This window comes from Armigeres subalbatus, chromosome 1, assembly GCF_024139115.2.
Source record: "Armigeres subalbatus isolate Guangzhou_Male chromosome 1, GZ_Asu_2, whole genome shotgun sequence".
Taxonomy (NCBI): domain Eukaryota; kingdom Metazoa; phylum Arthropoda; class Insecta; order Diptera; family Culicidae; genus Armigeres; species Armigeres subalbatus.
This window is the reverse complement of record NC_085139.1, coordinates 135,568,938-135,641,026: the sequence shown is the minus strand read 5'-3', so window position 1 is coordinate 135,641,026 and position 72,089 is coordinate 135,568,938. Positions and strand designations below refer to the sequence as shown.

The 72,089-nt window shown below is 40.1% G+C and overlaps 2 protein-coding genes and 2 non-coding genes across 4 annotated transcripts; 2 read left to right on the top strand and 2 right to left on the bottom strand.

Moving 5' to 3' along the window:
- Positions 1-21,844: 21,844 nt before the first annotated feature.
- LOC134206578 (uncharacterized) lies at positions 21,845-23,198 on the bottom strand. Its single transcript, XM_062682305.1, has 2 exons — positions 22,981-23,198; positions 21,845-22,487 (listed from the first exon to the last, which is right to left on the bottom strand). Exons 1-2 carry the CDS (start codon positions 23,196-23,198, stop codon positions 21,845-21,847), a joined length of 861 nt encoding a protein of 286 aa, XP_062538289.1.
- A 6,762-nt stretch (positions 23,199-29,960) lies between these two features.
- On the top strand, positions 29,961-57,271 carry LOC134206639 (heart- and neural crest derivatives-expressed protein 1). The gene is made up of 5 exons (XM_062682369.1): positions 29,961-30,565; positions 49,867-50,076; positions 50,432-50,673; positions 50,731-50,883; positions 56,994-57,271. Exons 1-5 carry the CDS (start codon positions 30,433-30,435, stop codon positions 57,081-57,083), a joined length of 828 nt encoding a protein of 275 aa, XP_062538353.1. The 5' UTR covers positions 29,961-30,432; the 3' UTR covers positions 57,084-57,271.
- Positions 52,703-52,775, top strand: Trnam-cau (transfer RNA methionine (anticodon CAU)). The gene has a single exon. It is a non-coding gene; the product is annotated as a tRNA-Met (tRNA).
- Trnaw-cca (transfer RNA tryptophan (anticodon CCA)) lies at positions 54,771-54,842 on the bottom strand. The gene has a single exon. It is a non-coding gene; the product is annotated as a tRNA-Trp (tRNA).
- Positions 57,272-72,089: the final 14,818 nt, after the last annotated feature.

The following is a 72,089-nucleotide window of genomic DNA, read 5'->3' as shown; positions in this document are numbered from 1 at the left end:
GTCCATTAATCTGGATAGAGAAGCAGGGCTGTTGACAAGCCCGAAAGGAAGACGAGTAAACTGAAACATACCCTTGCCCTGTATGCTAAAAGCCGTATACCGACGCGAGCTTTTCTCCAAAGGTATTTGGAGAAATGCTTCGGAAAGATCAATGGTACTTAAATACCGCGCCTTCGGCAACTGACTCAGGATTCGTCCTGGATGGGGCAAGGGGTATGCGTCTCGAATTGTTCGTTCATTTATTTTCCTTGCATCTAAGCAAAGGCGCACCTTTCCCGATGGTTTTATAACGGGTACCACATTAGATGACCAGTCAGAATGGGCTCGTTCGATTATACCGATATGAAGCATTCGATCGAGTTCCCTCGCGACCTTCTGTTGGACCTTGGGGGACAATGTATATGGGTACTGCCGTACTGGAGGTTTACCTTTCCACTCGTCCGATATTTCGATCCGATGTTCTGTCAGCGGAGTCACTGAAAGTTCGTCAGCGACCGCTACTTTGAATAGTTTTTGGTCTCCTCCAGCTGAATGCTTTCATTTTTCGGTGAGAAGGGACTGTGAAATGGTTTCGAGACGCACTTCGTCTAAGGTGCACACGTTACAGCTTTGTACGGTGGGCCATATACGAAACTTGCGCCAAAAAATCCATTCCTAGAATACAATCAACGACAAGGTCTTGTACTACAATAGTAGGGATAATTTTAAACTGCCTTGGAAGTTGAATGGAATGAACATTTGACCTAAAATTCTTAATTCAGACCCATTAGCTGAGTGAATCTTAGTAGGCCGCTTCAAAGGTTGAAGTTTGCCTCCACGGAGTTTATTATAAATTTCTACGCTGATAATGGTCAGCTGACTGCCAGAGTCGAGCAGACCTTTAGATGGAATACCATATATTTTAATGGCCGCGTATGGCCTATTGTCATTCAGTTGAGATAGCGAAATATTTAGGGATTCGGTGGATTGTAAATCATAGCACTCTTCCGATACAGGTTCCCACCACTCGGAAGGGGTGATTCCCATCGGGTAAGAGTTTACGCGTGTAACGACGGGCTCGACGATCGGCGATTTTCGATCGCCTGAAGCCCGTTTTTTTTGCAGTATGGGCAATTTTGGGTTTCGAAGCCCTTAAAGCCACATACCAGACATAACAAACCGCCCTTGTAGCCTCGGCATTGTTCTAAGTTATGATTAGCTTGGCGACAATTTAGGCACTCATATCTTCGTGGTGGCGTGTAGCCACTTACTAAGTATTCTAGGGTTCTCGATGGCTTTGACCCTCCCTCTCGGGCGGGCTCATGGCCTATGGGTTTACTAGATGGAGTTGGGTTTTGGGTTCGTTTTCCCATTATTCTCCTTATTAGGTGGGTGGGGTTTTATTTCTTTATTTTTGGTGAAATATTTTTCCTGGGGTTTTGAATTCGACGAACGATTTGTATATTTATTTTCTTCAAGTGATGGTTTTCCCGCTGAAATAAGATTGGTGGTTTTCTCAGATCCAAATACTTTTGCGAACAGTGAGAAATTGGAGGCATCTATCATATGACCAGCCTCCAATAGTTCCGAAAGGTTTGCAAGGGGTTTCCAGAGCAAAGCCTTCTTATAGTCCGCTCGCATATTTCTTCTGAGAATGTCAAGCCTTTCTCCTTCAGTCATGGGGTTTATCATTGAACGAAACATTCCTTCCATCTCATAATAGAACTCTTGGAATGTTTCGTTCCTTTGCTGTCGTCTTTGATAAATTTTACTCCGGACTAGCGAATCTAGCTCCGGATGAGCGAAAGTTTTTCTGAGTTCTGTTACTAAATGGGCCCAATTGCCCAATCTTCCCGCTGATCGCATGGACATGTACCAGCTAAGTGCTGGACCTGTGAACAGGTGGAAGGCAGAATCGAAAAGTTCCGGTTCCGAAATATTTTCGGAGAGAGCCAACTGGAAAACCAAATGCAGAAACTCGTTTAATTTGAGTCCCTGGTCAGTGCCAGCGTACTTTTCGACCTTCCACTTTGACACTGGTAGGGATTTACGGCTATACGATCTATTAGTTGGGTCCCAAACGGGAAGAGGAGTGTTTGTCATGTTACCTATTACCATCGATGCTGGGACTTGGCTGTGCCCCTGACTGACCATGCTAGAAGACCTCTGATTATTGACTGGTCCTGTCCTACTACTCGGTAGGGGGTTTTGAATCCAGTCCGGTCCCCATGACAACGGGGTGTATTCGGATGAAGACCGCGATGGGGTGAAGGCATGTTCCCTGGGAACATACGGTGCTAGCTTCCACTTATCTCCCGAAAAATCGGAAACAGTAAACGAAGATGTTTGGCGTGGGGTTTCCTGAACACTGGTTAAGGGAAACCAAGAATTGATAGGCGGGGGCGAACGATAGGCCAGTGTACCTGTCTGTAAATTATAACAAGAACTAGGGTTGATCGATGACGCCATTCTCGGTACCGTGTTCACTAAAGTAGGATTCGTTACCGTATTAATTGCTGGGTAACCAACGGTACTTCTAGCGAAAGTATCTTGGTGCCCCATATTTATACCACAATTTTTCCAATGACCAAAATCGGTCACTTGTATTGAACCCCTACTTGCCTGTGTCTCTTGTGACCAGGACGGTTCTGAGAAGTCCACTTGCCTAGTGGTGGTCACTCGCCCGGCCCCTAATTCTTTCGGCACTGTTCCTGTACAGATAGTTTGATTGCTACCCGCGGTATTTGCTGCACTACTGCAGTTTGTATGACGGTTAGAATGAACATCTTTAAACTTCCTTAAAAGATATAGTTCGTGTTCGAGCTTCAATAAACCTTCCCTGACATCATCATTAGTTTGCGTATCTTCCGACCCCATCAATCCCAATCTCTGAAGTGACCCGAAAATATCATCGTCAACCGATGACTGACGTGGCGTTGCTATCTGATCGGTCGAGGTTGTAACCCGATCATTGAAAAGCCAGTCCAAACCCAGCTGTTCCCTTGGAGTTTTCTTATAGAAAAACTCCCACAGCAGCGACAGAACTGTCATTAGAATTTCATTAAGCTGTGGTTGTTCTTCTGGTGCAATGCAGCTTTTGACTAGCCTTACCCTATTTCCTAAGTGCAGCAGAGCTGACTGGCACCTAGGTGGTGCATCCTTAGTTGAGCCTTCAACTGAGGCCTTTATCAACCGAATTTTCTCCTCACAAGCCACTACCTCCTCAATCGGATTCCGTTTCAACGAACACTTCTCAAGTCCTTCTTCTGCTTTCTCCTGCTTCAATCTTTCCCTTAAAACTCTTCTTTTCCGGCACATCGTTTCATCATGTCCAAATACAATATCCCTAATCTCTAACTCAAAATCGAGTTCATCTTCGTTAAGATGATCGACGCGAATGTCGTAGAATAGTCTATTTAAGTCTTCCTCCCTAATTCCTAAGCTTGAGCCACCTTCGGCCATCTCGAATTCTAGTTTTTTTGTAAATTCAGTGAATAAATTTAAAAAAAGAGAAAAAAACCTAGCCTATATTTACATTCAATAATAAGTTCAATTCAGAGTAATAGAAAGAAAATAATGTAGTGAAACTAAGAAATATGATACAAATTCAATTAATATACTAGTTTATCAAATCCGAAGCCTTTCAAAAAATTGCCTTTATCGCTGTGAGTGACTCGGACTAGTAAGAGCGCAGTAAGAGATCAAACAAACTTTCCCCAGCCACAAATCACTTCACTGACGTCACTAAGAAAATCCACTAGATAAACCACGACAAACCATTCGTGGGTCTCCCCAAGCAGGTGCAAAATATTCGTAAACTAGTTGAAGAATATTTTTATAACTTTACGTGGATCGCCAATTGAAACAAACTCCTTCGACGTCCTCACGTCTGTGGAGCGGACGTCCTAACGTCCCTAACTAGCTCACCTCGTTTCGGGGTTCTCAGGGTCGGCTTGAACCTGCTTAGGGGACGCACAGAGACAAAAGTGGAGCAGCGGACAACAACAATGATCCAAGACCATACCATGCAATTCAGGGCTAGTAGCTTAAAGAAAGGAACCGATTTGTTACATTTTACATACTTTTATTTATTTATGTTTTCATTCTTAAGGGTTAGTTAGGGTTAGAATTATCGTTGCGGCCGTTTTACAATTCTGAGCTCATACCTTTTGTGTATAGCGGGAACCCGCCGGCGAAATAGATGATATCGTTCCTCATGGTCACTCCTGTTTGTTCTTCTCTGGCCCGGAAAGGGGGGGGGGGTCGGTTTCGATTTTGGGAAAGCGGGAACTCCTGGTTGCTTGACGCAAGAAAGGGGCAGGGCCGATTTGATACAGGGTTTCCGGGTCGCCTGGCACCCGGTCGATGATGATGCTGAAATTGTCGTGCGGTCCACACCGGGACTGGTTGCCACCGTAGTGACGAGTGTGACCGTCCTATGCCGAACTCCTCTAAACGCACGAGGAAGGGTTTTCTTGGTGGCTTGGCGCCCGGTCGACGATGTTCTTGACGAGGGTTCTGGAATTGTCGTGCGGTCCACGCCGGGACGGCTTGTCACCGTAGTGACGGAATATGAGCGTCCTGTGCCAAACTTCTCCAACAGCACGAGGAAGAGTTCTCTTGCCTTCGGCGATTTCACGAGGGCCAGCCTGCCGCGAGCGTGGAAAAATGGACTTTCCGGTGTTTGTCCTCTATTTGATGCGGGACCGAGATAGGTGTAGCTTGCCAAAATAAAACTGGTACGGACACGTGTGGCCACGAATATCGGAACTGCCCACTTCCGGATTGTCCTTTGCGGGCGTTGAGGGGGCGAAGATCGTTGTGCTCTCCCTACAAAGGTCTGTCCGCCTAGGTACCGCGCTGGGCTCGGAACCGTCACTAGTGGTCCACTACACTATGGTCATGCACTTAAACCGCCGTAGGCACGGCCGCTACAAGGATCGCTTTCGCTCGGCCGAGGAACCCTTCCCGGTATCCCTTTAGCCAGCTTCGATTGGGGGGGAAACGGGTGGTAATATTTCCCGTCCGGAGTATTTTGTGGTCTTCAGGCGTCTACTTCCACCACGTTTTTTAATTTTGCTTGGACACTCGCGAAAACAACTGTCTTCCTCGGCGTTCACTGACCAAAAATCTCGTCTTCAGTCTTGCTTTTTTTCTCCTCCTCTCTTCCTTTCTTTTCGCCCCGGATGTACTTCCAATCTTCCACTCGCCTCGAAGGTAGGGGTGGCAGCAGCGTTAGTGCGTACACGATTGAGACGGAATACACCGATAGTTGACAATTTACCCATGTATTCCGCCTTTTGGGTACTCCATGCATAGTCTCACAAATATTGAGTTTTATTAATAAGTTAAGGGTTATATGCATGGGTGTCTCATTGTTGACGCATTCGGTAACAACGTGTAGCCAACTACGCTACGGGACCATTGGGGGCCATTGTTATGTAAATAGTAACAATATCATTTATTTCATGTAAATAATAAAAACGAAACAGCAGATCGTTTTGAATTAGGCGGGTTCTTGTTTCTCACTCTTCACTATTCGTAATATGAGGTCAATTTTTTTTAACTATTCGACCAAACGGCATTCGGCCAAACGGTATTCAGCCAAATAGCCTGACACCCTCCAGTTCTGGGCCATCGTATTTCCTGCATTACTGCCACACTCACGCCTACCTTTTTCAGCTAACGGGCCAGGAGCCCAACACGTGTGGGTTCATTAAAAGTTCTCACGTTCGTTGTCCTTTATTCGTTGCCGGCTCTGTTGCCGTTGAATCAATCCGTTTGCTCTACTTTTGCCTTAATTTGGAATACAGAAACGAATGTACATTGTACAAGCAGTGTCATCAGAGATGAATGGCACTATAGCAAAATAGCGATATAGTTCCCATTATTTCTATTGGTATTATTGATATTGCGTACATACATCAGTTATTCTGAAAAAAAATCTCTTTTGTTTAACTTTTATTTCTTTGAGAAGCCAATGTTTTGTCAACAATTCAAGAATGTATTAAATAATAGGACAAAATTTCCAATGACTCAAAAAACAAACTATCATTTGCAACTTTTGGGGAAACTTAAGGAACATCTCCCAAGACACCGACGATTATGGAGCTCTACAATTCGTGTATCGACGCTGTAGCCACTAGACAATCCGGTATCCAGGTAGGTATTACTTAAAAATCGGATAATGCTGAGTTCCAAAAAGTGATAACACAAATGCCATAGTCTCTGAGCCTTCTACCTGCCTTCGGGTTTAAAGTGAACTGAACATTTAACCTTTACGTATGCATTGTCTACGGGAAAGGCAAAAAAGAAAAACAATTTTCCCAGTTACCCCACTATTGGCACATTCGACCGGTTTAAGAAACCCTATATCTGAACAGCTGTTATCGCAAAATGGGGCAGGTAAAAAGCACACTGGCGGGGAAAGGCAGTGTGCGAAATTCATATTTCAATTAGAGTCTATGGTGTGACAACCATACGACTACATCAGAAAGAACATCGCTTAAAATCTAAAAATGAATCACGAAAGGAACGAATTTTCTCCATTATTTTTATATTAAAATACTGGTACATTTCAACAACAAATGCTCCGCTGAGAAGGAGGAAGACATCGAAAACATATGTTCTTGACTGAGTCATACGCAAATGCGGTAGAGAACGGGAAAATACCCACAACACAGCATGAATTCAGCATGTGTTGTGATAGCGAATTCGCCGTTACTACTACAGTACCCTGCTAACACATGGTTAAGATTATTTGAACGCATGCGCTCACATTGCCATCAGCTGGTTCTTCTATAATAGGGAACTAGGGGTACAATGTTAACGCTTCCAAAGTATAATTAACAAATTCAGCTTAATAATAATAAAAACTTTTATTTAAAATGGAATTGTGTTTTATTTAAAATGGAATTGATTACATACGCACAGACATTTCTTGTTTTATTCCACTCTTTTAGTAGATTTCAAGCGCAAATTATAAAAAATTGAATACACATACATAACTGCACAAACCAACTCTGACAGTCTCTATGGCTCTATAACATTACTTTATAAACCAAAACCAGTGGACCACTCTTGATAACCAATATAAAGCTATAAAAAGAGAAGTTATATTACCTTTTATGTGTACTGTAAGTGAGCTGGTACACAACGCTGGCTATTTCATCTGCAATTCCCCCTGGTAATCACCCTACTACTGCGTACTATCGTACTAGTAATGCAGACAAGCGAACGTGCGTACGGACGGCACCCAAGCCATACAATCGAAATGGCATTCCGTTAAGTCATTGTCACGGTTTACTGAGCTGAGCACAGAGGACGCGAAATGAACCCAAAACATCAACAATCAGAAAAAGAATTACGCGTAGGTGACTGTTGGTCAGCGGCGGCAATATTTGGTTCAAGGCTGATTTTTATCTTCAAAACTGATCCAGAAATATGTGTACGTAAATGATAACGTTGCGCACTATAGAGGAATAAAGGAAATGACGCAAGGAGTACTTATTTTGATTATTCTAATGATTCAGGATATTTATATTTTGAGTCACTAATGCATTTTATATGTCAGCCCACCTTTTGTAAATCTATCTGGTGCTTCAATTGCCAATCCGCGGTGGGGTTTGGCAATGGGCTCCATTAAATCCCTCTAAAAACCCACAAGTCCGCAAACAGACCCTTAGAAAGCACAAGTCCAGCGGTAGTGCCAATCGCCACATCAGGGTTGATCCTGATTATGGTATACTGGCCGCATGTTATTGGACTATATTTTGAATATCGTAAGGTACTGTGAAACCAGGGCTGGTAGTCTTGACATTCTATTCTCTTAGTTAGCCCGAGTGGCACCGATCTGAAACGGCGAATGGGTTAATGGGTAGGCTTCTTCCGTCCGATAGAACCGTGGCGGGCCTTGTAGCACGCGGTAAAATCTTGCGATTCAGTTTGCCAAATTGTGGGAGTAGGCTCAGATGCTTTTCCTGACTAGCGTTGACACGAATGTGTCAACCCTCGTATGGCCTCCCTGCATGCCGCAAGGTATGCATAGATAACCATGAGATTGCTAAGGCGACTACACCAGCAGGATTCGACAGCAACCGCAAGGGAGACCCAATTGCAATGATTTTTTCAAACAGAACAAAACAACTTGACGGTGGAGCGACGTCTGGTGGTAAGGAGAACGCTTTCGCTGGGAGGTCACCCCAAAGTTCCTCGGGGGAAGGCGAAAGTGAAGGACGTGGTGGAACGGAGGAGCTGCCGGTCGACGTAAAAATGGACGCCCCAATTTTGACCAGGGTAATAAAGTCAGTGATAACCAACCAAGAAAAAAGCGGATGGCAAACAATGTAATTGATCACCGATGTCTTGAACGTAATCATATCCTTTCTGGATAACCGCTTAAACTACAGCAAGGACATGAAACTTGCTATGTAGGCCCTTTGCGCTCTTGAAGTGGAGGCGAAGTGGGATTGGAAGATTCTGCTAGAGACCATATTAAGAAGGAGCGCGAAATCCGCCTTCTACTGTACTGCCCATGATTCCATAGTTGACGTAACAACCATTGCACTTTAGCAGCTATGTCGAATAATTTAGGAATAAACATCGCAAATTTAAAACCTTTCAACCCGTAAGTACTTAAATGAGGTTTGGATCAAGCATTTATCGATGTTGAAGCGGTTGAAATGTTTTAGACAACGAGTAATAAATGAATTTCGCTGAAATTTCGAATGGTTGATACGTCAACTATGAGATCATGGGCAGTGCAATTTCAACGCCTAGCCTTCTTAATGAGGGGAAACGTCTGGCGAAGAGCCAGACTGCGGAACTTAAGAAACGAACTCCATTTGCAGTGCAACTTCGAAGCTTAGTACGGTCACACAGGCCGCGGAATGTAGTTAATAATATTTCAGTAGCTTCTAAGAGGGTGAACATTAAAAATCGCCGGGAGGGTGTCGCGCGGAATGCTGGCCCTAATGAGAAGCGGAAACCATCAAGAGGGTAACTGAAGATCGCCGGAATGAATACCTGCCTTGGAAGAAGGTCGTGAATCCCAAAAAGGCGAGGCAGAGTTGTCAGCAAGCCGCAAAGAGTGTGGCAAGCGGAGCGGTGCTTGCAACGGCTAAGAAGAGTAGAGCCCATGAGGGAAAGGATGTGTCTTCCAATGGCAGTGGAGAGCGCAACTACAGAGGTGAGGCGATTATTGTCAAGTCTAACGATAAAAGCTGGGGCCCTCCTTAGCCGTGCGGTATGACCTTCCCTGGTCATAAAAGTATCATCGTGTTAGCCTCATGATATACGAATGCAAAAATGGTAACTTGGCTTAGAAACCTTGCAGTTAATAACTGTGGAAGTGCTTAATGAACACTAAGCTGAGAGGCGGCTCTGTCCCAATGTGGGGATGTAATGCCAATAAGAAGAAGAAGAAGAAGGACGATAAAAGCTACGCCAACGTCTTGAATGCTATGAGATGCAACGAGGGCCTCTTTAGCCCTCTTTAGCCTAGCAGGGGTTGTCAACTGCCTCAGACGAACGCAGAAATGTGAGATGATTCTTGTTTTGAAGCAGCATGGGGGCCGTCCAGAAACCACGTGGTCATATATGGGGGGAAAGGGGGGTTTGGAAAATGACCACGATAAGCCACATGGGGGGAGGGGGGTGTTGCTCTCGAACCACGTGGTTTTTTTTACACGAAAAACTTTTGGTGAATAAAAATAGCGGTGTAAAAAATACAAATCATTAAAATTTAATTTTATCATTAAACGCAAAGCGCATCTAGGGCCGATGCCCACGTAGCGTTTTTCAACTCAGCGTTAAAAAGACGTAGGTGTGCATCGAGAAAAACCGGTAACGCAGCGTCGGTCGCAACGCCGATGCATATCTGCGTTATTTGACCAACTTAGCCTTAGATCCTATTTCCATAAAAAAATAAACGAAAAAACAGGTTGCGATTCAGTCTCAATTTCCACAACAAAAAAATTTGGGAAAGAAAAATGAAAAATATATTTTTTAAATTCCGCCGGAGATGGTTTTTGGCATCACGCCGCCGACACTTTTGCATCAGCGGACTGCAGCTACAATTTTGAAAACTGTTCATGTTTTTACAATAATCCAAGAAAAATCTTCAAAAGAATGTCTTGTGGATATTCAGGAAAAATCCAGTAAAGAAATTTCCTGTAAAAACTTTGACCTTACTTCATACAATCCTGATAAAGTGCTAGCATTAAGAATGTTTTTTGAACAATTTTCTCTGGAAAATTTTGCCTGGAAATTTTGCTACAAATTGGTCATGAAAAAAAAAAATAAAACATCTCCAGTGTAAATTCCGAAAAAAAATTCCATGTGAATTCTGTCTAAAAATTCAAAACAGTCTCGTGGGAAATACATATAATTTTCGGTGGAAAAAAATGTTCATATTTTAATATTTTTTTTACATTCCAATGAATTTCTTCGACAAGTTCTTCAAAATCTTCACCAGAAATTCTTTTTCATTTCCAAAATAAGTTTTTCGAACATTTTAGGGAGTGCACTTCAAAATGTTCAGTCTCCAGTTAGCCTTACGAGCAAAGGCGTAGGATTGCCAATCCGGAGATGACGAGTTAGATTCTCGTTCCTGTCTAGGATGTTTTCGGGTGGGAAACATTGTCGACACCCTAGGTATAATGTATCCATCGTACCTGCTACACAAGATATATAATCGTGCAATGGCTGGCATTTAAAACTTTCAATTTATAACTGAGGAAATGCTAAAAGAATAAACTAAGTTGAAAAGCAGACCAACTTCTAGTTGGAATATGAAGCCATAGAAGAAGAAGAAGACTTTTCATGAGAAATTAAATAGCCAATGCCACATGAAACACTTTGATATTACCGTTGATTTTTTGCTTTTGGATTTTTTTTTCAAATTTGGAATTTTGAAATGAAAATTTTTACGCTCTTTGTGAATTCTATCAATTTTTTTGTAAATTTTCCAAGTATTTTTTTATTCGAGGCATTATTTAGAATTTCCACGGAAGAGTCTATCTTAGAGTTATCTTCGAAAAATACTTTGGATTTTCAAAGAATAAATCTTGAGAATTCTCAAGGTTCATGTTTTTTTGAATTTGCACCATAAATTCTTTCAAAATTTCATGGAAAATTCATTCTTCTTCGGAAAGTCATTTTTAATTCTATGTAGGTTCAGCTAAACATTGCTTTAAATCTTTACCATGCAAAGAAGCACAAGAAATGATTTCGAAATTTTAAGGAATTTTCACATCAGAAAATCTTTAAAATTTTGATTTTATTTTCTAAAGAATTCCGATTGGAATTGCTTCTAAAGTACAACCTTCTCAAGTACTACAAAAGTACAATTTTTCCGTTTTTTTCACTTGTAAAAACATCGGAATATCCTCGGGAAATTCATTATTGGTGTTTCAGATGAACTTCTTTCGATTTTCTACTGGGAAATTTTAGGAATTTCCATCGGAAATATTTTGGCATATTCCGAATAATTTCTTTTGGTAATTAAAAAAACTGCTGAAAATTTCTAAAAATTTCTTTTAGAAAACGAAAAAAATTTCAAATGGAAATTTTGAAGAATTTCCTTTGAAGATTCATTAAAGTTGCCCAGGAAAAAAATCTTTAGAGATTCTGTAAAAAAAGTAAGCTGTATTTTTTTCTAATATATACTGGAAATTCTTCGGAATTTGATGTTTATTGGAATTTTCATCGTAAATATGCATTTCGGATCCTTCTACGGATTCTTCTAGTTTTTCAAAATTTCTACCGAACATTTTTCGGAACTCTTCCACAGAATTTCGAAAAAAAAGTCGTTGAAATACTGAAGATTTTTCCGTGGAGACTCCGAAGAATTTCTTCTCAATATTGTGAAGGGTTTCCCTTGCAACTCCAGAATAATTATTCTTGAAAATTAGGAAGATCTTGGAATTTGAAATTAATCCAAGCAATAAATGTAGGCAATAATTTAGGATTAAGAAGCCTAATTTTTATGATATTGAATAATTAGGATAATTGATCGAAAAATTTAATAATGCACCTAATTATAAATGTTCTAATTAGGTGCATTATTAATTTTTTCGATCAATAATGCACAAAATTCTAGTAGTGCGTATGAAAAAGGTTATGACATAGAGAAGCTTGCATTTGCAAAAATCAACATGAAATTCCGAATAAAATGTTTTTTAAATTCATAGAAGGGTCTTAGAACTAAGAAGATTCTTGCGATATGAAAAAAGGGGCAGTGTTCCAGAAAAAAACACTCCAATTCCTAAAACAATCTAGGTTAAAAAATAGTGTTATAATAACGATTGCAATTGAATTCCAAAACAAATCTCAACCCTTTCAGGACGGATGGATCATATATGCCTAGCATTTCAGATGGTCTATTAAATCACAAAAGAGAGCTAGGCCACCATTTTATTCAGTAAAATTGTTCATCTAGATATTGGCTTTACAGAAAAAAATATGAGAGCTCAAATTTGACTGACTCTAAAAACTCAGATATCCGAAACCTTGGGAAGATTTCGATTCTAAGAGCATGCAAATGAAGTTGAAATGTTTGAATCATTCTGAACACTCAGATAAGATGGGTCATCCTGCACGTTAAGCCAGTGATTAATATTCAGGAATACGAGATGCTCAAGGTACTCCAAAATGCTCTCAAGTTCAGCCCACGACTTCTCGGGTGATCAATCAAGACATTTGCAATGTCCTCATCATCGGTATGTACCCAATCCGGTGAAATAAGCATATGATCCTAATTTTCATTAACATGAGATCCAAGAGACGAGGTACCCAAAATTATCTCATAAGTCAACATCAAGTTGCACAATGACTAGGAGGTTTTTTCGCAAACGTTTTTTGTAGGGCCTTAGAAGCACTGGGTTTACGGACTTGAATGTTTAAGTAGTTCAAACATTACGACTTCCAGGACGTTTTTCAAAACCTAAAAGTTTTGTATAACCTAAGTCGAGTCAAGTACGAAACACTGAAGACGACCTTACTTTTGAGGTCGAAATACGTATCTGTCAAGGTACAATCAAGTGGTGGAATTAAATGGGAAAGTACAAGCTCGTCTTATGACAAGTAAAGACATTCCATTAAAAAGCTCAAATAATTTTCTTAACTAAAAAGTCTGTAGTAGCCTTAACTAAACTAAAGTTCTTAACTAAAAAGTCTGTCATATGAACCCAATGAACCTAATGGGATATTATACATCATACATCATTCATAATTTGGTTAATTGGATAAATCGAATGATCCGAACTCCAAAATGATAATTGATCTATAATACATTCATTCCTCTATGAGTCGCTTATGAAAGGACCATGGGTTGAAGCATATTCGAGATGTGGAATAGAAGTTCCTTGGGAAATTATTCGAAAGACATCAGAGTGCCCGAGAAAATATTTTTAGTATGGCATCATTGGATTCCACGAGTCAATATCAAAATAATATTTCAATGGAGAATTAGAAATTTTGAGAGATGAGCCAGCTCTAGCTTAAAAATCTATTTATTAGAGAAAAAATAGAAATTTTCCATAATAGAACAGGAAATTGCCAATGAAGAAATCAGGGTATGAGTATTAAATAAACATAGAATTACTACAAATAATGCAAAATTTCCATAAACAGTTGAAAATTTTCCACAAAACAATAATAAATTAGCACTTGTAAAAGCAAAAATTGCAATTATGTATTTAAAAAAAAATCACTAATAAAGAAATTAAAAAAATATAGGGTTATTTTGGAAAATTTCTAAACCATTAAAAAATTTTCTCGAAATTTTTATAACATATTCGCGAGTCCGCATTTTTTTGTATCCTCCTGATGCATCGAAGGTATGCGAGTTCTAGATATCCTAATACCTGATACACATTACAACATGATAACATCATCAACATTTTCGAATTAATGAAAATTTATAATTTCCATGCTGGGTTTAGTTTGATTTTGAATCAGTTGAAATTGTCCATCTTCAAAATTGATCGGATTAACCATATGTTTTAGTTACATAGGGTTTTTCTTAAATTTTTGTACTTGAAAAAAAACCACGTGGTCAAAGGGGGGGGGAGGGGGGGGGGTCTGGCTCATGACCACGATAGACCACATGGGGGGAGGGGGGGTTGAAAATCTTCAAAAATATGACCACGTGGTTTCTGGATGGCCCCATGCTGCTGAGAAGAATTCTGAGTATAAAAAGTTGACCGAGGAAGTTTCGGGTTATGAGGTTCAAGTAAGAGCCCTAAGTCTCGAACATCCAGTGCAAGGGACTGGTCGATGCACAGAGAGATCAGTCCAATGACGAGATTCAAGAATCCGCGATTACCTGTCCGGCCTGTAGAAGGGTTCCGTTGTGCAGGTAACACAGTTAAATTTAAACCACTGACGGGCGGCTCAAGTACTGCTACAGCAGTCGGTTATTGAGGGTAAAGCTGATATAGCCTCGTTATGCGACCCATACCACATCTTTGCTGGGAACGGCAGCTGGATTGCGGACAGGTGTGGAATAGTGGCAATCGGGACTTGCGGGCGGTATCCCATCCAAGAGATGTTATCATATCCTGACGATAGGGGTATTGTCATAGCGAAGGTAAACGGAATTTACTTTTGTAGCTGCTACTGTCCTCCAAGTTGGAGTATAGAACGGTATACTAGGGTAGTTGATATTCTTGCTTCAAAACTAACTTGCTTTAAAACTAAGGATCCCGGTCCACAAACGCTAGAGTATCTAGCGGTACTGAACGTAGTCCTGCTGAACGAAGGCCAACGATCAGGGAACCTGGGCGGTGACTCATGTATCGATGTGATCTTCTGCAGCGTGGGATAGACGTTAAGGTCGGAATGGAAGGTTCATGAGGGGCATACCTCCAGTGACCATAAGGAAATACGTTTTATAATCCGTTTTAACCCCAACAGAACCCTAGTAGCACACATGCTTCACATAGGTTGCTGCAACTCATATGTGACCAGATTTAGTCACAATCAAGTTGCTGCAACCATTTTTGTCTGACTTGTGCTGCTCGGGAAACATAATGCGGTCTAGGATGGCGCACCTCATAGTTCAATGCAGAACTATTAGAGGAACCAATGCGATGGGAAAGTCGGACTATTGGAATAAGTGTTGACGAGTTGATCGATGACGATGACCGGAAATCGACAACCAGTGTACTGGTGGTCAGACACGATTGCAGATCATCGTAGAACCTGTCTTTGAGCTAAAAGAAGGCTACGACGTGTTACAACCGACCCTGAAAGGGTCGATAAATGTCGTGTGTTCCAGACAGCGAGCAAGGCTCTTAACTACGAGAATTAAATGTAGTAAGAGAGTCTGTTTCGAACAGCTGTGCAGGATAATGAATGACACTCCATGAGGGGACGCATACAGGATGGTGGTGGCAAGGACCAACAGCACGCCTCCTGAGAAATCCCCGGAGATGTTAGCCCAGATTTGTCGAAGGGTTGTTTCCGAAACATGAATCATCGAACTGGCCAGCAATCGATTAGAGTGCCAGCGGGTGTTCCACATGGATCGATCGTGTGTCATAATAATGCCTTGTTCGTAAGCATAAGCGTGAGTGTTTTTGATAGACCACTCCTGACGTATTGCTTAATTGCGGGCTGGATGAAGACTAGTGAAAGGGTTTTGGTTTAGTGGGTCGGGTAAGAGTTACATGACATACCCATCGCCGAACTACCTGAGTTAATGTTCTCAGGTGTTTGGTTGCAGATTTCCGTTTACCCTTGCTCAAGAAAAAAAAAACACGAGATACATACTCGTATAATTCTTCAATCATTTCGATTTCGTCACCACCAATACAAACTCGTAGTGGGTCTATCATGTACTTCATCTTCGACGTGTTGATGACTATTCCAATCCGTTTAGCTTCGCTTTTCAGTCTGATGTAGGCTTCCTCCATCCTCTCAAAGTTACGTGCCATATCAATGTCGTCGGAGAAACCAAATAACTGGACGGACTTCGTGAAAATCGTACCACTCGTGTAAATCCCTGCCCTCCGTATTACTCCCTCCAGAGCGATGTTGAATAGCAGACACGAAAGACCATTACCTTACCGTAACCCTTTGCGCGTTTTGACGGGACTGGAGAATACCCCTGAAACTCGAACTACGCACATAACCCGATCCATCGTCGCCTTGATAAACCTTATCAGTTTATCCGGAAATCTGTTTTCGTGCATTCTGCCTCATACACATGAGGTCGTGGGTTCAATCCCAGGCCCGTTCCATTCCTCCTACTTTGTATATTTTCATATATTTCTCATGTTCTAGCAATCTCTAGAACTTGAAATGGGCTTTCATACCGTTTCTATCTTCTATCCCTATACCTTCAACTTGATTAACCAAGACGAGCCTTTGTAATATAACCCCCAACCCCCAGATTCTTATGAAATTCCACAGGAACTCGTGGCGAGTGCAGAGGTGTTTCTCGGCTTGCAGTGGGGCGAGTGACTGCATCATCAATTCTTCCCATCCACAACTACTGTGAGGACGTGGCCAGCGCCGTTATCGACCATCCAAAAATTCTAGAAGCTCTCGGACTGTGCACATTGAGTTTGGAGAGTAAATCCCATGCTTCCATCCATCTCTTGGTTCCCTGTGCAATTGCGATTGCTCTGGTCGATCACGGAGTAACAACTACAAAATGCACGGTCATCATGCTCATGATAAATAGATGATGTGTGGGCACGTTGTATTCGCGGCGAACATTTCTGCAATACCTGACCTACGGCGAACATCTGGTCTGTGGTAGAGCGTTCACCCATAAATCCCATAAATCCCGCCCACGAACTTTCTTACAATTTGTGTTAGTCGGCGGCATAAAATTTGGGAGAGTACCTTCAGCAATGCGATTGCGTGCTAGTTGCTACAATCCAGCTTTATCCCTCTTTTTGTAGATGGGATACACGACACATTCCATCCACTCCTGCGGCAGAACCTCATCCTCCCAAACCCTGCTAATTACCCAGTGCAGCGCTCTAGCCAGTGCCTCGCCACCATGTTTAAACAGCTCTCCTGGCAGTTGGTCAACTCCAGGGGCTTTATTGTTTTTCAGCCGGCCGATCTCTTCCTAGATTTCCTGGAGATTCGGAACTGGATGTCATATTTTTTTCTGGTTTAAAGAGGTTTTCAGCCTGAGGCTGGCTCACCTCTTGGAAATATATTAACAAAATATTATATTTTAGAATACATATTATTGATTTTAAGGAAACTAAGAACTTTTGCTTCTTCGGTAGGATCATTTTGCAAAATATTTCGTATACTTGACTGAAGATCTAAGTTGATTCTCGTTGCTTCAAACTGAGGACAGTTTGCCAGAAGATGTTCGACGGTTAAAGGTTCATTGCAGATTGGACAAACTGGTCTGGAAGCTGATGATACGTAGTGTGGATGGGTTATCCTGGTGTGTCCAACTCTCAAACGTGACAAAACTTGTTGTTCCTTATAGTCTTTACGATCGTTCCATCTTCCAGTGTCACCTTTGATTTTCCTTAGAAAAGCGTCTCGGTTGGAGTACCATTGTAGTTGCCATGTCCGGTGAACTGCATGTATAATTTGTCTGCGTGCATCAGCTCCGGGTGTTGGTAGATTCCACATTCTGGAGCTTCTGCCAAGGCACGCCAAACGGTCTGCGGCTTCGTTTCCAGTTATACCACAGTGTGCTGGTATCCAACATAAGGTAGTATTTGCAGGGATTTCCGCTTCGATCTCTTGTATCAGTGGATGAGTTTGCCGCGAGTTTTCTAAAGCAGATAAAACACTCGCCGAGTCCGAAAATATTATCGTTGGTAAGTTAGCGACATCGATGTTTTTTATAGCCATTTGAATCGCTGCAGCTTCACTAGAGAAAACGGAGAATACATTGGGGACTTTGCGTGCGATCTGAAGTGTGGAGCTGTGTATGCCAATCCCGACAGTTCCATTCGCTTTGGATCCATCCGTGAATATTTTCAAGTGCGTCCTGTATTTGGTATTCAACAAATTATTGAGAACTGCTGAGACTTTGGAGGGAGGATCTCCGGCTCGCACTAGATGCTTAATTGACCAGTCGACTTTTGGTCCCATATGATCCCATCGGCGATCTCCGATCCGATAAACTTCTGCTATCCGAGGGAAATCTATTTGAGCGTATTCTCTGTTCTAGGCTTGTTCTAGGACGAAGACGTTCTCGCAATCACCATGAGTTTTCTCCAAGTAGCTTATGGCCCTAGAAGCAGCAGCAGAGGTCAATACATAAGGGAAAGGAAGTAATCCGGCTTCAGTACACGTAGCAAGGCTGGGAGTGCTTGGAAGTAGTCCAGATGTAATCCGTATCATTTTATTGTAGATAGGGCTGAAAGCATTGATCATGTCTTTTGATGCTCTGACGGTAATTTCTATTCCGTACAGTAGTTTGCTCAATACGATACTGCAACCCACGTTGTATAACAACTTGCGATTGTTCGTTTTTTTGTCTACAATTAATAACTCTCAGCAACCGTGTTCTGCATTCTGCTTCTTTCTTCGTATAGGAAAAATGGGATTTGAAGCTGCATTTACGGTCGATTGTAATCCCAAGAATGCGTAATTCTTTTTTGTAGGGAATGGATTTTCCAGCGACGGTAATGGGGTCGTCCCATGGGTTGTGACGGTGCATACAGCAATGCGTGATCGAACATTTCTCAGCCGCCATAGTGAAGCCATTCTGTTCTGCCCATTTATGAATGGATCTAACAGCAGCCTGCAATTTTCTTCTAATGAGTTTTGGTTTCTTTCCAACTACGACCAAAATGATGTCGTCAGCATAAATAAAGATGAATACTCCTTTTGGAAGATTGTCAAAAGCCGAGTTCATCGTTATTAGAAATAATGTTACAGCGAGCACAGAACCCTGTGGTACACCGGTTTCTTCTTGGAATACTCTGGAGCGCGTGTTTCCGATTAATACTTGGAACGTTCGGTCATTTAAATATCCTTGGATAAACTGTCCTATGTTGCCTATAAAACCCCAATCGACAAGTTTTCGCAGGACCCCAGGTCTCCACATCCTATTATACGCCTTTGAGAGGTCAAGTGCAGCAATGTCGACGTGTAGGTCGTTCGTTAGAGCATCATCAATTATTTGACCTAGGGACGCAAGGTAGGATCCGGTTCTTTTCCCTTTGAGGAATGCATGTTGTCGTTGATCCAAAAGGTTGCGTTCCCGAAGTACAGTCACAAGACGCCGGTTGACCATGCGTTCCATAATTTTCGACATACAGCTAGTGAGTGCAATGGGACGGTAATCGCAGGGGTTGAATGATCCTGTTTTTTTCTTTGGTATGGGAATAACTAAACTATGCCTCCATGTTGTTGGAAATATACCGTTTGACCACATTTGGTTAAGGCTTTCCAAGAAGGAGGTTTTAACGCGTAACGGAAGATGTTTTAGTAAAGGGTAGCTGATATAATCCGGCCCGGCGGTTTTTCCTTTTGCCGAATCGAGTGCAAATAACAGTTCTACAAAGGTGAAAGGTTCATTGAAGTCACATTTACCGAAGTCATTCGGTATTGCAAATAATGTTGAAGTGCAATCGGCTTTAGCTTGTGCGGTTAAAAAAGGCTGGGTGTACGTTGAGGAGGATGATAGTTCCGAAAAGTATTCTCCCATAGCATTGGCGACGATTATGGGGTCACGGGAAATGACTTCGTTGTGGCGAATTCCGAAACCTTGTGACCTTCTTTTTCCACTTATAGAATTCACCTTTTGCCACATCCTGGTTGTGGATTGGCTTCCGTCAAATCCTTCGAGAAATGTTTCCCACCCTTTGGTTTTAGCCTTTCTGATAACGTCTCTGCATTCATTTCTCGACCGTTGAAACTGTTGATGAATTTGTTCCCAGTCGGGGTGAGTTCTAGGAGTGCGTTTACATTTTCTAAGCGCTCTCCGACGAGCTTTCACTGCCTTCTTCGTTGTATCGTTCCACCAATGCAGCGCTTTTATGCCCGGTTTGCTACTTGTCATTGGTATGGTGGATTTGGCGGCGTTGTGTATAAGTTCGCCCAGTTCTTCGGGACGATATGAAATATCTGGTTTGACCAAGTTAAGAACGCCTAGTTCAAAATTGTTCCAATTACACTCATCAAAACGCCATCTAGGTCGCCTCGTTGTACCTGGAGGTGAGCCGCTGCTCTGGATTTCTATGGGGTGGTGATCACTACCCATTGGATCATCGTGGATAAACCATTGGAGAACGTTGACTATTTCACTAGAGACAAGAGAGACGTCAATGCAAGAATTGCATGATCCGCGGAAAAAAGTAGTGCTTCCATCGTTAAGTACAATTAGGTCGTGCTTCTCCGCCACGTGTAGGATCGCGTTTCCTCTTTTGTCGCATTTCGATGAGCCCCACGCATAGTGGTGACTATTCAAATCACCTAATACTAAGAATGGTCTTTCCAATTGGTTGAACAAGGAATCTAAGAGACTTTCTAGATTGGCATCGACAGTTTGGGGTAGATAAACAGATACTACTGCTGATGCTATAAGAGGTGTGTCTAGTGACACTACGGTATGAGGAACAGATCGGAGAACGGCAATACATGCGTTTTGGTAGTTGGTTGATCCTGATTTTATATACCAATGGTATTGCTCATGCAGAAGTCTGGCTAAGCTTGCTGAATTATGACAGTGCAGTTCTTGAAGAGCGAGAGTTTGCGGGGGGTTATCTCGTGCTAGTATTTGAAGGTCACTTAAATTATTGAACAGTCCGTTTATGTTCCACTGCAAGGCGATTCGGTTTTTCTTCCTTAGTGGATTCTGCTGGACTTGAGTGAAGCAGTTATTTGATAGGGTTGATGAAGTTGTTTGTTGACTAGTTGATGGGAGCTGTTGATACCGGTATAGTCGGTCGTAGGCTACAGAGTCTGATAGCACCGGTTGTGGCAATGAGTATGTGTGTATTTAGGATAAAATTGATTCTACTTGCCTGAGATAGCAGGCCCCCCACACCAACTGCCGCCGAGGGCTCATCACAGAGTTGTGGAACATCCCCGGTCGGGGTTGGTGCAGGGAAGAGCCTGGGGTTTATGAAACCCGAAGAAGCCTCGACAACCTTCGCATTCGAATTCTCCTGAATTGGGTATGTTGATGCCGGCTTGTTGCTATTGGGTTTATTTCTTTGCTTGCCTTTTACTCGATCTTCATATGCCGCATTGAGATTTTTCCTATCTATGGATTGGTTTTTAGTATCCCGGATAGTTATCTCACTCGACAGAAAGCCGTTGATTGATAAAGTTGATGCAGTGGTTTGTCGACTGGATGTTGGTAACTGTTGACACCGATATAGAAGGTCATAGGCCACAGAATCTGTTAGCACCGATTGTGGCAATGAGTATGTATCGGATGGTGATGTTGCTGCAATGTTGGACGGGTATACATATGCTGAATGTGAAAAACAATTGGTTCTACTTGCCTGAGATAACAGGCCCCCCACACCAACTGCCGCCGAGGGCTCGTCACAGGGTTGTGGGACATCCCTGGTCGGGGTTGGTGCAGGGAAGAACCTGGGGTTTTAAAACCCGAAATTTTTTGACTGTTTGCGCTTCTGGATTCATCTGATTTGTGTTTGTCAACGTATTGGTATTGGTTTATTTCTTTGCTTTGCTATCATTCGATTTTTGTAGGCCGCCCTGAGGGTTTCGCTATCAACGGGCTGGGGTATAGCCTCCCGGACAGGTAGCCCACTCAGCAGCTCTCCCGCTTGTGGAAGTGGGAGGGTACTGCACTTTCCTGCTCCCGAGCCTATTATTTTCGTTCGTGTTAATTGTTGAAATGGAGACGGACGTATTGTTGTTGATGGTGTGAATATCTGTATTGGGTGTTACTGATTTATTTGAATGGTTGAGAGTCGTGAACAGGATAGATGGATTGAATATTTCGTGCTGATGTATTTTCGATGTCGGGGGTATAAAACACACATTCTTCTTCCTCCTCTTCGTATTCAATTATTGAGTCCAGTTCGATGTCGGATGATGCTGGTTTCACAGTTTTAGATGGTGGGCTTTTGTTATCGGGTGAGGATTGCTGAAGGCGCTTCGATCGTCGCAGTTGTTTTTCCTCTTTGTTGCATATGGTATTTGCGGATAGTTTCAAGCTGTTTGTTCTGTCGGTTGGAATTCGAGAAACACGTTGATTGTCTTTCGATAAAGTTACTAAAACACTCTGAAGAGAGTCGATTTTCGAAGTTAGGGCATCCAACTGTTCTGCTTTCTGCTTCAAGTCCTCAATGAGTTTGTTAACTGTGTTGTCCTTCTTTTTGTTGTCTGTGATTAGCTTAGCTATGATGTCATCTTTCTTTTTGCTCTCTTCCAGAAGCGCCTCAAGCTTCGGCGTGTCCAGTCGAAATTGAGCAGCCGCCTGTGCGTAGGTCGCGTTACCTTCTTCGATACGTCTTCTCGCTTCGTGGTATGTCAGGTTGTTGTTCACCTTAAGTTTGATTATATCAGTCTCCTTTCGAAATACTGGACACTTTCTGTTTGTTGGTCGGTGTTCATCGTTACAATGGCAGCAGTGGGCGGGTAACTGACAGTCGTCTCCGTGAAACTCAGCAGAGCAATTGTAGCAGCGTTTTGCAGCAGTGCAACGTATTTTGGAGTGACCATAGCAAAGACAGTTGTAACACAACAGCGGGTTAGGAGTAGAAAGGGCGGGTGGCGATGCGTAGTAGGCCTACTTTAACGTATTCTGGATAGGTAGTTTGCTGAAACGTTAAAATAATCGCCGGACTGTTGACGCGCTTCCCATTTTCCATTCGAGTGATTCTTTGGACCTTAACGACGTTTTGTGTATTCAGTTTGTCTAGAACTTCTTCCTCATTATATCGAATGGTGTCATATGATGAGATAACACATTTGCATGCATTCAACGTAGGATGTAAGACGATGGAGATCTCGGTTCCGTCGATGAGCTTTTTCATTCTCAGTAGTTTTTCGACGTGTGCTGGATTTCTAACCCGGAGTGTGTACCTTTTGGTTTGTTCGCTTTTTGCCGATTCAATACCGTTTTCACCTACGATTGACTCGACACTTTTTCCGATGAGATACGGATCCACAGGTAGATCGGCGCCGTCTTTTCCTGTCATCTGCAGAATTGTCAACCTTCCAAACTCATTCTGTGGGTCCATAAACGTCGGATACCTAGGACCGGAAGACCTTCCGGGGTCTCCCCCGTTAGGGGTAGTCATTGCTGATTAGGTGACCAACTGTTTATCGTTTATTTGTGTACATTCGCAAAAAAAAAAGAAAAACATAGGCCGAACGACGGCCAAGAAGGGTAGCAGTCACCTGCTACCTACCCCAAAGCGAATGATACGATTGAACAGTTATTGTCTCCGACTGTCCTTTTGAACAGCTAAAGTTTGTTTTGGTCTCGCTATTCGCGACACGGAGCCACAGTATAACAGTACCACAGTATTACACAGTGACTATTACACTATCACTAATACATATATCACTACGCGGTTGGTGTGATTGCAGACCGTACCCTTGTTAATGGAACAAATGGAACCACTTTCTGTGACCACAATTTAGAAGAAACGCAATGTTCTTGATAGAAACGACGCACAATAGTCGCGACGAGTCGATAAACCGAATTTACGAAACAGAAAAACCAATTTTACTGGACTATGTAACGTAGTTCGAAAGTAAATAGCAGGAGTGGAAATACTCAGTGTCTTCTCTATCTTGGCTATTCGTATACTGAGGATGTCATATGTTCTGCGCGCGTGCTCTTAGGTTCATAACCGTACCGCCACCGTTGTCTGTCATATCGCCATTCAGGTTCCTGTTTACACATATCGGGCTGGGGTTTAACGGTTTGACTTCTCATAATAGAACTTTCGTGCGTTATTAGCGCGGTACAGTTGCTCCGTTCCTTCACGGTCTCGATCTTCCTACCGAACATGCAACCACTCAACAAATATTAGGAGTTACGAAAATAACTCGACTTAACAACACTGAAGGATATTTGAGTGGGGTTGCTTTTCTCGATGTAAAGAAAGCATTTGACGGTGTTTTGCATGAAGGTTTGATTGTAAAATTGAAAAGTTTTAATTTTCCTCTGTTCATTACTTACTTACTTGATACTTGATGGGCTACAGCTCTTCGATGAACCTACGCCGAATAGAGTATCCTTCTCCACTGGACTCGATCCTGGGCCAATTAAGGGGCTGGGCTTTCTTAAGAGAGGGCAAATGAGGCCGTCCAACCAGCTAGCAGGCATTTCCTCGTCTTCCCATATTTTCGACATAACATGGTGCAGAACTTCATAAAGCTGCTCACTGCCATTGAGAAGTTCAGCCGGGAGCTGGTCCTTCCCCGCAGCATTATTGTTTTTCAGCTCTTTAACAGCTTTTTTAACCTCATGTAGTGTAGGTGACTCCACAGCTTGTTCATCGTCGCTAATATTTATTCTGCTCACCGATGCACCGTCACTTCCACTATTCAACAAAGTAATCGAAGTGTTGCTTCCACCTGGCAGTCATTTCGGTTTTATCTGTCAGCAAATTCCCTTGTTGGTCGTTGCACATGACGGGAGATGGCGCTGTCTTTCCCCCTTTTTTTCGCCTGTCTTTCGCACGTCATTGACAGACTCATAGAACCTCCGCATATCGTTCTGCTCTATTTTTTCCTGCGCCTCGCTAACCACTTGTTCTCCATATTCTTTCTTCTTCCTGCAGTGGGTTCGTTTTTCGGCTGCACTTGCTTCCTTGTACCGATCTCTATTCGATCGGGTATCCGACACCAACATCCGGCTTCTGGCAACGTTCTTCTCGTCTGTCACTATCTGACACTCCACATCGAACCAACCCGTCCTGGGTCGCCTCTGTGCAGTGCCTACCACTTCTCGTGCTGTTGTGCTCACCGCTCCATCGATCGACTCCCATAGATCGTTGATGTTGTCGCTAACGTTGATTGCACTTATCCGTTCGTCGAGCTTCTGGTGGTACTCCGACAATCGCTGGATATTGTAACGCATAGTTCGCTGTGATCTTTCGTTCGATACAGTTGACAACCGTGATTGAATTTTACTGACAACGAGGTAGTGATCAGAGTCAATGTTCGGACCTCTGAACGTCCGCACATCGATAACATCCGAGAAATGGCGCCCATCCACCAGAACATGGTCTATCTGATTGCAAGTTTCACCATTTGGGTGTCTCCAGGTGTGCTTTCGGATATTATTTCGTGCAAAGTAGGTGCTACTGATGGCCATCCCAGTGGCAGAAGCGAAATTTACTAGACGTAGGCTGTTGTCATTGGTAGCGGAGTGAAGGCTCTCCCTACCAATCATGGGACGGAAAGAGTCCTCTCTACCGACCTGAGCGTTAGCGTCTCCGATAACAATTTTCACGTCATGCCTTGGGCATTCTTCATAGGCTTTATCAAGACATTCATAATACGTGTCCTTCACGTCGTCGGCTTTATCGTTTGTCGGTGCGTAAACGTTGATTAGGCTGTAATTGAAGAATTTGCCCCGTATCCTCACCGCACAGATTCGTTCGCTAATTGGTTTCCACCGCATCACTCGCTTCATCTGCTTGCCCATCACTACGAAACCAACTCCATGCTCTGCTTTTCTGCCGCCACTGTGATAGATGTTATGCAGTGTTGGTCGTGGGGTCCACGGCTCGGAATTCACGTTCTCCGGATCTAGGCTATCGGACTTCTTGAATAGCGGCCACGTTCACTCCAACCTTCTGCAGTTCACGAGCCAGGTTCATTTAGGGTCCTGACATTCCAGGTACCGAGTTTCCAATCATAATCCTTATTTCATTGCCGGGTCGATTGCCAAAAATAACGTTCTCTTTTTCTTCTATCTCCATTTTTCGTGGTATTTGAGAGGCTTCAGTAATCTACCTTACCGGGGTCGCGTTACCCACATCGCGCTGGTGGGGCTGCCACCTTAGGTATAGCTGACGCGATACAGCATTTCGTTGTTCAGCCGCTGGGTACCAGGCAGACACTGTTTGAGCCGCACCTCCTGGTGAACAGACGCTCGAGGCGTACCTTCTCACTCTAGCTGATGTCAGAAGGACAACAGTGCCCAGGCTGCACTACCAGCTAAGTACACAACCCTTAACTGGCGGTCTTTTGTCATCGGACGACCCGTGGAAGTGTGAGCTCTGTTGGGCGCTCCTTCCTTAATGTCAACCCACCATTTTGCAGCCCTGTTCATTATTAAACTGATCCAAAATTAGTTATCAGTTCGCTCACTGTTCGTTCGCTGTAGATCAACTATGAGAATCCGCTATCTGATAGGTTACGGCAGCAAAATAAAATGTCCATGAAAAATTAGAAATTTCCCATAAAGAATTGGGAAATAGCCAATAAAGAAATCAGGGTACGAGCAAAAAATAAATATAAAATTTCCACAAATAATGCAAAACATCCATAAACAATTGAAAATTTTCCACAAAACAAAAAAATAGCACTTTTGAAAGCAAAAATTGCAAGAAGATTTTTTCATAAAGAAATCAAAATGCTCCACAAAAAATACAAAATATCCATAAATAAATCAATATTTGTAATTACAGTTACCATATTTTCCCCTTAATAAATTTTTATTTCATAAGAAATTGAATTTTTTTCCATAAAACAATCGGAAATAAATTCCACGAAATAATCAATAATTTTCTCATTTTTTTATTTTTTTCAAAATTTCCACAAAAAAATTAAAAAGCAATAAAATTCCTAAAATTTTCCATGAACTTTAAAGAACGGGTCAGCTATGGAAAAATGCTCATTTTTTTGCTTTTTGATATTTTTTAATGTAAATTTTCATATTTTTTATTGCTTTTATTGATTTTTTCGTGAAAAAAAAATTTTGTGGAGTTTAACAGGGCCCACTGTCTCACCCCACCACATCCTAGGCAAGCCCCCAACTCGCAGATGGCCTGGGGAGGGATCGCCAAGCCCTTGGACAAAGTTCCTGCTGCCAGAGAGGATTCATAATACAATTTTGAAAAATGATTCTAAAGTTGCCACCCTGGTATAGTACCAATGAACTTCAAAGAATTTCTAGTATTGAGACTCTGCAACAAGTGTCCAACATAACATTTCCCAATTGTGGGCAAAAGTTTTTGCAATCTTCAATTGCACGATTAGCTCCTTGTACAATTATTCAGGTCAAATTTATTTTAAGTTGAAAACATTGTAATTCCTACATGGGTAATTCAACCAATATTCAATTCAATATTCTAACTGCCACTGCCAATTTAAAGGTATTTGTTTGAAAATAATAATAAATGTACCATAACAAATAAAGATTATGGCTGTTCGACCACATTGAGAGTTGACGTAAAGTCTATGTCAACTTCTCTCCACGAACAGCCTAGATGGCCGTTTGGTATCGGCAGCTGGTTATCTGGCTAAGAATAACATTATGGATTGCCTGTTCCAGTGGTTAAAGTCCCACCATACAGGTGACCCCTAATTCTCGGTGTGATTATCCAGTATATTTTATGCTTCGCGTTTCATTGCTTTTTACTAAATGCATCGTATGTATGTATTATTGATTGAATCCTCCTTCTCCAGAAACCTGTTCCATTCTCCTTTCCAACTTCACTTCCTCTTCCTTTCCCCTTTTCACTTCTTTTTCCGTCAGGTAAATGATGAGAAAGGCCAGTGAAGGCGATAGCGCAAATCTCCCAAATTGAGGGGAACGTGCCTCCTGAGCCGACGTTTTAATACCTGATACCTGATAACAATTGAATCATTTGTTTGAGAAACTGCATAAGTCCATTTTACACTATTTCGAGAAAACAGCAAAAAACTGTTTTTTAACAAATTTGCACCGAATCTTTCGATTTCTTCGATACAGATCGATAGTTTTTGGCAAAACTCAACACCCTGGGGCATTTTCAGTGCAAAAAATGTAAGCAGTACTCCACAATTGCTCTTCAAAGTACGTGGACATATGTAGTTTCTCAAACAAACGAAAAATGTTTCATGCATTCCTGAACAAAAATTTTTTTTTCGTATTTTTTGCCAGAATATGTATTTTTGGACGAGGATTCAGAAAATATAAAAATCTCATTTTGGCAAAAATGTTACATATGCAGTTTCTCAAACAAACGGTTCAATTAAGGATGATAGTGTTAAACAAATACGGAACATCTAGTCTAAGAGTTGAATGTATGTATAATAAATAATTGACAAATAAAATAAATTAAAAACAAATCTTGTGGGAACACGAGCGAGAACACATAAGTAGTAACTCTACTCTAATCCAAATTAATTGTTTGACAAGTTCCATGGTAAGTACCAATATTTGGCTTTCCTTCCGTTATGATATAATATGCTCCTGATTACACCACAACTCCCATGTCACAACTCAATGTTTGCTCCTCAACATTCTATGTTGTATGAAAGAATATTGATTACTGCGCGATTATTCATAACTACTCTTCTAAAATCAGTCAAAGTAGGTTACTTATGTAAAAATTCTAATGTTTTAATTATGTCATATCTTCATATTAATCATTTCGAAATCACAGAATAGTAAAACAAAAAACTTTTTATTTGGGATTATTTTTCATCGGAGAGCGTATTATATTAGGTCATAGCATAAAATTTAAGAAACGAGAAAACAGAGCTCAAATCTTTTCTTTGCAATTGCAATCAATATTGGTACATTGGTACATGTTATCAATATATCGAAATAGATACCAACAGTTATCACATTTCACGAAAAATAAGAATTGCACTTTTCTTTTCTCTTCATTTACTCGCTATATGTGTTGAATGTAGAAACTGAAGCGACCACCAACAAAGTGCAAGCGAGATCATAAATCTTATTCCGGGCAACCAAATCTCGCTTAACTTTTCAAAAGGACCTAAGTAACATTTTTTTCATGAATTAATTTGAATACTGCAATCAATAGCTTTCATGTTGTTCTGTTGATTGCGCTATTCAAATTAATTCATGAAAAAAATGTTACTTAGGTCCTTTTGAAAAGTTAAGCGAGAAATCCTCTATTTCGTCAAATCCACTTGAAACCGTTGCAGTGCCGTTGCATAGTGCTCACGGTGAGCACGCATCTGTTGACAAATTTACTGCTCCTGAAGCTCGGTTTACCGGCGCCAAACGTTCTCGCAAATGGATACGCATTCCTTCAGTTATGTAGTTTTTGTATTATAAACAATACAGATACCTTCACAAGTTGGGATACGAAATGAGAAATAAAGATAAAAAGGATGCTCCTATCAGCCAAAACAATGTCAAGTATTTTCATGTTTTCATTTTAGATTTACACTTGTAAGAGTTGTCTTTTCAATTGGTTGCTTACGGATGATAAACTTACTGTTTCATTTTTACCAAAAATTATGATGCTCGTAGATTGTAAATGTATGATTGGAAAGTTCCCATATAACATGAATGTGTGACTGCATATTTTATGAGAAGGAAAGTCAGATTCGCATTTGATTGATTGAAATTAAATTGCCTGTAAATTAATGTAACAATAAAATTAAATAACTATGCAAATAACTGCAAAACCTCATGCATTTTGAAAAACATACATCAAGGCTACTACTGTCGAGCAGTAACGATGAGTAACAACTAGTAACGCACATGCGAAGCTATCAACAGGTACAGGCCTCGTTCATTTTGCGATTCATGATCTATCGTCCAAAATAACTTCTTACTCGCAAACACCCCACACAAACTCACAAATGACACGCAGCCATATCTAAAAATAACTTCTTTGTGAAAGTACGCAACCATCATATAAAAATAGCATGGCACAAAGAGGCGTGGCCTTCTCACTAGAGAAGTAAGAGCGGCAGGCATGAGAGAGAGAAAACGGAAAATTGTTCACCCACACCCTTTGAAGTTTCGTTGTAAAAATAAATTGAGTCATTCCGCAGAAAATTATTGCAAATAAAATGACCTCGAAGGATAGTTGAGAATCGTGAAAGTATGATTCGAAATTGAGGCAATCAAAGAAACCGCCATTAGCTCCCACGGACAGAGTTGCTAATTGCACGTCAGCCACAACTGACGTGGAGATGTGTGTGGCGTTCGGTTTAGAAACATGCTGCTCTTTGTTCGTTTTAGCCTCATCACCGCATAGTGAAGAAAGACTGTTAGCCAATAGCGAGCGAGTATTCGGTGGAAAAACTAAATCGCTTGAGATCGGTGTTCTCGACTGGATGCTGGCGAAGATCTCTTCTCGCACACGCTACTGTTTTTATATCAGTGATGTTCAAGGAGTCGCGCGGTTTAGTTCACGTGGTCTGAGCGGTTAGCGGAAAAGTGATTTATAAGTGGTTCAGAAGACATGAATACATTTATCTATACTGTGAGATCTTTCGGTATTTCGAGTTAATGTATGTGAAATAAATGTGCAGTGTTTATTTGAGCATTGAATAGAATATTGATTGTTGTGACTTTGATAGGAGAACTTCGTAACATAAATGTACAACAAAATGTCTAGTTTCGAATCTTCAGAGGGCGAGATTTGCCAACCAGTGTGCGATACAGAATCATATTACGAAGCACCACAGCACTATTATACGCAGCTTTATCCAGCGGATTCTCAAAATACTGGTATGGAAATTATTATTATTATTATTATCGTCTTCATTAAAGAGGTTTTCAGCCCTTGGCTGGCTCACCTCTGAAAGGTATGGAAATTATTTCATCAAGATAGATGTGACGACTTATACTATACTGTGTGATGTCTCATAAGAAAAGTGTGCCAACTAAATTGAAGTTAAAAATGGCAAAGTTATAGATAAAGCACACATGTTTACTATGAATAGAGTTAATATTCAAATGATTGGAAATAAAATTATTATAGAAACAGAACTTCTACAAATCCTCCCCCTTTTTTCGACTTAAAGCTTAAACCAACATATTGCAAAAAGCACCAATACTTGAAATTTATTTGCCGTACTACTTTAAAGCAATGTAAAATGATCCGTGGGATCAAATTGATTACTTTGGTTGTATTTACTTTCAACTTTGGATTCACTTCTTCTTTTTCCTTATCTTTGACTATGACTTTGTACAATGTACCTACATTCATTGTATCTTATATCCAATTAGAACAATTTTGTATCTAATTTATCATTTTTGCTTAAAAATATTGTATGTGTTATGTGAGGTTACACTCATTAATCGCATGATGCTAAATACCTGTATGTGTGTATGTGTTTGTTTATGAATATCTATAGGAATAATTTTTTATTTAAATCCGTGCCGTCTATTTTCCGGGAAACTCCTGTGCAAAGTTTGTGGATTTTCACAGACACCACACCCTTTGAAAATCGTAACACAAGCATCGTAGACAGCGAGTTTTTTTGTAAAAACGCTAGCACATTATCTCAGCGGTCAGAGAAAATACGATCTGTAAAACAGTTTTCCACGATTTTTTTTACTGTGAGGAAAATCGATAGAAAAACTCCGAGAAATTATGCAAAAACTTGCAGAAAATGTCAGCTTCTAGAAGACAATGCTATAAATTTTGTTTAACGATCATTAATGAACATTAATAATCAGGCACATTTGCTGAGAAGCGTTACGGAGTTGAAATCACGTTTTTCAATAAATTTTTCATAATTCTCATTCAATATTGTTAGTTTTGGACAACAACTAGATTAAGTCATACGAATGGGATTAAATGGAACAGGAAGACATTCTTGTATGATTACAACAACGAACTTTCAAAATTTGGGACACATATTCGAGATCAAGAGTCGCTAATACTTAGTTGTCTTCCTCAGACTTCGGATTTAACATTGATTGAGCTAAACTTCTTTCATGAAAATTACCGGTTGATTAGGGGTAGTTCACTTGCCTCGGAAGCTTCCGGAGGCTCCAATTGTATGGAATGAATACACTTCTTCCCTCTTCGAAACACTACAGCAAGTTGAATCTATTTGGTCAAGTTTTCGAACTTTGAACAATTGTTGTATCTTGCGATATAAATGCTAATCACGACGAATAGTACTTCAGTACCATTTATCATGCATTAAGGAAAATCTCAATTTCTAAAATTTTGATTGAACTATAACACTAAACTGCCTGTTTGGTTTCAATATAGAAATAACATAGAATTTTGAACATTTGTTTTAAGTTTCAAAGGGACGCAGGATGTTTGCGTAATCAAAGAATTCCTTACAAATCCTGGTTTTTCAAAACATCGTCAATCCTTCAAGGCTTCGTTTCAAATCAAATCAAATTCAACTGAATAGTGACAATTTAATTATTTTCGAACAACACTACTGGCAGAGCCAGATTATTTTTGATAAACATCAAATAGTTTTGGATAGATATCTTATTGGAAAACGAGATTCTCATTTCTGGGCAATTTTTAATTTTTTATAAGGGAAATGACGGCTTTGTCATAGGTTTTGTTCTATTATTTTCAGGAGGGGGTTTTGTTGACTAAATTTAATGAAATTTGGCCACAATATTTTTTGATATGCAATGAATGCTAAGGCCAGATTTGAGCATAATTAGTTATAGAAAACCCTCATAACAATAATAGAACAAAACCTGCCGAAGCCATCATTTCCCCTATTTAATTTGATTTTAATTCGGAAATTATTTGAAAGTCTCGATAATAAAGACATCAAAAAATTCGGAAATTGTAACGAAGTCTGAATTTTTTGAGATTTTTACTAAACAGGGTGTAGATGTATGCTTTCTCATATTTTACAAAACGATGCGAATAAAGACATATCAAAGGCATTTCTTTCTGCATTTTAGATTTTCTAGGGATTTTGCTGCTATTTCTAGCAAATTTTGATTTTCCAGTAAACACGCCAGGCTTTTTAAAATCGAGAAAGGTTGGGCAAATGAGAAAGAACTTGGAAAACTTTACTTGCTGTACAAAGCTACTATGGTTTTCTAAACGTATCGAGGATTTTGGGAATCCTACGACTTTTTTAGGTTTTTTGTCTGTAGAATAAAAGAATAAACTTTTTAGGACAGATAACAGGTTATGGACAGATAACAGGTTATGTACAGATAACAGGTTATGGTTATGACAGATGTTTGAGGTTATGGCTTTCAGTCTTCTCATGCTCAAAAACGGGTTTTACTTTATTATCCGACGTTTCGGTTACTTATATATTGTACCTTTATCAACGACTTAACTAAGTCCCGTTTTTTTGTTACATTGTGTTAGCACAGAACGTTTTGTCACAACTTTATGTGTAATCTCCCCCTCAGAATAGAAGAATAGAAGTGGCGCCAAAAAAGTACTACACCAGGCCTGCCCAACCTTTTCAAGCCACGGGCCAATTTTCAGATTGACCACTTGTTGGCGGGCCAGAAAATATTCGGTACATAGTTTTAAGCATTTTCAAAATAACTAAAGTAAAATATTGTTTTTCAGAATGGCATTTAGTTTTACAGAACGTCTAAAAATGTCTTAAAGAAAAACTAAACACGATATTATTGCGTTTGAACAATATTTTTGTGTGTGCTTATTTTCTTTTTACGGGACATGGAATTGTTGACTTCTTTCCAATACTCGACGCTTATTGGTTTCACAATCGGTGATCGAATTTTGCAAGCAGATAATGAAGATCAACAATTACTTTTACTGCTTTCATTCTTGATAAGGGTTGTTCACCAAGATATATACTTCTGAAGAAAGAAAACATCTTACAAGAGATGTGTCTTTCTGAAATTTAGATTTGAGTTCGTTGTTGTATTTGAGGTCACTTATCTCCATTTGAACATTCCAGCTGCATTATTTACATCAGTAAACGGTGTTGATGAACTGTGTTCTGCAAATAGGCTTGAAAACTGGTGTCGAATAGCTTCGAGTTCATTAGCATGTTCAACAGATTTGCCAGAACTGTTTTCTATCGGATTAGAGAAATGTATCAGTTTTCGACACACAATTTTATCTGCAAAGCGCAGATAAATATTTTATTTTCAAGTGTCACAGCGCTAGTGTTCTTTCCCGCCATTGCAGGAGCTACATCCTGATGCACCAGTTGTTAGGCCTTAAGTTTTCAAAGAAGAGTTCAAGCTTCTTCATACAGGTATTAACAGTTTTCCCCAGGTTGATACCGGTAGTCGTTTCCTTCATTGGGATCAAAGCTGCTAATTCCTCTGTGATTTGAAGCTGATCACAAATTCTCCTTATGAAGACAGCTACATGTGCCTTATTTTTTACATTGAGTATTTTCAACTATTGTGAGCAGTTAGAATCAGAAGCAAGTCGCTTTTCGCGTAACGTAGTTTTCAAATTTTCTGTAAGAACTTTAATTCTTCACCATGCTTTACAAGAAACTAATACTACTGAAAGAGGATTTTTCTTTAAAGCACACGATATCACCAACAGCCGATTATAGTTTTTTAACAAGTTCTGTTCGGAAAAGGTTTCGTCCGTATTGTCAAAATCTCATTAACAGCAAAACTGGCTCGTGCTGCATTATTCGACTCCGTGCTTGTCCAGATTTTATTTTTTATTCAGTAATAACCTACTGTAACAGTATTTATTAAAAAATAATAAGAAGAAGCTTCTTGAGCCAGGTAGACAAGCTTTCGGGCCGGTTGTGAAGCATATTTTCTTACACGCCGCGGGCCACAAAAAATGGAGTCAAGGGCCGCATCCGGCCCGCGGGCCGTACGTTGGGCAGCCCTGTACTACACGATAGTGTCCGGATAAATTCAAATTTCGCTGCGCCTACCGAAAAAATAGAAGGGGCGATTATACATAAAGTTGTGACAAAACGTTCTATGCTAAGACAATGTAACAAAAAAAACGGGACTCAGTTAACTCCTTGATAAAGGAACAATATATGTAATCGAAACGTCGGATAAAAACGTAAAACCCGTTTTGAGCATAAGAAGACTGAAAGCCATAACCTCAAATAAAAAAAAATAAATTAGCCTCATTGATCCATTCCACTGTCGTGGCATTGATGGTGATTTTACAATCCTCAGCCGCAACAAGCCTGAGGGATTTTCAGTGAGGGATTATAATGGCCTGGGTCTTCACTTTATTGATACGGATCTCTTAGTTTTTGAACACCCAGGCCTCGTTGGAGTTTTACCACTAGCACCAGTTGAAGTTTTGTCAGAGCAAGAGCGTAGTCATCTGCTAATAGTGACAAGGGGCCACCCTCTGGAGATTCTGGCACGTCGAAGGTGAACAAGTTAAGCAGCATGAGTCCGAGTATATTTACCTGGGATACTGCACTTCGCTTGCTTTAATTTCGTGCGCATTGCGCTTCGCTGATTTATATCCGGAATGTCCTAGCCTAGCGAAGAATGTAGCGATTTAGTTTGTACACCAGATTATCATGTCAAACTTTGTCGAATGACTTTTCGACATCTCACCCGAGAGGTCATGGCAATGGTTTTAGCTTGTTCCGTCTGGGGATGTTGGCAACTCAGGGCGGTTGTGGTACGGTTGATCGACAGACTCAAGCAGCCAACGATAGATCTTTTAAAACAGCTTGGACAACCCTGAGAGAAGGCTGTTGGGAAAAATCCGGACTGTGGGCTCCCGGATGCTGTGGCTTTCGCTGACTTCCAGGACGAAGGGAAGTAGCTGAATCGAAGGTACTGATTGAAGATCAGCGAAAAGTGCTCGAAGATCGGAGCACTCATGTGCTTGAAATCGAGCTTTAAGATACTGATGACGTCTGGGTTCTTCATGTTTATCGAAGACTTAGTAAAGGCCGTCAATTCGTCATCTGAGATCTCTAACCCATCCGACAGGTCGTTGGGAGTTAGATGGATGTTGTTGGCATGCTCGCTAACCGTTGCTTCATGTTTCTGCCTAGCTATTGTTCGTGACGCCGTCGCGATCGAGCGGATAAATGACCTCGGAAACACAATAGTTTGCGTTAGTTTGCTTTAATCCAGGAATCAATTAGCTACGAGGCCGCCGCCTTGGATGGTGATCAGTACTTCAGTGGTTCGTGACAAGTGACATTTCCAGGCCAAGCCCACCTGGTTCCGAGACACCTACAGTGCGAGAATCAGGGTCAACAATTGGCAGGAATACACTGGAGGCTTCACACGAGCACCACGATCTAACGTTTGCAAGAAAAAGGATTTTTTCGGATGGTGATAAAAAAGCTAAGGCAGATCATGGAAGGGGCTTTCTTTCGATGTTTTGATTGTTGTCTGATAGTGCCAAGGTGCCAAGGTGTTGTAGAGGCCGGAACGGGCGTATCCGTCATCCACAATTTGCCGCATGATGTTCTTTGAACGCGCACACCTCTGAATGCTTCATCCTCCATTGTTTTTGCCCTCATGGTTCACCTGGTAGAGTTGTCAAATTTTGTCTGCTGACTCATGGATTACTATGGTTGAAGCTACATGGGTAGTTTCGTCAGTGCGGGTGAATGTAAACGTAAACCCATGGAAAATTGGCATTTTTTGTCCATCTTTTAAGAATGCAAACTTTATCCATAGCGCCCGCAGGTGCTCAGAAGTCGGTTTTCCGTTGGATCTCGTCAGACAATTGGAACCCATATACCTTCCAATGCCTAATCGCGTGGCTGTACGTGGTCAAATTAGACCTAGAAAAAAACCGCAAGTAGATTTGTGACCTCACATAGAGTCGAGTCAAGTACGAGACACTGAAGACGGCCTTACTGTTGAGGTCGAAATACGTATCTGTCAAGATACAATTAAGTGGTGGAATTCAATGGGATTGTACAAACTCGTCTTATGACAAGTGAAGACATTCCACTAAAAAGCTCAAAATAATTTTCTTAACTCACATAGAGAATAAGAAATGAGCAAACATTTGTAAATTAAGCGAATATATGTAGGTGCACGAAAATTCGATCGCATTGGTACAATTTAAGATTATTGAAAGTTTTAATATTGGTCATATTTTTCCGTTTATCCCGGACCCAGAATGGTTTCACCATACCTCAATCTCTATACGTTCTTATTAGAATAATATTCACCGTGTGGCCCTTGAGTAGTTCTATCATGAGGCACAGCTTGTGACTTTCACCCATCAGAGTTATGCTGATGGGTATGTTGCACCTTAAAGTGAGTTCCCAATATCCCAATAGAGGTGGATCAGCGAGTGACGTTGAGTTTGTTGTGTCGATTTCCCTTTTTTCGACCCTGTAGATCCCCTTTTCTACTGAGCGTAGCCAAAGGGGTATATACCATCGGGCCAGAAAAACGCCTCTTAGAAGATGTGGAATTCCTCGTCAAAGTCATCAGGTACGACTGGATCACGCTGGTAGTCGACGCACCTTTAAAACCGATCTAGTCAACTCGGTGACATTTTCGACGAGATAGCTAGCACCGACTGACTGAAGTCCCAACTTCGGCCACCCGGTAGTGGTCCGAGCTGGCATTTTGATGGACTACCGGCTGTGGTCGTCCATATTGGTGATGAAGACAACAAGCGTTGCATGGGCCCCGGATCGTACCAACCAGGTGAGACAGGCCCTCCAGCTCGTCGTTACACCATATTACGCCTTTTCAGTTGCAGCAAGAGTTGCCCCATGCTTGATGTTTGCATTAGAAGTCACATGCGATGATTTCTCATCGTAGATCACTGACTTGCGTAGGGAACTTAGTCACGATGAGCGTGATGACGCCGACGGGGTTGATAACTTAGGTTTTGACCTGTTGCTCGCGAACAGGAGCAAGTGTTCCAAATGACCAGGCATACCCTAGAAGCAACTTTATTGTGACTCAATTTGGTCACGTATAAGTTGTAGTAATCTTTGTATAACATGTGTGCTGCTAGGGCACAGCTGTCACACTTGGAGTCTGCTTCCTACATCTGTTTACATTCTTCAACTCCGTAGTTTCTGCCATACCAGCAGGTGCATCGAGCCGTGGCAGAATCATAAACAGTTCATACTCTGTGTATCATCTCGATGCACTGTTTTTTTTTTTGCTTTATTTGTGTGATTTTTGATTATTTTGATTATTTTATCACAACGATGACAGTGCTTTATCAGCTTGAGTTTCTTGTAGGTCGTTGAACCGTGTAGATGTTGGATGGTTTGCGATCGCTATCCTCCAAAGTTTCCTTCTACTCACATCCACATCGTCGAAGTCACACAACCCGACTTTGAGTAGCTTGCTGTCAGAAACATCGTGCTTGTAGTATACCTATGCTATAGCCGTGCGCCATCATGCGCAATAGATGAGAAATAGATTTTCGCGAAAGCTCAGTTCGGTTTTCAACTGGATCTACAATACACAATGTACACTTGTGAGCCCGAACTATCAAATTTCATTTCCCTCGAATCAGCCTTTAAAAAAATCTGTGACCTTTCTCCATCGACTCTTGTTGTTTTTATTGAAACGATGCAATGGCTGCTGAATTCTCATTGTTCCCAGCGGATTGCTGCCCGGCTAGAAGATCATATCAAAATTATATTAACATATAATTAAGTCACGTTCCAAACTAACACTGACATTATTTCTTACTTCACACACTATATTCGATGATTGCACTGATTGAAATATAATCTTAGAATAAATCGATAATCGAGCGTCGGGCTCTATTTAATATAATAAAAACTGCTGATCCAGTATAACTGAGGAATTTTGCTGACTACTGTAGTCTGTTGCTGTATGTCTGTCTGTCGCTAACTATGCTTGGTGCATAGTAGGGGAGAGTGTCGGATGTGGGGTCCTAGAAAAAAAATATTAAATTTTGAATTACTGTATTATTTATCGGTTTTCGGGCGGCAGGGAGTAGGGTTGGTTCCTTGTCGGATAGTTGCTGGAGTTAATCCGTTGCGAGGTTGCGGAAAAGGCGCTGGATGGGTTTTTTGTGGACGGCCGCCGACCATACTGGCCCTTAGGTTAGCCGGATGCTCTGGCGGGATGAATATCGATATTCGTTGAGCCGAAGGGGCAAACACGACTGGGTTTCTGGTGGCCGGACGCACCGGACGAGAAGATGGCTGTTCACCGCGACGTCGAAGCTTTTGCTTTTCAAGGCCCCACCGACAGGGTGGGCAACGGAGGAGCGTGATAATTTCCGATGATTCGGCGAAGTCGCCGACGTGAACAGCCCAGAACGGGTTTCTGGCTCCACGGACGAGAAGATGGTGGTTCAATACGACCCTGATCGGTCCTCTTAAAGCGGCACCACTGACGGGGTGAGCTGCCAGGTGGACTTAACGCCGCGGTGGAAAGGGTGGCGGTATTTGTCGAGGATTTGGCGATTTCACCATCGATGGCGGCCTGGAACGTGTTTTTGGTGGCGTGGGCACCTCGGACAAGATGGCGGTTCTCCACGACGATTGTAATTCGGGAAGACCGTTTTACTTCCAGAATGGACTGCTCACTGAGTGAAGTAGCATGAAATATGGCGATAGTCGTCACAATATCGATGGGTTTACCGGCGAAAGCGGCACAGAAACGTTTCCCGGCGGCACGGACAACCCGGACGGAAAGATGGAGGTTTTATATTTCACGAAACTTGCTCCACGCCTATCTTATTCACTTGAGTGTCCAACTTCTTATCCCCCATCTTCTCAACCACCAAGCACTTTTTCGCTCCCTTTTTCCATTCCGCTTTGCACCTTCTCGGCGCGTTATCTGGTCTGGTGTATTTACACCGGCCCCAACGCTGATAAATGCGTTTGACGTTAAGCATTTTTTAAATAATATGTAAAATATTGTTACATAATTTGAAATTTAATAGCTACTACAAACAAAATGTTATCAAAATAGATTATAAATATCACAATGTGTTGAAGTTGTGATCAGTTTTAGTAAAGCGCCTTCTAGTCTGATGGTAATTAAATTCAATAGTGGTCAACAAGGCTTTACACCTGTCGAATCAACAAGAAAATCGCTTAATGGTTACCAGAGCTTTAAATATTCGAATTTTTATGAAGCCCATCGGCCTTTTTTGACACTATGGGTCATTGAGTATTTATTTGAATATCACAATTTATTAAATAATCGTAAAACTCAATTGAGGGAGATTTTTAGCGCCAAATGTCAGTATAATCAAGGCTAATTATGTTTTGTTCGCACGCAGTTACAATACTCAGTGGTAATCAATTGAATGAATTTATGAAGAAGTAAACTATATAAGTCATTCCATGTTTTGAAATATCAAATCACGATCGTCAAAACTCGGAGCGAATGTGCTTCATGAAAGTGAATATTTTATGCTCTGAGGGTTACTATATAAAATCTCAATCCCCAATAATGAAATTTGTTGTACTTTCATGCAAGTAAAGAATTGACAAAAACAAGAAATTTTTGTCAATATTTCACAGACTGGAGCAGTACACGATTTTGAGAATTATTTTTATTTAGTATAAAATCTCCAATAATGCACCCCTGAGGCAAAACGACCTTTTGGCGTTTTTAGCGTTGTTTCAGACTAATTTCAAGGAACGTTTGGTGCTGGATTTCTTGTTCGAGAAGCGAACTAGGTGAAAAGACGGCTTTGGCAGGTTTTGTTCTGTTATTGTTTTGGTTTTGGTCTGTTATTTGTTGACCAAATTTTATGAAATTTGGCCACAATATTCTTCGATATGCAAAGAATGGCCAAATTTGAGCATAATTAGTTACAGAAAACCCCGCTGACAATAATAGAACAAAACCTGCTAAAGCCGTCATTTCCCCTACTTGCACTGCTTTAAAAACTATGTAAAAATTGCCGAAAACATCCTCAATAATTACAAAAGGTCGTTTTGCCCCGGGAGTGCATGTTACCTCAGTTTCCCCTTTTTGGAATTGGAGATCGATTTTACTACACACCGATCAATTCCCACCTGTCATTACATTCAAGAAACTTATCTATAAAATCTTCTTGTGTAGATATTGCTGCACGCGAGATTCAGGAAGAACAGTGCATTCAAGTAAACAAACTAGTACGTCTGTCATCGAGGGACCGTGCTCAAGCCATAAGTCCAGCCCCGTATCCCTTATATGTTTATCGTATTCCTCAATAAAACTCTTAATAAACGCTTCGAAAGAGTACACAAAAATCTAAACCATGTAATCAAAACTACCAAACTGGGGAACTTATCTAAACTTATTGTACGCACGTTTTTTTGGAGCTGTGGGATGTTTGCCCAAAGGTGCATTATATTTAGAACGGAAGGTGCAATAAAAATTTGGAATTTGTTTACGTGAACATCTTGACGGCACGTTTTTCTTACAGTTTACGAGTTTGTTCGTTCTCGAGTAGAAGCACGATATGATTATTCGAACAATTTCAAACCGAATTGCTACATACACCCAACTATCGTACACATGCAGTGATATGTTGTTCGCATTTGTGCAACTTTCAAAACCGTAACGAACGAAAACACTGAAACAAACACTAGTGATGTAAGGCAGAGGCTTCGATAGATTTGATTTTCAAATTTGATTAACTGTGATTGTACAACTATATAAAAAAGCTATTAATCCACCTAGAGATGGTGGTACCTTTCTCATGCATTGTTAAATTAAGAAATCAAGGATCATGGTCAACAGGGGAAGAACGCTTCGGCACTTCATCTCATAGCTCCCATTTCAATCCCATCAAAAACAAAGCAATGAAAAGGTATTTGATTTGCTATTTATTTTTGTGATTTTTTTTCAGCAGTGAGCTCGCATGTTAGCAAAAAAAAAAGCGACAAGAAGATTTTTCAGTTAGCTGGAAAATGGAACAGTTCCCCTACATTATATTTTTCCAAACAAAACCATGAACTAGATTCCGGTGGTCTTCCACACGCGCCTTAAGATTTTCCAAACCACAAAATTATTTCCAGCGGTCTTTCAGGCCACCGTGTGGTTTTCCAAGCCTCAAAATATTGTATTTTTCACATATATAAGTAGGTTAAATTCAACTCACCTTATAAATCTAGCCTCAGGATTATTTTGTATCCTGTAGTAATATTGTACCGCTAATAAAAAAAATCTACTCCTTCGCTTATTTTTAATCGCAAAGAATAATACGCGCAGATAGTCGTCTAAGAAAAACATACCTACAAAAACACAGCTAAACTTCGATATTTTTGAAAATTTGGCCGCCACGTGGTGGTTTCTGGCAGTAAGTGCTTTGATACAACGTGTTATTTGTACTGCGGATAAATTTTACAGATCTAATCTATGAGAGCCTTAAAAAATGATCACGAAAGTTGTCATTTTGTTGCCATGCACAATGCAAAAAATATCCTGGCATTATCGCCAAAATGTGCAACCGCAAATGGCTGGAACAAAATAGAGTCGACACAAGGACACCGTAGATGCTTCTGTACGCTACATATATCTGACCAGAAGAGGTCGAGTCATAGATTTCTGCTCACCGATTGACGACCTTTGAGGATGGAGTCGTTATACACGCTGCAGGTGACTTACTCCAACCCCACAATCACTGACAGCGATATCTGGTACGAGGTAACGAAAATTTTCGTGAGGGAGCATGCTGTGCTCCTGAGATTGAGTGAGCATTACGAACCCTGGTGGTTACTACAGAGAAATAACGTCACATTGTTTTCTTCAAAGCTGCTTGAAGTAATAGTTAACAAGTTCTTGCTGAAGAACTTTAAACATTGCATAAACACAAAGCAACCTGAATTTTTCTCAGGACGCTCTTTTACGTAAAATCTTGTTGAGTTTCCTTTACACGTGATCTGCAATATGAATCAAAAAGCAAATTGGCGCTGTATATGACGACTTCTACGAAGCAGCTACTGATTGCTTTAATCACAATGTCTTCATAGGAAAAACTAAGGAAACTAGCTGGGCTTCTGTAAAGTTGGATGAAATGCTGTTGACGCACTTCGAAAGCTGGTGTAATCGCAACAAGATGTCTTCAAGCTTAAACAAATACAATATTTATCATTTATTTTCCCATAAACATATCAGGATTAAAGCTGAGTATCAGCCTAATGTAACCTGCATTTAGAGTCAGTTCAACGTCGTCAAAACTTATTTAATTAGGTAATATTCTTACTCATTTCTTATATCTAATTTCAAAATCCTTGCACCCTTACAAATCCTCAAGATACACTATTCATGGCTAAAATTACAAAAATATAAATTATGTGTTTGAACTGTTTGAAAAACAAATCTAGAACAGTTTTTTGTAGACATCAGGCAAGTTCAAGATTCATTTTCAGCCTTTCCACGCAATTAATAACTTCCGAATTTATTGTAGAGGCACTTTCTCCAATTTCATACGGAGATCGCTTCAAATTTGAATCGGAACGTGAGTGATTCTAGGTCAGTGGCGTGGTAGATTTTGCAAAAATATCGACAGCCCTCAAAATAGTAGTCTATAGTAGCACTGTAAGAAACTTTTACACTTCGGACGGATTAAAGAAATACAACTACAGATCTGTACAACAAACATTCTTTCTTTTTTAATCTTGCGTTTATTTAGAAGGATCTTTTGCCATTTGGCGTTACGGAGCCGGATGTATTTGTTTTGTACAATTCATTTTACAATTTTTGTGATTCTTCTTACAACTAGAGTTCGGGTAGCCGACGTACATGCGACTGATTCGAGGTTAGGGATCACAAATACACAATAGGAAAAGGAGGAACTTTAGGGTTTCAAAATGATTGCGTGCTATGTTGTTGACTTGGTTTGATGGAGGATTTTGGCATTGATCTGTAATGGAAGGCAAAAAAAAACAAAAAACGGGAGACAACGAGAAGAAAAGAACATGTTTAAGGTGAAATGCTACATACAGGGGACACACAAAAAATCAAATTCTAACATCAATCTCTTTCAAAAAAAAAAGATAGATAAGGTTCATATACTCTAAATCAAGGCCCGCCATCACTTCCCTAACGGGTTTTATTTGTTTTTCTCGGACCCGGACAGTTTCAGTCAACTCAGACCTGGTTTCACGATGCTCGACGCACACCCACACGACGTTTTTGATGTCCTGTTGCCACAGACACAGAGATTGTTTCCAGAAAGCTCAATCTGAAACGTATGTACATTTAGCGAGTAGGGATTAGATATTAGTCTACACATGGTTCGAATGAAATTTCGTCCCACGTTCAACCCTTTGAACCATGGTTTCTTCGATACCTGAGGGAGAATAGAATGCAGCCATCTACCCATGTCTCCACTTTTCAAAAAATCATCAAAATCATCAAAGACGATTTGCCGCTCGTAAATATCGCCTTCCATAGCGCCCACCTTAGTCAGGATGTCCACTTTCTCATTGCCCGGAATCGAGCAATGAGAAGGTACCCATGCCACTCTTCGGAAACCTCTCTCTCTCGCGCTAGTTGTTGTATAGGGGAAGATGGTGTGAAATGGTTTGATGATGTCTCTATATCCCTTTTAAACTCTGGAAAAAATAGTATTAATAAAATGAAGAAAACAATTGCCACGCTCGTTCTGGCATTTGTTTTCTCGCCAATGGATCTGGAGGACCTTGAGTGCTCACGGCTGCACACCCAGCACATTCCTGGATACGGTCACCATCATATCTGTCCATATAGGGCCCTCACACAATCTCCCGCAAATTACGTCGCATGTTGACCACTCCTGGGTATCCTCGATGCGCAATGTTCAATGCTTGTGTCCTTAGTTTGCTAGGGAGAACTATTCGATCATTTCTAACGACGATACCATTAATTACTCCGAGCTCCTTCGCGAAATATTGATAGTGGAAAATATCGGAAGAACTCCACTTCGAAGTGCTTCAATAACCGCACTAGATGTTGCATCATGTTTTGTTTCGTTTTGAATGTCTTCCAGAGTGATAACACTCATTCCATCGTCTATAGCGCACAAGTAGTGTTCGGATTCCTCATCGAACGGAACATCAGAATCAGACCTTGGGCATAAACGTGAAAGTATGTCTGAGATATTAGTAGCACCAGGAATGTGTCTGCCCAACATCCGGCTCTTGTACAAGCTCCTTTCCCATTGCGATGTTTACCTCATGCCAAACAAATAAGGATACAACTTTTCGACAGCCCATCCAATCACAAGGGCTCCACGTTGTGTCTGAAGAAAGATCCTTTCTGTTTTCGTTAATCCCTTCGAGGCGAAGCTGATAATCCAAGGTATGTTCAATTTGTCCCTTTGAGTCCTACCGGAGATGCGTCCACAAATAATTCTGTTAGATAGCTCACTCCGAAGGTCATTGAAAGCTTTTTCTTGTTCATCGCCAAAAATAGCTACATCTCCTCTTATGAACTGACGTAATGGCTCGATTCTAGTAGAAAGACGCAGAATAAACTGCCCAATAAAATTAAAAAGGCTCAATAAGCTGAAATTTCGGATAGCTTCAATTTTATCCTCTGATGGACTTATCCCGGCTGCACTGTCATTATACCCCAAAATTACAAGTTGCTTCACACCGATTAGACATTTTTGTTTGTTAAGCATTGCATTGATCTGGCGGAGCACCTCCAATACGTCTTCCAGCCTACGGTCGTGTTGCTCTTTTGTTTTTCCCGATACTACGTCATCAATATAAACGATTACACCTTCTATCCCAACATTTCGCACATTATACGCTGACAAATTTCTGGCGCACAATTGATGCCAAACATCAATCGTTTGAACCTCATCAAGCCTCTGCTTGTCATAAAGGTTGTAATGCTCCGGGATTCTGGGTGAAGTTCTGTGTGGTGGAATGCAGATGTTATGTCTAATTTTGAAAAGCATGTCGATCCTCTTAATTTATTCAGCAAAGTGTCGACCATTGGTAGCGGATAGTGATCGCGCTGAATTGCTTGATTTGGGTATTTCATATTAATGCACATTAATTCACATTAATGCATATTGGGGCCCTCCTTAGCCGTGCGGTAAGACGCGCGGCTACAAAGCAAGACCATGCTAGGGGTGGCTGGGCTCGATTCCCGGTGCCGGTCTAGACAGTTTTCGGATTGGAAATTGTCTCGAATTCCCTGGGCATAAAAGTATCATCGTGTTAGTCTCATGATATACGAATGCAAAAATGGTAACTTGGCTTAGAAACCTCGCAGTTAATAACTGTGGAAGTGTTTAATGAACACTAAGCTGCGAGGCGGCTCTGTCCCAGTGTGGGGATGTAATGCCAATAAGAAGAAGAAGATATTAATGCACAACCTGATGTCATCCTTCCCTTTTGGCACTACGACCATAGGAGATATCCATGCTTACCAGACTGATCAAAGCAACGGAGGATGGTCTGCAAAACTGTGTGAAGATTTCGGGCGAACACTGTAGTTCGTTCGAATCGCGCCGGGGACTAAGACAAGGTGATGGACTTTCGTGCCTGTTGTTCAACATTGCGCTAGAAGGTGTCATGCGGAGAGCCGGGGTACGATTTTCAACAGATCCAGTCAATTTATTTGTTTCGCGGATGACATGGACATTGTCGGCCGAACATTTGCAAAGGTGGCAGAACTGTACACCCGCCTGAAACGTGAAGCAACAAAAGTTGGACTGGTGGTGAATGCGTCAAAGACAAAGTACATGCTTGTGGGCGGAACCGAGCGCGACAGGGCCCGCCTGGGAAGCAGTGTTACGATAGACGGGGATACCTTCGAGGTAGTCGAGGAATTCGTCTACCTCGGATCCTTGCTAATGGCTGATAACAATGTTAGTAGTGAAATACGAAGGCGCATCATCTGTGGAAGTCGGGCCTACTACGGGCTCCAGAAGAAACTGCGGCCAAAAAAGATTCGTTACCGCACCAAATGTGTCATGTACAAGACGCTAATAAGACCGGTTGTCCTTTACGGACATGAAACATGGACAAAGCTCGAGGAGGACTTTCAAGCACTCGGAGTATTCGAGAGACAGCAACCCTGCAAAGATGGTGTTCGCTTCCAATTCGACAGGTACGGTGTGGAGCTCAGCGAGCGAAATGGGCAGATCAGGAGCAAAACGACTTGGCGAGCGTGGGGCGTATTCGAGGATGGAGAGATGCGGCCTCGAACCGTGTATTGTAGCGTCAAATTGTTGATTCAGTGTTATCTGTTTAGATGTAGACTGAATAAATAAAAAAAAACCCAGATCAATCCACCTAGCGTTGGTGGTGCCTTTCTCGCGCATTAAAAAAATAAGAAAAACACATAAGAGGGTCGAAATAGCACTTTAGGGAGATAGATTTTACTTTTTTCATCAATTCATATGCATTTGCGGTCATTTGAATGCATTGCTACAATCTTTGAAAAAAAAAAATCCCAAGGGGGGACCCTTGGCAGAAAAACAATGTTTTTTCAATAACTTTGGAACGCAATGACCGATCGGGCCAATTTTCAATAGGAAACAACTAGACCGCAATCCGCGTCGACTGTTATTAATATTTATGGATTTCAGCTTAATTACATGCAATCGGGGCTAAATACTTTTGAATTGTGATTTAATGCAATGAAAGAAGGTAATGCCTTCTTTGAATGACCACCTCCGGTCGTTATAACGCAAAGTGAGGGGACAATGTCTTCTTGAAAAGGATACGTTTGCAAGGTATATAGAAGAGAAAGGAGGTAGTCCCTTCTATGAATTAACGCATCTGCCCGGTAAAGGGGAAAAGATAATGCCTACTTTGAATGGGTGCGTCTGCCCTAGAGATGGTCGGTTTCACATTTTGCAAACCCGAACCCGACCCGAAACCGATTTGTAAATATCCTTCAAACCCGGACCCGACCCGAATCCAGAATTTAAAAAAATTAAACCTGAACCTGACCCGTACCCGAGAATTTTTGCATTCGTAAACCCGTACTCGACCCAAATCCGACAGTTTTTTAAGCCCGCATTTAAGTTTTGTCCAAAAATTCAAACTAGATATTTTCGGTTTATTTTTTTAAATAAAAAAAAATGTAAGCCCAAATAAGAACTAGCCTCACAATTAACAAAACTGAATAAAATAATATTCGGTGTTTTATTTCTTAAACCCGTTCCCTACCCGGACCCGATTTTTTTTATCTCACAAACCCGTACCCGACCCGAACCCGATTTTTTACTAATTTTCCAAACCCGAAACCGACCCGAACCCGTCGGGTTTAGGCTGCTTGGTGAAAGGCGAAAGGAGTTGATGTCTTTTTTAAAAGAACGCGTCTGATCGGTTTAAGGTGAAGGGAGGGGTAATGCCTCCTTTGAATGGATCCATCTGCCCGGTATAAGACAGGGATAATGCCTTCTTTTAAATAACGCGTCTGTCCGGTATAAGGCAAAGGGTGGAGTAACGCCTTCTTAAAATGAATGCATCTGCCTCTGCACTTGCATCTGCCTATAAGGCAAAAGGAGTTAATAATCCCTTCTTTGAAAGAACGCGTCTGCCCGGTATAAGGTGAAGGGTAAGGGTAACGCATTCTTTGAATGGATGCATCTGCCCGGCATAAATCGAAAGGAGTTGATAATGCCTTCTTTAAAAGAACGCGCCTTCTCGGTATAAGGCGAAGGGAGGGGTAATGCAACCTTTAAATGGATGCATTTGCCCTGTATGAGGCGAAAGGAGTTGATAGTTCCTTCTTTAAAAGAACGCGTCTGCCAGGTATAAGGCGAAGGGAGGAGTAACGGCTTATTCATAAAAACGTCTATCCGTAACAAGGCAAAGAGAGAAAACTACTTCTACATATTCTGGGAGGCCGTCCTTAGCCGTGCGGAAAGATGTGTGGCTGCCAAGCAAGACTATGCTGAAGGAGGAACTTCTGGTCCGGTCTAGTAAATTTATCGAAAATGTTTTTTCGACTTTTTTAGTTATAACAGTTTTAACGTGTTAATCTCGGGCGAAACTTCGCAGGTAATAATTGTGGAAGTGCTGAATGAACAATAAGCTATTATTATTAATATTCCGCGAAATGGTACATTCCGCCAAAAGTCATTCGGCGAAAAGGTACAAACCGCCAAATGTCGTACCGCGAAAAGTTACAAACCGCCAAATGTTATTCCGCGAAATGTTCGACCGCGAAAATGAATTCCGCGAAATAGTTTTCGGTGAAATCTTATACAATCAGAGGACATCTGGAAAAACACCTTGATTGCGAGGCAGTCAAAACGTTTCATCACACCAAACGTATTTATCACTCGCAAAATTTTAGATCTAAACTGTTAAGAAAACTGCGGCATACATGTAGAAGACTAGGAACATCTGTTATGCCATTGTCCGGCAATTTTTAGAAAGAGATTACAGTTCTTCAACAAGGGCTAATAGATCCCTCAGAAGTTTGGGGAACAAGTCCTAATATGGTAGTATGATTCATCAGAACCATAATACCGCATTGGGATAATGCCAGCGTTATGCAATTGCTCTAAATAGTAATGATACGTCAACTTGACAAAGCTAGATCAAAATGGGGCATATATCACAATAGATCTAATTAATGGTCGCAATGATTAAAAAACCCAACAAGGGAAACAAATCTTCATCGCTGGGAGAACAGTTTTATTAATTTGATTTGCATCACGAAAGCATGCAACAAAATTATTGTAAAAGGGATGATTTTCCGTATAACGTTGAATCCGATATTATCTCATCAGTAGAGAGAAGAAGTTCGACGGATGCATTGAATCGTACATTTTATATCCAAATAAATATTGCAACGGAAGTGAATTCCCTCATGTCGCATTAAGTATAGTCAACAGTTTACATTAACCAATTCATATCCTTTTTGAACACTTGACATTTTGAGGCAATTTCTTCACTTGTAAATCGCTACTTTCTCTTTTCCCTCTGAATGTAGCGGGCTGCCTCTCGCACTGTTAGTTTTGTTTAGCCAGGCTATCGCATAAACAGACAAAAATTTATGTTCCTTTTTGTATCCCACGAAGCCGACATGCAGCGTTTACTCGGGCAGTTACAGCTCGGTACTGTCAGTTCATAAACAAATCATTATGATACGATACATAGCACGCTTCTGGAAAAGAAAATAGGAAATATAACACTTTTTCGAATTTCGATTTATTTTTCTATCCACTCCATTTTCTGTATCAACTCTACACCTTGTATATGTACTTCACACAGGCGCTCATGTGATACAACTGGAAGAGGAAGGGTACTGGGGATCGCCATGCAGTTCCAGTGAATCCCCCGAGAATCGAGACGAGTATTCCCCGGGCCAGAATGTACTGTCGTCGCAATCCGGACCGGAAGGATCATCACCATATGGCAGTCAGTATCACCATCACCACCATAATCAGCAAGTGTACTGTCCCATTGGGTATGAGAAGTCAAGTGAGTATAATGTAATTCTCGTATATTGGGGAATTGTTCCACATTACGCTCCCATGTTCATGCAGATAAGCAAACATGAATCACTGATTTATTGATTGAATCAATAATTAGCAAGCGAACAAACTCGGTGCGCCCTTCTTTCTTATTTTGGGTTTTAAAGTTTGCTTACTACAGCCATCTGGTTCGATATTTATCCAAAATTGAGTAATATCTGCTTGTCGGTGGAGTTTCGATCATATTTATTATTCCTTTTCAAAAGAACATATCGAAAAGAAAAGACTTTCAAATAAAACAAAACTACAAAAAATCAAAATCACCACGTGAATTATCAATCTTCTATTGTGTAAATTTCCAGGTTACATATGCGACGAAGGCTACTATGGAGCCATAACGACAACCAACATAAACGGTGAATTAGTATCATCTGTGAATGCATCCAGCTCAATAGTTTCCGGAAGTATGCCAGTAGTACGAGTGGTTAAACGCCGCAACACAGCCAACAAGAAAGAACGAAGACGCACTCAGAGCATTAATTCTGCCTACACCTCCTTGCGGGATCGGATTCCAAATGTTCCGAATGATACCAAGCTTTCCAAAGTATGCTACCGGTAACAGTTCCAAATACAAGTCAAGTCTTATGCATTCTCATTCTAGATTAAAACACTGCGGTTAGCGATCTCCTACATCGCACATCTATTGGCAGTCGTGAATGGAAACCAAGATCCGTCTTGTGACTTCCGAGCGGAGCTCGTACCCTCATCAAGAAAAATCAACGCAGAACGAAGGGCTCAGAAAAGTATGCTGCAAGTAAGTTCCTTTACTCTAAAACAAGAACCATCTATTCATAATCAGTAGGATGTAGTATGAAATAGACTCTACTCGACGCACATAGGAGTACGCAGTGTAAAAGCGTGGCCAAAACTATGCTAATCATTTTGTCGGTTGTAAATGCATTCAATTAACAGCAAAGCGTTTTTTTTGTTTTTGTGCTCTTTGTATTAAACTAGTAGTGAAGTATGACAACCAGCGGCGTCAGTTGTTGTTATTAGGTAGAGCACCACTTGGCGTAAGAACGCTGCCTTTGACAACTACAGCGTGCTTGCGACGAGTGGTGTCCTCTTCTGACTCTGTCATTGAATATGATTTTTATGTTAATTTTCATTCTTTAATTATTACTTACTAAGATTTCCAAAGATGTGCTTTGTTTGTTCACTTCGACTATACAAATTTGTCATCGGACAATGTTAAAGTTTCTTGGATAATGTATTGATATTACAATCAATGGAGGAGATCAGATAAATTCGAAGCACTTCAACCGCTTTATTTCTTAACAACCTTTTACATCCGAAAAATGCGTATGCTTTTCATCAAAGTCCAGCTCTTCTTTGGATGCTATTTCATGAGCTTTGTCGCTAAAATCATAAATATTTATTTCTCTCGCCTTGCTTTTCTTAGAAAACTTCACTATATTCAAATAAAAAAACTCTCGATTGCGTGAGGATGCGTAAAATGTTTTTCATGGAGCTTATTGAGGAAACTCCAATCTTTCCAATGTTGACAATTTTGTTGCTTGATCGGGTTTGGAACCTAATCAAAAGTTTAATTTTGTAAAACATATTATTGTGAAAAAGGTAAAAAAAGCTAGGAATTAATATCATCATTATGGATCACCTAAAAACAATTTCAGATCAAATCATGCTAGGAAAGGATTTTACATACCCTCATTATTGGTACCTATATTGATTTTCATCATAAAAATCAATAAAAAACCCAGAAAAAAACACTATAAAACATGAACATTTTTTCATGGACAATTGCGATAAAACTAGCATGTAAATAATGGTGAAGTTTTGGCAGCCAGCATTGCTCACAAGTAATCAATATTGATCCAAAAATCCCAGGGCAAGTTAGTATTACTATTTGAGAGTACAAAAACGAAAAATAATATGGAGATATCTAAAAATATTGTTTTTGACTTTTGGCCAGGATTTGGGCTGAAATACTCCTTAGTGCGACGTGGAGAACCACTCCGCTGCCGCAACGCTAGACGCATGACCCAATATTCATAATTGAATCATTATCTTTATGGAGAGTATCTGGTTTAGTGGCGTCTGGTATAATGCGCAACGAAAATTCATAGGATACAATTGTTTCGCTTTTAGACAAATGCGATAAATAAAACCGACAAGGGTTGTGGATGTCTTGTTTGCCTCTCTGAAATTGATCTGTAATGCATTATAATTGGATTACGTGACACTTGCGGTGTATTAGAGAGAACCATCAACATATTATAGCCGCATCAATATAAAATCCAGTACTTAATTGGTGGGAAAATTGGCGCCCCTTTTCAACACCCGCAATAAACTAAAAGGTTTTCCCAGTTGTGCAATATAAACCACCCCGCAACATCAAGTGTCAATTAAATTATAAACACCATCCCATGCAAGCAATATCTGAATAAGGAGCAGGGTGGGAAATGGTTTTCAGGATATGGGATTGTATGAGTGAACAAAGAGATCTACTCTCTTTTTCTCTCTCCTACTTACTTTTTTCAGCGTCAGATCGAAATCTTACCATGTTTTGTAACAACGCTTGAGAATAAGTTTAAACTCCCCACTTTCACCAGGCCTCGATAGCGCAGTCGGTAGCGCGTAAGTCTCATAATCTTAAGGTCGTGAGTTCGATCCTCACTCGGGGCAGTAACTTTTTTTGATGATACGAATTATGTCGTAAACGTTGACTTGTTGGAGGGGACGGTGGAGAACATAAAACATAAGTTTCCATGGTAAAAACATACTGACTAAATGTGAGGGGATGCGAGGCCCGTTGGTTAGTTGATTTCCAACAGAAGAAAGGAAAAAGTGTGGAGAGGTGACTGGAAAATCACATGAAAATGGTGAAAATATAAAAAAAGGATGCTGTGAAAAATTAAATAGGCCTGGGTGTTGTGGATAATAAGAGGGGGGGGGGAGGTTGATGGTAATAATAATTATCCAAAAATGGAAGGAAGCAAATATATCGGACCAATTTAGCGATTTGGGCGTTTAATTTGGTCAACATTGGAAAGCAAATTCCTGAGAAAACCACCACGTCATGTATCCCGAAAAAAAATAGCATTCCTATTGCACACAAAATAATATTTGTTTGCAAAATAATGTACGCTCAAATCGCAAAGTAGGCCCGATATATGAAGTAAAACAAACAATTAAAACAATGTTTGTCCATTACTGCATTTCTTAACATTTTTTTTCCTTTATTGAGGTGTTTTTTAAACATAAGATTAAGTTCAACACCGCATTTCTAAACGAAAATTTCCATTACAGTTCAACGTTAGTCAACTCGGAGAAGACTATTCGCATGTTTTTTTTTTTTGAAAAATACTAACAGGTCATAACTTGTCGGTTGTCTAATGAAAGGACTTCGTAGACCGTTTCCATTTATATTTCAAACATGACTGATATTCCGAACACTTGCTTTCAAATATTTGTCACTTACTCAGGGAATACAAGGTCGAGAAGACGCATCGTTGCTAACTAAAGCGTGACCCGGATTGCTGGGACTCCTACAATATCCGCGGCAATTGTAGTAGCGCCATGTACTGATTTAGTGTCGAATTTAAGGGAATATGAAGAACTGGAACGTGCTCATCAATTTTGTTCGTCCACTATCAAATCAATAGCAAATTTTCAAAACGACTTATCTGCTTTTCTAAACAAAGATTCAAACGTCGGTTTGTCGAATCTGAGACTAGAGCACTCCCACGCAAACCAACACCATCAACACATAGGTGCAGACTTCGGCTACCTGTTGATGCTGTTGGTTTGCGTGGGAGTGCTCTCAGATTCGACAAATCGACGTTTGAATCTTTGTTTACAAAAGCAGATAAGTCGTTTTGAAAATTTAATATTGAAATAGGCTCTAATCGTGAGCAGGAACATAAAAAAGCTCTAATCGTGAGCTTTTACCTTCTTATTCTCCCACGTATCAAAAGATGATATGTTTCACCCCCACATAGAACTGATGATATTTGTCCGCCCAAAAACAGAAAAAATAGCAAAATCCAATGTCTGAAAGTTAAAAAAAATCATGTTAAAAATACAAAGGAAAAAAATCGCGTCGGGTCAAACGTCCTCGGCTGAGAATCTCTTTAAAAAAGATAAAAAAATAAATTGCTTCTAGATTTTTTGAGAAGAGAATTTCGTATGCTTTCACGTGCCATTTTTTAATATCATCTTTCGACTACTTCTTTTTCATGCAACCTTTATTCGCCGATATGGAACTATTAAATAAAGCATAATTATGTTCACTTTTGTACAAAAGAGTTTAAAAATCTGGATTGTGACTGTTATGTGAATAAATATCATGATGGAAAAACAAAAGTGGGTTTTGATTTTTAAACTTCTAAAACGAAGTCTATTATTAGTCAGGAGGAGTCTTAAATATGAGGGAATTTTAAGTTTATTTGGGAATGAAAATCAAAGTCATCAAAAATCGACATGGGACTCTTATGCTAATCGGGATACTATCCAATAACAAAATTATTAACAGTAATAATTAATATATTCATACATAGCCCACCACCCACCAACAACAACACTGCAATATTTTCTATTGTTTAATTTCTTGATATTCTGCTCTTTTAAAACCTTTTGATTGTTATTGGGAATGGGATTCAAATAAAAAAAAAGCTGGATTGACCCCGACGTGATTTGAACACGCAACCTTCTGATCTGGAGTCAGACGCGCTACCGTTGCGCCACGGAGTCCGATGTGAGGTAGCCGAGAAAAGCAATACTAAAACCTGCTGTTCTTGAATGAATTTAGATTCTCACTGAATACGTTCGTTTCGCTATAGTTCAGTTACAGCATTGGAAGCAACCGCAATATGTTTAGTGAACGCCCACTTTTGACGCCCCTTTTGTAAACTCTCATCGTAACAGAACGCATGCGCTTAATAAGGTTGGCTTCACCATTGGAAGCAATTCAGGAGAAAACCGTTCTGCTCATTTATCACAGAAATCGTCGTAACGAATAATAGGTGAAAAATTCCGATGAAAATATTTCGAGTTTTTTTTACATTGTCGTTTGCTGTCTAATTAGCCCATGTGACATCGTGTTTTCCTAATTAGAACTCACCTAACTAGTGGATAGTGTCTCCAAGTCGTCGTTGATAAATCTGCCAAGAATTCCAATAATTTAAATTCCCAGCACAAAATTCCTAGTTTCGGCACCTAGTGCTTGGGTGAACAAATAATAAGAGCAATATTATTTCAGTCTTATAGGAAATTATATTAGAACCAATTTTATTTATTTTGTATATGTATAATGTGACCAGAAGCATCCTGCGAAACACGGGACGCCTATCTGGATTGCGTCACTGGCTTGAAAGTGGATTCTCCAAAAGTGCATTTCGCATAGATTTTGGCCCAAAAAATTGAAAAAATGTAAGGCTGTATGAATTGAAATAGGGGGAAAGACGGCTTTGGCAGGTTTTGTTCTATTATTGGCAGGGGGGGTTTTGTCGACCAAATTTTATTAAATTTGGCCACAATATTCTTTGATATGCAAAGAATTCTTAGGCCAAATTTGAGCCTAGTCAGTCATAAAAAAAACCCCCTGACAATAATAGAACAAAACCTGCCAAAGCCGTCATTCCCCCTACCTAAATTTGTAAAACGAAGTTGAAAAATGCAGTGGGACGGGACGTCTGGTCGCATTATATATGTACCTACATGTTCTATTATTCAATCCAGATAAATATATTTTTGAAGATATTTGCATTCTAGTTTTTCACAGGTTGACGGGTCGTAGTACGAACAGTTTAAATTAGCTTTCATGAACTCAAACACGAATAATTTTAGGTGCGACGCGACCAGGCACCCCCAATCCTACCCACTACGTTTGACAACAGCCAACATCTTTGGGTTTCCCATAGTTCGGTTGAAATTTTATTTTGTGAACAAACCACTATTCCGAATTGATTTTTCCAAATACCTAGACTTATTTATTTTTCATCATTTACCAAAAGCATGTGCGAAAGTATGAATGCGAGGTGTATTTCAACAAGAATATTGATGCTTTAATAAATTTTCATATTTTGATCGGCACCAAGCGCTCTACTTCGCCAAAATAACATGATGTTTGAAACCTATTTTTAATGGCAGGTTTTCGACGACTATAATTACACCTTCGTATTAAATTAATCGATGATTTTGATGCTGGTATATAACATATGGTCGCTTCGCAGACCCCTGGACGCGACAGTGCAATTTGACAGTTCATTGATAATAATTGTTATTCCTTTGCATGAGATGCGTTGAGTCGCATCGCACGTCACGTTTACTCTGGCCCGGGCGGGCACCTTTGACAACTCTTCAAAATCATCCAAGTGACGCATCTTCCTTCACGGCATATTTTCCCAACAATGCCACACAGCCAGCCCAAACCACTTCAACCCTTACCAAAGTTATGATTTACGTCTGAGAACGACTTAACCACTTATCCGTCCATAGTACAAATTGCCCTTCATTCACTTAATTCGTTTGACATTTTTTAATTGAGCGGCAAACTCAAAGCCAACGGCATCGTAACGGAAGAGATCGTAAAGTGCAATGAGGAATGCACTTGGATTGGCTTCTCTCCCATTTTCCCTTCAAATCGCCGGGAAAAACTCCGATGCACTGAAGAACGTTTCCCGCGCGAGACTAAGTACAGTAGTCGCTTTGTGCAAAGCTCAAAGTGATACCGCCTCAGAAAGAAAAACAAAAAAAGGAGTTTGGAAAAGTTAACCGAATGTGTTATCTAAAACCACTTGAGATGAACATAAAGATATCGTTCAGGATGGGACAGGGAAAATAATAGTGTTCTCGAAATAAATTCGATCTAAAGATTTTCTTTTTCTTTTTATCTATTTTCAGAACCTGGCCAACGAAGGCAAAAAAATCAAAGGTAGAACTGGTTGGCCACAGCATGTTTGGGCATTGGAAACCAAGACTACTATCAAATGAGTTTCGTTGGAAAAAAGAAGCTCATACATGTTTCAACATGATCTTAGACCCCAGTAAACGCATAATTCGTGATATTGCATTTTATTCTATTTCAAACCAGTGATCGAAACCAAATATGTAAATAGTTCTCCACAGTTAGTAGTTCTTCAGTCAGAGCAATTAAACATTAGGTTCTAGTGTGCTTCAAATTATTTGTTATTTATTTGATCCGAAAGCCTCCCATCTACAGAAACAGATGAACATTTTCTTTTTTTATATATAATATGCTGCCGCTCCACGCATAATTGTCGCTTTGATTTAAACTTTCATAAATTATTATTTTAATCTTTCCGCTTAACCACTGTGGAATAATTCATTTGTAAATACAAGTAAATACAAGCACATCGTAAATACACAAAATACAGTGTCGTACAATACCAAAACTCTTACTTCAGAATTGAGAGTCACTGTGGGCAGTGCTGTTGCAGAGCAAATGAAGAATGTTAAAGCTGATGTACAATTTGTAGCGGGAGCGATTGAAAAATCGCAAAAATTTCTATCGAGAAAATTTGATGACATTTTGTCTTAGTTCAGGATTCTTAATGCTGAAAACAAAGAATTAAAACAGATTAGTGTTTTGAGTAAATCTCATTCCAAGTTGGCTCATTTAGTCTTTCTACTGGAATCCAATGTAGAAAAATCGGAACGCAAAGCAGTATCGAAAAATGCAATTCTGTTAGGTTTACCCCACGTGCCAAACGAAAATGTCATGCACTTAGTTGATAAAACCTTTAAGCATATCGGGGCAGAGCTGTCTGCAGACTCGGTAGTGGCTGCTACAAGATTACACGCTAGTAACAAGTCCAACGTGTTGGCACCAATTAAAATCGCTTTCAGCAACAAGCAGGTAAAAAATATTGCACTTTCCAAGAAAAGAGATTCCGGTACTGTTCTATCTACCCAAGTAAGCAAGTCACTTTTAATCAATGGGAAGCTAATTTTAATCAATCTCCCCACCACTCCCGACCCACTAAAACCAACTCCTTCCTCTCCAGTCATTCCCCGGCCCGCAATTAAGCAATACTTCGGGGGATGACTATTGGGCATTGCGCCCCCTCCATGACGTACACAAGTGCACGTATGCGCCTCAACTCTTCGACACTCCCCATGCAACACATTTGCACAAGACATACAGGCACCACATGTGCCCCAACACTCACCTGCCTATGCCGCTTGAATGACTGCAAGGGACCAACTAACAGGTACCCTGCAGGGGGTACCCCATGCCGCCATCTCACAACATAGACAGTCCTCACTCAGTATGGTGCTCACCCCGTCCTGCAACAGAATGGCACCACTTGTCTACCAAGCCGGAGGCGACCCTAGGTTGGTGGCTCCTATGCCGCTCCTACCTCAGCTACGAGGCAGACCCTTTCATGTCTCTTATTTCTGAGGTGCCGCAGAGGCATCAACCCCCCGACACTCCTGCCAGTCCTAGCGAGACTTTAGTGTCCCCTACTTCTGAGGTGCCGCAGAGGTATCTGCCCCCCGACACTCATGCCAGGTCTAGCGAGACTTCACTCATTCCGTCCCTGACAGCCGGACCACACTACTGCCTAAGCAGCCACTCTGACCATACGTACCATGCGTGTCTGACTTGTGTGCTCGCTCATACATTCAGTCTCAATCGCTTGCACCACTTGTGCACCACTCTCTTGACATTCAGTCACTCACTCAGTGGGGGTTGTAATACCCCCATCTCCCATTTTTATCCACTCTGTGCACCTCCTGTGCATCGTTTAGGCGTGAATCATCCGGCACGTCACGCGTGCATAACACTCACCTACACGGGCTTTGAAACGGCCAATAGGTTCCGAGAACGGGTACTTTGCAGGTAGCACCCACTTATTGACATTTCGAAGCCCAGATAGTCCTTAGCCAGTGTGGTAGTCTCCCCATCCTACAACGGAGTGGCACCACTTACCTTACATGTCTCCGATTTCTGAGGTGCCGCAGAAGCATCAACTCCCCGACACTCCTGCCAGTCGCAGCGAGACTTTCGTGTCCCCTACTCTGATGTGCCGCAGAGGTATCTGCCCCCGACACTCCTGCCAGGCCTCACCAGACTTCAGTCATTCTAACACTACCGACCATGCGTACCATGCGAGTCTTACTTGTGTGCTCACCCATACACTCGGTCCCTCACTCTGTGGGGGTATTACGAGTAATACCCCCAACTCCCATTCGCTTGCACAACATATGCACCACTTGGGGGTGTGTGGGTACCACCCACTGCCACCCGCTTGCCGCCGAAGCAGCCCTCACTCTGTGGAACCTCCACAGGCTCCGTTAACGACCTGGCTAATTGTTTCACCCCCCAGGTCATTCATCCCTTCGGCACGGGTCGCCTGACACCTTGGGATTCGGGGTTAGGGGCTTGTATGCTTTAAGCGGCACACGGTCGCTTGATAGGGTCTGCTTGCGGATACTTGTGGTTTTTGGGAGGGAATTAACAGAGCCCCCTGTTAACCCCACCACCTCCTAGGCAGAACCCCCTGACTCGCAGACAGCTGGGGAGGGGTCGTCAAGACCTTGGACATAGTCCCTGCTGCCCCCAAGCCAACTAATGTATCACTGAGGAACGAGCTAACCCCTCTATCCTTGTCATTACTTCGAAAAATGCGCGAACATCAAAGAGGTCTAGAGATAAAATTTGTTTGGCCTGGGCGAAACGGAGAAGTTTTGGTAAAAAAGAATGAAGCATCTAAAACGGAGCTCATCCAAACTAGAGAAGATTTGAATCGTCTTATTGATAAATACGCGATATTACTCAAGCAGCCTTCAGTATCAAATTCAAAGAATAATGCTAGCAAAAAATAAAATAGATTATAATTTTACTTTAGTAGGGGGGGGGGGGTCCCGTAGCATAGTTGGCTACACGTTCGCCTTTCAAGCGGATGGCCCCTTTATTTATTTCTTTATTTATTTGAAACATATTCGCGTACTACAGTGGAATGTACGAGAAATGAATGATTTACATAAATTTGATGAAATATCATTAGCAATCGATCATTTTGCAGTGCCAGTTGATGTTATTATTGTTGGTGAATCGTGGATTAAAACAGGAAATACTTCTTTATATGAAATCAAAGGCCTTCCTTTTCTCATGTAGAGATAATTCGTCCTGTGGCTTAGTGATATATATTAAGAAGTCTTTTGAGTACAAAATAATTAAAAATCTTTCATATGATGGTTTTCACCATATTTCTGTAGAATTAGTGCTAAATGGTATAGTTTATGATATCCATGGTATGTATCGTCCACCGTCCTTCGATTTCAATGTTCTTCACGACATTTTAGAAAGTGTGCTGAGTAATACCTGTACAAATCGCAGTTGTTTGATATTTGGTGATCTTAACGTACCAGTAAATTTGTGTAATAACAATGTTGTCCTAAGGGAAGATCCATTAATTACGTAACGCAAAAATTGGGCATTTTCAACCCCCCCTCCCCCCTATGTCACACTTTTTGTATGAAACGTCTGGAAATTTTGTATGGATCGTCACACTTTGGCCAACCCCCCCTCCCCCCTCAAAGCGTTACGTAATTTGTGGACGCTCCCTAAGGTATAAATATCTTTTGCAGTCTTATAGTTATCTTTGTTGTAATACATTTGTTACTCGACCTGTTAGCTCAAATATATTAGACCATGTTCTGTGTAAAGTTTCCGATGCTCATCGTCTTGTCAATCATACTATTCAATATGATTTGAGCGATCACTCGTTGATACTATCTGAATTTGAATTGGCTGCTCATTCGAGCCGTGTGGTTTTAACTAAACGCGTGATCAACCATCAAAGACTTGAAGAAGAGTTCACGAATTACATTAACAATATTGGTCCTGTCCATAATGTTAATTCATGTTTGGAATCAATAATTGCAAAGTACAACGCTATTCTTGAAGAGTGTACTCAAACTGTGACTAAAACGGCAAACATTAAAGGGACTTCGTGTCCTTGGATGAACTTCGACTTGTGGACACTGATAAGATTAAAAAACAATTACCTCAAAAAATATCGCAAAAATCCAAACGATGATCGTTTAGGTGCACTTTTCAGGCATATTTCTAAAAAACTCGAGGTATTTAGATACAAAAGGCCAAACAATCTTATTATGAAAACCTATTAAACAACACTTCGCATTCTAAATTTTGGAAAAATATGAATTATATTTTAGGGCGCACTACAAACACACCAAAATTATCATTGGTCTATGATGGGGTTGCTACTTCTGATGCTAATACGATCTGCGATGTATTTAACAAACATTTCTCCACTATAGGACCGAAACTGGCGGAAAAGATTGGTGCTACCAATAGTAGTCCTCTACGCTATATACATCCAATAGCAGATTCCATATTTTTGCAGCCTGCATCTGTTAATGAAGTCATTTTAACAATTGGCGATCTGAAGTCCAACAAAAGTCCTGGTCCAGATAATTTACCCGCAAAGATAGTAAAAAATAATTCAAATTCCTTTTCACGACTACTGTCCGAATGTTTCAACTTGATCATCCAAAATGGTTCATATCCTGACTGTCTCGAAATTGCTAAAGTTTTTCCGATATTCAAGTCTGGAGATCCTTGCGGTGTTGATAATTACCGACCCATCTCTACATTATCGGTTTTTAACAAAATTTTTGAAAAATTGTTGATGACTCGTCTAATCATCTTCTTAGAAAGGCATAATGTACTGTACTCACTCCAATACGGTTTCCGCAATGGTAGCAGTACTGCTATAGCGATTACGGAACTTGTCGACCAAATAGCCAGAGACACAGATTGGAGTCCGGGGAGTGGCAAATTATATCATTGGCAGCTATCTGGAGAGTAGGAAGCAGTTCGTTACTCACGATGGTTTAAATAGTTCCCTTAGGCAAGTCACAACAGGAGTTCCTCAAGGAAGCAATATTGGGCCGTTATTGTTTCTCATCTACATCAATGATATTGAGAAGTTAAATCTCTTGGGTACTCCCAGATTATTTGCTGACGACACAGCCTTGTTCTATCCAGACACTAGTGCTGCTCAAATTGTAATGAATATGCAACATGATTTAGGACTGCTTCAGAATTATTTCAAAGAAAATCTTCTTACCTTAAATGTGCAAAAAACCAAATATATGATTTTCAGATCTCCAAGAAAAAGTGTTCCAAATCTATCACACCTAATTGTGGGTGCTGACCAAATAGAGAAAGTTGAATGTTTCAAATACCTCGGAATACATTTGGACTCTACTCTTTTCTTGTGATTATCATATACAAAAGGTCGCAAACAAAATGTCCTCTTTGTGTGGAATTTTATACAGGGTTCGGAGTTTTCTTCCCAGAAAAGCTTTGCTCCTGTTCTATTTTGCTCATATACATTCGCACCTAAATTATCTGATTCCTGGGGAAGAGCGTGCAAGTCAAAACTAAAAAAACTGCAAACGCTACAGAATAGGTGCCTAAAACTGATTTATAACTTACCTTTCCTCTATCCGTCGGTTCGACTATACACAGACTTTCCTCATAACATACTGCCAGTCTTAGGTCTATGTGAAGAACAAACTCTTTTAATGCTACATAAAATGTTACACAATCCTGCGACTTTCCACAACATAATATTTAACTTACAGTCTCGTAATCATAATACCACACAAGCCAATCATCTTGTCAGATCTCGTGCATCTTCTAATTTTGGTCAAAATCGGTTGTCTTTCATAGCTCCAACAAAGTACAACAAACTGCCTAGAAATCTCCAAGAAATGAATAACTATACTTCTTTCAAAACTAACATCAAAAGTTTCTTAAAAAATCAAATTCCTCAACTTATAATTTAGTATACCACCACTTTAAAATTTAGATCACTATGTAAAATACGGTTAATTAACTACTAAATAATTTAGAAATCAAATATAATTACGTTTATTCACTTAGTTTATTATTTGTGCTTCTTTCAAAGGGTAACAACCCACTAGAAACACTCATTTCTTTAATATGATAGCTTTTCTTATCCTTAATTATTGCTTTTTGTTTTGTATTCTCAGCCATTTAATTTATTTTAAATTATTTTTTTTATTGTTTGAATTTTCTTCATGGCTGAGAATTGAGTGTCCACTACCAGAGAGCTCAATGGAGCTTTTTGGTGTGGGGGAGAGCGGAGGGTTTATTTAATTAAAAAAAAATACTAAGGGAATGCCTCTGGTAATGGGCCTAGTTGCGTGTTTCCCTCATAACTTTTTTTTTTCAAGTCAACATTCTGCAGTAATATGAACACCAATGGAAAACTGCAGACCTTAGCTAACTATCCGAAGTAACTACGTATATTGTTTAACCCAAACGTAAAAAAAAATTGCAGCTACTTTTATGAAGTGTGGATTTTTGGCCGAACAAAGTCGCTAGAAATGGAAGTAAAATGCCCTTGAATCGATGAAAAAGATAGTTAATTCGTTTTAAAAGCTTGTAGTGACATGAAATTTAATAATTATGGGCTGGCTTTCAATGGCAATATGAAAAAAAGCTTGCATTTGAAATAGCTAACTATCATGCCTTTGTCGTAGCAATTTATTTATTTATTGCCGTCAATCATGTTTGTAGACCGTTTACCGTAACCTTAAATACTAAATTGCTTTACACTTTTCCTAAAATACTAGTTCGTTGATATCATAATGAGTCATATTGTAGTATTGCCTATACCATCAAATGGTAATCTTTTGCCTATCGTAAGGTGCGAAAGTATTGTTTTAGCTTTGTCTTAGAAAATGTGAAGTCAATAGAATTGCAGTGTTTATTGTAAATAAGCACCATTCGATCAATGGGCCCAAATTTTGCTGTTAGTACGGTAAAAGTTGATTGCGAATAGTTCTCGTTGGCGTAAGTGATAGAAGCTCAGTAGTATCGATTTTGATGATGATGATGATGTAGACTGACCATACGTACCGTATTTAACGGGACAGTCCCGTTTTTCAGACCTTTTTGGGCTGTCCCGTCGTAATCTTAAAAATCCTCTATTTGTCCCGTTTTTTCATTGATTCTTCTTGATTCTTCTATTATTCAAACAAATTCAATCTAAGGAATCTAGAACTAAAATTCAAAGAAAGTGGACGGTACCCATCAAAAATGTGTGAGATGTTATGTTATTAGTGTAGCTTTCAAAAGAATGCTATCTATGCTGTTATGTAGGTATTTTCCATCGATCGACCTTTCTTAAGGTTTTTTACAGTTAATGACAAAAGGGAACTTTTTTCTGGTTTCCTTTAAAACTGGTTTACAGTTTGGCCAAAGTGTCACAGGATTTGGACCCCCATGCATTTTCAAAGAGGCGGGAAATTTGTTATCCGTGCCCAAATCCCTTAAATCTCGCCCCTCTAAAAATGCATGGGGACAAATCCTGTGACACGTTTGCCGAACTCTAAATTAGCTTTTACTTTGACTATTTTTTGCTATTTTCAATTGTTCAGAATAATAAAAGTTTTCGATATTGGTCAGTAATAAAATCCTTAATGCAGTGGTTCTCAACCTTTTCAGTATCGCGACCCCCTTGACAATCAGTCCAGTGGCCTACGGCCCCCTTAATATGTTATGCTGAAATCATGAACAACATTTTTCTCCCTTTGCTTATCTGGGGATGTGTTAAAAATTCATTGAAGCTTTGTGTAGAAGTGTAGAAGCAAACGGTACCGTGGATAATCAAATTTCGGACACACTCAAACTTCGGACGCTTCAATTCGTATGGGAAATTTTCTGAAATATTTCATCGAAATGTTTCGTCAAGCTGAATCGGAAGGAATAATAATTTTTGCTTGTTTTAGTATAGTTACATTCTAATTAGACATGTTAAAACAAAACGACGAAATGATTAAAAGACAGCTCAGACTCAGGTGCAGTGGGAATTGTTTTCAATTATTTTTCCCGATACTGTGTAATCAGGTGTCCGAAGTTTGAATCTTTGTGTCCGAAATATGAATCCAATCCCGCCGATGTCCGAGGTTTGAAGCAAACAGAAGCCGAACATTTTCATAAATTGCAAACATTCTTCGCAATATCTTGCACATATTAAATACGTAGGTCAAAGATGAATACTATACTTAGTGATTACAATGCTAACTTAAACGGTGTGATTGAAAATTTGGGTAAACAGGATAACTGCATATCAGAAAGTGCTTAAGCGTCCGAAGTTTGAGTTTGCACGGTGTGGGGTTGGAGTAAAATACCTCCATCGTGTATTTGCCGGGGTGCTCCTTAACATGTCAGCAGTTGAATGAATTTGGATTCATTCACCCGTTACCGATATCAAGATGCATACACCACTAGGTGTTCCAATCTGCCAAATTCACGATTCAGCCATCTTGGATTTTAGTATGGGAGAGCCAGCCGGTTTGTTTATGTTTTGATGATGATGATGATACTACCATCTATTGTAGCAAGGCACCTGCCGATAGCACTGGCCATATCTGACAAACGATTTGATCATGATTATACTATTGTTTGTATTTCATCAGACTCCTGTATGAAGGGCCAAAAATGGGTGGGGTGGTTCCATAAGCAAAGACACTTATGCGAATCCACGGGATGAATAGAGAATCTCCTTCCAGAAGAAAGTTCGTACATACAATAGTATAATCTAGCCCTCGTTTCCCAGATTGACCCAATAGATGGGGAGAAGAGCCCGCCCTTTATCCACGAGATGTTAACAATAGGAAGTTGGCGATTCCACTCTTCCTATCCAAATCGCTTCAATCGGGTGCCCTGATGGTTTTTTATGGTATATAATCATATAGTTTCAATGTAATTTGGAAAATATATATAATGGAATTCTCTCACCAAGTTTCAATTCTATGTCCTGGATGAGAAAGGACCTTTCTTCAACGCCAGCTAGCTTTAGATTTATGCCTTCAGAGATAGAAAACCAACAGCTCTTCAAGAAATGCATTGGTTTTGATCGGGGAATATGCTTAATTCTGGTTCAAAGATCGAGAAATTGATATCTTGATTTCTGAAAAGATGCAATAAAAAGACGAATGGCAGTATCATACATAATAACATAATTGTTTTGATTAATATGAATATGTATTCTGACTTTTTTGCCTTTCTCGTACAACGAACTTCTTTTTTCAACCTTTGTTAGATTTAAAACTCTGAGCGACAAAAAAGTTAAAATAAGCTTTTTATTATATAGCGTACGTATAATAAACGTTGCAGAACGTAACTAAGGAAGACAGAATCGGAAATGATGTATGCTATTTGGAATTACTATTTGTATGTGTCTCAAAACGCATCAAAGCTTTTTTATCTGTTAGAAGTGACCGATAAAGACAAAATTGAACCATAAAATATCCTTCCACCAATAATAGTATGTATAGGACAAGAAATATGAAAAATTATACTTGTGGAAGCTCTGCACATAGTAGCAAAGTGTTTTATTGATTCATGTACATATTCCTGATGTTCTGCTCACGTTGGCTCCAGCAGCTGTCAGAAAGGACATGTCCAAAAATATATTGGAATCTGAATTCAAATTGTAAATCACTTTCCAGCTAAGAATTAGAACAAAATAATGACAGCGCGTCAAAAAAATGCTTCTTGCCCAACCAAGGCGTTCTATAAAACGAAGTACCTATTCCATAATATGATATTTTTTATCGCTCGGATTTTCAGAGACTTAGCCATAATCCAACAGATATTAAATTATTTATCATATAGCCGATGAAAAATTTGTAATGCAGTATTCAAGCGAAAACATCTAACTATTGATTGATTATATATGTACACATAGTTGAGTGTTGTATTACGTTGGGAGCGTACCACTAACATGCTGATGCACTTAACCTGCTTGTAGTTGTACTATCTTTTCATGTTTCAAAACCTCTAAAATTTTTCAAATATGCTTCAATAAATGTGTTTAAGCTTTTTTCTAAAACTAAATCCGCTCTAAATCGATATACCTAATAGTGTAAAAATTAATAAAAACCCTTTGATTTTCACTGTCTTTTGAACCCACTTGTAAAGATTTCCATTCAATCAAAGAAGGTTTAGGGGAAAAGTGGGTAAAACCGACACCTTAAGCAACGTTACAGTTCCCCAATCTATGATGCAATTTTCCGGTCTAGAAATTTCATACAAACATACTTTGGCTCTTCATTCATCAGTCCACGTGGTCTCAGGACAATATTTCTTGATAGAATTTGATTTATGATGAAAACGCGAACAGTCCATCTTCCAGCCCAAATAGCTGGGGTGCGGGTAAGATCGACACCACGTGAGGGTAAAACCGACACATCAAGTCTTTATGGAATTGAACATCATAACAATTCAAAATGATGTTACAACATAATAGAAAATGTTTAACAACATTCATTTTAATTTTTGTGTATGAAATTCATGTTTAGGGATCACTCATAAACGATGGTTGAACAAAATTTTATATATTTAAAATCATCACCACATATCATACTTTATTTAGTTTCTTTAGCAGGTCGAGTGAAAAATATATAGAGTATAAAAATGTTAGTAACAAATTTACTAACTACTGTAAATATTGACCTACATTTAAATTTCACTTATTTTAAAAAGTTGTTTATAACGGGGATTTAAAATAAATGCGTATGGTGCAGTTATGACAAGAAATGAAAATGACAAGTTCCGTGACAAGCTACATGTTTACAGGGGTGAAAATTCTTTGAGCGCTATTGGTATCCGACCTGCAGGCTCTCCTTGATGACCCAAAATTACCCACTAGACCTATTGTCACGCCCAATGATGATATGGTATGTAATCAGTCTATGATTAAGTTATACTCCTCGTCGCCTCGTTTTCCAATACATGAATGATATTATGCGAATGATAAGTCTAATAAAGCAGAGGTATGTATTTCGTGATTCGATGGCAGGTGTCGATTTTACCCCAACAGATAACATAATAATGATGAGATACATGTGGATGTTTATAATTAGAAAAGTTAACTATTTTTCCACACCATGCACAAAATGATGTTCAATTATGGATCAGAGATGAATTAAATACTGAAAATTAATAAATTTTTGTCGAAAAAGCTTATACACCGATGCCAAAATTTTACATAACTTATCTCCTCAATGGTGATCAATGCTAATTGTCTGTTTATTATGACTCTTACACATCTCCGTCAGTTACAAAATGACTAGAAATACAAGAAATCAAACGTTTATTCAAAGTGTATTGAAATTCTGTCCGATAATCACTTGAAATCAGAGATTTGAAGTGGTGTCGGTTTTACCCGCAGTGTCGGTTTTACCCACAATTCCCCTACTAATTAACTGTTCACCATTTATTTTCATGCTCTTTCATGTGCCATTGTACGGTTTGACTCTAGAGCTTTTTGAACTTAAATGCTTTAGAAAGATAGAGGTAGGAAAGTCGTAGAAACTAGGAGATCATTATGAGATGTTGCTGGATTAGTAAATTTCTTGTCTGCGCATTGTAATGATTTAGTACTTCAATTTAGGGTTAGGTTAAAACATCACAAAAGCATAAGGGGGCGTTTTTGACCATTCCCAGCACCGAGCAATCTAAAAAATAAAAATTCGAAACATACCTAGGGGAAAAGACGGCCTTGGCAGGTTCTGCTCTTTTATTGTCAGAATCATGAATCGAAAAGAAATAATGAAAAGGTTCATACAACCTGTATGCATGCACTTATTTCAACTCGATCGCCAGTCAGTAGTGCTTCATTCGATCCGTCTAACGCTCAAAATTTCCTTCTCATAGCGTTTTGGTCAGACTAGTGCCGATTTACTTTTGTTGGCTTGCTGCTTCGTTTCATACTAAGAGCTGATGTTCACTGCGGATGGGATGGCGGCAGCTTCCTTCATCCAACTTCAATTGTACACCCGACCGGAGACAGACGGCAAACATGTATTCTCCGGGATGTATGGCTACGGCGAACTTGAGGACCACTCTTGGAAGCATTTCTTCGCTTTGCACAAGTTTTATGATGATGTCTGGTAAGGTCCGAAGGGTTCGCGACCTCCGATCGTAGTTGTACGATCACCCAATAAATAAAAACAGATCCATTTGTAGGCAAAACTAAAATTTACGGGTTTTAAAATTGACAGCAAATGGAACGCCCAGCCGGTTTGTTTATGTTTTGCACCGAAAATGAACTTTTCACCCCCGCCTTCTTCTCGCCCATTAATTGGGCAGATTGAAACACCTAGCTGTGTATTCATCTTGACCGATATCATTATGCACAATTCTTCAACGGTTGTTGATCAGCACATAGCAAGCCATGACTCTTCCTCTTTCAGTCATTGATCATCGGACGAGCTGGACGTGGACAGGACGCTCAACACCAGCATTGTAAATCGGCCAAATTGGTGTATTTTCAGTTCCCACACACGGTATTAGAATTTTCAAAACTTGTTTCGCAACTTTGGAATACGAATCGTATGGAACACCAATACTGGCTCAAGTGTTTTCACCGAATAACTCACAAGATGATGAACTCAACATGTTCAAATATGCAATGTAAACGAAAATAAATGGCAAACTAATAAATCATCTTCTTGATCTAGCTCTAAGCAAAAATAATTAATTTATAACAGAAACAGATACTAAATATATTTTTTATTGTGCAGTTGAAATTTTTTACAGGTCTCTAGATAGTGACCAACAATCAGTAATTTTTGGTTTTTGTCTGAAATTATTTTTCAAGACCATAAAACTAAGACCAGTACTAATTAGGCAACCTTTTCAAATTATATCAGCGTTGTGATATCTACGGCTGGGAGACTTAGCAACATCTATTCAAATTGCCTACTTTTGGGCATTTCAGTGTTAATCAATTTTCAAATCATATTTTGATAAAATCTTTTTACAATATTTGAAAGATATAGCTACTAAGAATAAAATTCTATCAAAATAAGTTTTGAACATAACAATATGCCAAAATTGTGATCAGTTTATGCTCTTCTAGTCGGGAAGGCAATTATCAAAAATAACTGGTCTAGGTAAGCGAGACTTTTCTACCTTCTTTGAGATAAACAAGCAAATAATATTTACTCTGTCTCGTATGGCAATGTTGGAAAAAGGTCCTCGTGATCTGCCTTATTTTATTTTGCACAGTCATTTGAACAGACGTGTGTTAAGAGCTCCAAATTTGATGTTGTTCACGATTCTGATAACGGTCTCCAGCACTTTTTGAAATGGTTGCGATAGGGTCTAACAGGCAAGGGTATAACGGTAAGTCGTGCAATGTAATGCTTTGCAAAGATCTCACGGCCCCCTAGGGTCGCGGACCACCGGTTGGAAAACACTGCCTTAATGCATGTTTAAGAATGGATTTTTCATAACTCCATAATCTTTTTAAAAACATCAAAAAATGTGTAGTTTTCTGGAAGGAGTTTTAGTCCGCGCCTGTTTTGAATAGGTTTTGAAGAGTGAAATATTCGTAGTATTTTTTCAAATTTCCACAGCTCTTGAATTTTGTCACAAGGTTTTTTGACATGTCCCGTTTTGCAAGTGCGTTTGTCCCGTTTTTTCACCGGGATGATCTGGTCAGCCTATGATGATGATGATGATGATACTACCATCTATTGTAGCAAGGCACCTGCCGATAGCACTGACCATAACTCACAAATGATTTGATCATGATTATACTACTGTTTGTATTTCATCAGACTCATGTATGAAGGGCCAAAAAGGGGTGGTGGTTCCATAACAGGGTTGTTAATCGATAAATTATCATCGTTAAGTTAACGCCAACTTCGATAACGATAACGCTTTTACGATAATGCTTCGTTGGCGATAAAGTGAGCGTTGAATTAACGTTATCGTTATCGAGTATTCGTTGATTTATCGATAATTATCGAGTTAACTGTAACATGTACTATAGTTCAAAGTACAAATATTCACAAATTGGATTTGCAATATCTATTTAAAAAATATTGTATCGCCTTACAATATTCATAAACGCCTTTAAATCCTGGAATTAAATTGGGATTCAAGGAGGTCACCGAATTGACCAAATCATTTTTATTCAATCATTAAAGTTCTTACAAAGCCGCAGTTGTTCATAGTAGAGAATCTGAGAGCATTTTGAATGTCTACCCATACTTGTTTAATCTAGCATGTTTAACAAAACTTCTGTTTAGAAGAACTGGAGCACCCAGTTATATGAATATTTTATGACTCAAAGACTAAACTGCTTAGTCCAACTAAATCATATTGAATAGGTGACGAGGCTAGTCCACCAAACTGTTGAGAGAATGTTTACTGGTCCGTACTGGTGCTGCCTGGAATGCACCACAACAGATCGCTGCATCAAATAAATTTCTAGTACTTGAATCCCAATATATTGCCGTGGGGGTTCCGAATCCAGGTGAATATTCTTGCTTATACGATAAGGATTAGCTCATGCTCTTTCATTAAAAGCGTATTTATATTTAAGTGTCACTGTCTCAGAGAATAAAGTCCGCCTGGGTACTGCAAATTTTTGCGATCTTCTTATTGGAACATATATGCTGCATAGCGAAAAAAACTCTAAACCACCAGCAGAGCACCTCACTTCTCATCGTTTCGTAGAGTAGCAGACATTAAGCAATATATTTAGAGTGCCTCGCTTCAATCAAAATTAACTCTCATCAACCAGCTGTAAAAAAATATTTCATTCTCGGCTTCTGTCAAAATTTTACACCAACTTCATTCGCGTAATCTAGTAACCCCATTATCGCAAAATTATCGAGTTAACTTACGTTAATTTATCGAACTCCGATAATAATTCAGTTGATAAATCGTTATCTTAGCAACCGATAACGTTGATCACAATCAACTTTATCGGCGATAACGATAAATTAACGATTAACAACCCTGTTCCATAAGCAGATACACTTATGCGAATCAACGGGATGATTAGAGAATCGCCTTCCAGAAGAAAGTTCGTACATACAATATTATAATCTTGCCCTCGTTTCCCAGATTGACCCAATAGAAGCTCAATAGTATCAATTTTATGC

Bases quoted from the DNA above. Each gene is read 5' to 3' on its own strand.
- LOC134206578 (XM_062682305.1), bottom strand. From the start codon at position 23,198: ATGACTACCCCTAACGGGGGAGACCCCGGAAGGTCTTCCGGTCCTAGG. The intron at 22,488-22,980 runs GTACACACTCCG...ACCAACAAACAG, and splicing joins AAAAGCGAACAAACCAAAAG to AAAGTGTCCAGTATTTCGAA.
- LOC134206639 (XM_062682369.1), top strand. From the start codon at position 30,433: ATGTACAACAAAATGTCTAGTTTCGAATCTTCAGAGGGCGAGATTTGC. The intron at 50,077-50,431 runs GTGAGTATAATG...GTAAATTTCCAG, and splicing joins CATTGGGTATGAGAAGTCAA to GTTACATATGCGACGAAGGC. The intron at 50,884-56,993 runs GTAAGTTCCTTT...ATCTATTTTCAG, and splicing joins CTCAGAAAAGTATGCTGCAA to AACCTGGCCAACGAAGGCAA.